At 40.8% G+C, this 72,089-nt stretch overlaps 1 protein-coding gene and 1 long non-coding RNA gene across 3 annotated transcripts in view; both read left to right on the top strand.

Annotated features, from left to right (window-relative positions):
* The first annotated feature begins 19,311 nt into the window (after positions 1–19,311).
* On the top strand, positions 19,312–48,058 carry LOC121922471. Of its 2 annotated transcripts, XR_006102169.1 has the most exons (4): positions 19,312–19,526; positions 24,726–24,801; positions 34,357–34,441; positions 47,595–48,058. It is a non-coding gene; the product is annotated as an uncharacterized LOC121922471 (long non-coding RNA). The 2 variants fall into 2 exon arrangements; XR_006102168.1 differs by lacking the exon at positions 34,357–34,441 and having other exon boundaries at positions 19,324–19,526.
* An 18,733-nt stretch (positions 48,059–66,791) lies between these two features.
* DAPL1 (death associated protein like 1) overlaps positions 66,792–72,089 on the top strand; it is a 16,204-nt gene continuing 10,906 nt past the window's right edge. The window contains exon 1 of the mRNA XM_042451956.1: positions 66,792–66,949. Coding sequence (XP_042307890.1) covers positions 66,907–66,949 — 43 coding nt within the window. The 5' untranslated portion in view covers positions 66,792–66,906. The remainder of the gene's footprint in view (positions 66,950–72,089) is intronic.

Genomic DNA, 72,089 nt, shown 5'->3' with positions numbered 1-72,089 from the left:
GGAGATACTGGAATCAAGTGAGAAGGGTAAAGGGTGCAACATTTTGCTACTGCCTCCATATGCCACAGACGTCATCAAATAATGTCCACCTGTGTGCCTTTTCAGAGGTACATGATCTCAGGGGAAATGCATCTAGTTTTGGAAAGCCCGAGAGTTTGTCAAAGAATATATCTAAACAAATGTCATCACAGTGGCCAAAGAGCTATCAAAACACATCTGGGATAAAGTTATATGGAAGCAGAAATCCAGTTTGGTTTACAAAGACACATCTCAAACTATGAATCCCCTGGAATACCATTAAAACCTTTTTTTAGAAAATGGAAAGAATGTGACTCATCTGCAACACTGCTGAGAGAAGGCTGTCCACCAAAACACAGTGCCTGAGGGAATTAGCCAGAAAAGCAACCATGAGAGGAATGGTGACTATGAAAAAGCAGGAGAAATCTGCAGCTGAGATGGGTGAAACCATCCATGAGATAATTATCATCCAGATGCACCACAAAGCTGGCCTTGATGGAAGAGTAATGAGAAGGAGCCAGTGTGGCTTAGTGGTTTGAGCCTTGGACTATGACTCTGGCAAGTCACACACTCTCAGCCTCAGGGGAAGACAAAGGCAAGCCCTTTCTGAACAAATAGTGCCAAGAAAACCCCATGATAGGGTTGCCATATGTTGGAAACAACTTGAAGGCACACAACAGCAGCAGTGAGAAGAACCCATTGCCAAAACAAACCATTATCAAAGCTTGTCTGGGGTGCAAAAAAGAGATGTGGGAGAGACAGCAAACTAATAGAGAAAGGTGCCCTGGTCTATCTGGTTCTCTTTTGTCTCTTTTTGAATCAAAAAAATTAAAATGCTGGGCCATGGAAGAAGATGCTTTTTGTTGTACAAAACCTACAACACTCATTGCCTCAAGAATACCACTCCACAGTGAAGCATGGTGACAACAGCCTATAGTGGGGATGCTTTTCCCTGGCAGAGACTGGAAAACATGTCAGAAGTGAGAGCAAAATGGATGAAGCCCTGTTTTGGTCTGGAAGGGCTGGGTGAAGATTCACTTTCCCTCAGTACTACAACTCTAAACACTCCAAAGGAACAAAAACAAAAACCTGAATATCTTAGAATGGCCCAGGCAAAGCCCAGACCTCAGTTCAATTAAAAAATTTTAGCAAGTGTTGAAAGTTACTGACAGAGCTGCAGCAATTTTGCCATGAAGAATGGCTAGAAAATGCAGAACCCAGAAGTGCAAAATAGGCTGAGACCTGCCCAAGGAGGCTCAGTTGCAAACGCAGCCATGGGTGTTTCTACCAAGTGTGGACTTGGGGGTGGACAGGTAGGACAGCTTATGCAGCCAACAAGAGCCAGTTTAGTTCTGTTTACTTAATTTGTGTTCCACAATAAAAATTATTTTTCACCTTCACAGTTATTTTTAATTGAATTTTGTTTTTTAAAAAATGAAGTTTTATTTAAAAAAAATTTCAAAGTAAAGATTACACCAAAAGGTTTCTCAGTTATACATGTAACTGAAAAACCTTCACAGTATTGATTATCTTGTATACATCTCATGGTAACAATGCCAATTAAATACATTCCAGTTCTAGGCTTTAACGCAACAAAATGTGAATAAAGGCAAAGGTGGATGAATACTTCTGCAAGGCATTGTAGATCTGTTCTCCTTGAGTTTACCTAACATCATTTAAAGCCATTGTCACATCTTGTTCTGTAAGTTATTTGTGCATTTTACTTTATTTTTATATTTACAATTGTGTGCCTTGCATACCACTGACATATTTTCAGACATAAAGGTATTCTTTCTGACACTGTCAACGTTCCCATGTGATTGCAGATTTTTCCGTGTGGGGTTCTGAAGACAAGAAGATATATGCAAATATAATGACAGACACCTCCACAGTCACTTTGGAGAATGTGTTAACTGTCCTGTTACATAAGATAAAGAAAGCAGTGATCTTCGGAAATAAAAAGGTTGTTCTGGAGGGAAAAATAAAGGAAGAATGAGCTTGTGATAGCTACTGGGATGACCATGTTTTTAAAAGGACCCCAAAGAACCCCCTTTGTCAATTGTGGGCAACAGTGTTACTTCCTTAAGAATGTTTGTAAGGAAGCTGATAAGGAATTCTGTTCTCCAAACTATTATAATGCTAAGTGTCCTCCAATGTATTATGAAAGTGAAATAAGTGAATGTAAGGATAAATCAAGTTGATTTCTCTCCTTCCAATAACTACAAAAGGCAGATGAGAGAAGATTTATCTATGGGATGTACAGCCTCCTGGCAGTGGCTTAATTACAGATTCTGTGTCCATTAATCAGGGATTGACTGAAGACTTTGGAAGTGTATACACTGTTAAGAATGTCCCTTCTACAAAATATCTAAACTACTACTTAAATCAAACAAATCCTTGCGGGCAGATAAGAATGAAAGAAGTTCAAGATAAAGATTTCCCTGCCAAAGCCACTAAAAGTATTTTGATTTATCTCGGTGTTAAAGGGTCATCTTCAAGGGCTTTGTTATTTCAGTGTTTCAAAGGAGTAGAGAACCACAGGAGTATTTGTACTCCAGTGTTTAAGCGGAAGCCATGCATGAGAAGTATAGTTCCATCATGATCTGTGTATATTAGTGGGGATTAACGTGAATAAATGTTTAAACACAGAAAATTGCTTGGGGGTTTGATAGGATCGTGTTTCTTCTCTTCCTGTCCAAAGGAGGGTGTAAGGCTTTTTTCTTCTTCAACATGCCTTTGCTAACAGAAAATGGAGAGGAACGGGGGTAATTTTTTATCTAATTAGTGGGATGCTGGTTTCCCTTTTAAAGTTGTCTAGTTTCTTCACACATAGCAGAGCAGAAAAATAGAGAAAGGGAGAGCTTAGCTTGCATCCTGTTTAGTATGCAGCAACAGAATCAGGCCTTCCTTTAGCCATTATTTCTTACTGAGGTGTAAACAGGTAGAAGAGGCGTGCTAAGTTTGCTTTTGATCCCTCTCCATTTATTTTAAAAGTAAATATGGTTGCTCATGCAAAGAGCAATTACAGTCTTGGGCCCGAATCAAATTGCTAGTCCCAACTACAGTGGATTTGTTATATCAATGGCACTTAAATAACCTGTGGATCTCCAGGAACCAATAATGGGATTTAGACCATAACATTCCAGTTTGAAACAACCAATGTCCCAATAACCAGAAACACAGAAACGTAGTGGGAAATGTGATTGGTGAAAGTTCCCTCTGCTTAATATTAGCATGTCATAAAATTATAAAGTCTGTGCGTATTAGGGTTGGGGTGTCAGGAAGTGACGCCCCTTTCTAACTCTAGTACGTGCAGAAGGCGTACTTTATGCCCGTGCGGAACGGGCCTATGATTCATAACCTGGGTGGCCACTGGAGGTTTGGGGGATTCTGGGAATTGTAGTCTAAAAACTTGTGCTCTTAAAGGCACACTCGTAGAGCCAACATTTTTTAAAATTGCAGCCCTACTGGAGACTTGGCCTCAGCACTGCTATTCTCCCTTTATCCTTCACATGATTGTTCTGCTGTTCTTGTGACTATTTCAACTGACTGCAAGGGAGCAAATCCGCATTTGTAAACAGTTCAGCTACCAAAATTACCTAATTACATGCAATCAAATGATGAAAACTCAGTGGAATAAAGCAAGCTTCCTCTTTACATTGGTAAGGGCTTTGGATAAGCTTTGAGGGACAAAGGAGGGGAATTTACTTTTGTCGTAGTGTCTCTGCTCCATTTACTGGCACTTGTCCATTGAATGGCCATTTTTCCTTTGTAAAAGGTGGACATTCGGACTGTTTTATTCGTCTCACTTGGGGATTTGGGAAAGTTATGTACATAGAGCTGGAATTCAGTGCAACTGCAGAGGAGGCAGGATGAGTACCACTGAAAACATTGGGATCTACTGCTAAGTAAATCTCATATATCTATTAGATTTTGTTATAAATGTCTCTGATCAGGAGGGTTCATGTCTCAGTGTTAAAGTACATGCAGAGGTTCCCACATTCCATCCCCCAGCATATGGAAAGCCACTGCCCATCAATATAGTAGCTAACATAGTCCAGGCACAGACAAAGGTACCTATAGAGCCTTCTTCAGAACATTGTACTCAACGTGCACAAAGATCTAACATGTACGGGTGCTTGGAGCATTGAATGGTGAAGAGTTTGTATACATAGTCATGCCTTGGCCTCAGTTTTAGCCATATTCATGTTAAGGCAAATACCTGAACAAGGCTGTTCCTTCATCCAAATCCTAAACCTCACACTGACATACTCTCCTCATTCTCACCACACCATTCCAACATGCCTCCTGTTCTCTCTCTACCAATCAATCATCATCCATAGATTAATTCATTCCACCAACTTACTACAGTTGGCACTCAATCTTTGCAGACTGCATGCCATTTGTTTTCATGAACCTTCAAGTCATTTCTGACTTATGGTAACCCAACCTATCACAGGGTTTTCTTGGCAAACTGTGTTGGGGGTACCATGGCCTTTCTCTGAAGCCAAAAGAGTGTGACTTGCCATCGTCACCCAGTTGGTTTTCCATGGCCAAGTGGAGATTCACATGCTGTCCTCCGAAAGTTCTGGTGCAACATTCAAGCCACTATACTACACTGGCTCACCTTGATAAATCTATCTGTCTGTCTGTCTATCTAGGGGATTAAAAGAATTCATAGAAATTATGGTCATCAAGTGGTTACTAGTCTAATGTCTGTGTATCTCACCCTGTATTAGAGGTGGTGGGATACTTCTTTTTTGTTAGCACAACTGCTGGGGTCCAACAACCACTGTCAGCAACTCAGACGAGTCATGGGGTTAAATCAGACCCTTGTAGCAGAGCTGGCAATTTCCAGAAGCTGAAGTGTGGCTCCAAAGTCCAATTGGGATGACAGCAACTGGATGTCTTCCAGGAACTGCAGCAATGCAGGAACCTCCGGGGACACACAGCAAACCGATGCTGTAGCTTCTTCTGATAAACCACCAGAGAAACAAAGTCCCCAAAGTGCTCTTTATTAACAGTGCTATAATACAAAACCAGATCTCTAAAACTCCAAAACATACCAATCCAACTCCTACTTCAAACCCACAAGCTATCCCTTGCAACCCCTGGGTTTATATAGTCTCCAGACCATGTGGTCTCCCAAACCCAGTGAGTTCAGGTGTGTAACCATGTCATGTGTCTCCTGTGCAATCCAGACACATGTTTCATCGTCCATGGCTACGTGCACTTGGGCACTGAAGTGTCCTTGAGCCAATGAGCTTCAGCTGTGCTGATCAGTCTTGTCACTCTGCTGAATGCTCATGGCCAAACACACACACATCAAGCATTTCCCTGAGTGCTGTGTTTTAACCCTTCAGATCCCTGACATTTTTATCCTTGCCTTGGCACACACAACAGAGACTGCAGGTGCAAAAATGCCCAGCATGTGTGTTTGGCCATTAGGTGAGCAGAATGCTGGACTAGATAGGCCTTAAGATCCAACATACCTCTTCCTGTTTCTGGCATTCTTTTGTATCTATTAAGGAGTATCAAACTGGCTCAGAACATCAATGCAACACAGTGCCAGTACAGGGAAGAATAAAAGGAGTGTGGGATTTTTCCTTAACTTTTGACACAGTCCTGTGTTTCCACTATAGCATCTAAAGAAGCCCTTTATGTGATCAGGATGCCGATAAATTCAGCAGCTATGATCTGACTCACTTGGCCTTTCAGTTTCCTGGCTGCAGAATCCAAAGACGAATCTTTCAAATAAGCTTATATAGTTACTATGGCCAGGATCTAAAGAAAAGATCAGCGGAGAGAGAATAAGGCATGCACAGCTGGAGGTTTTCTTGTTTCTTTAACTGCGGCAGTCCTCACTGCTGAAGAAATAAGCTATATCCTAAATTAAATAGCAGTTTGCACAAGCAAAACTAGAAGGGGAAAGTCAGCAAAAACAGGATGCAAGAAAGAGGAGCACAATACATTGAAATACTCTTAAAACAGGGCGTTGAAAACTTTGCAGAGAATTTAAGTGGCAATCATATGAAAAGAGGAAGAGGACATGAATAAAAGTAAGGTATGAGACTAACTTTAGAAGGCAAATTACTGTATATACTCATGTATAAGTCTAGAAATTGTAGTCAAAAATTGACCTCAGAAACCTGAGTCAACTTATCCTCAGGTCAATGTATGTACTGTACTTTAACTTATAATCTGTCCTGGAAGCATTGAAATACACACACACACCCATTCTCTCATCCATCCAGCCTTTAGTATGAGCACTGCTGGGATTTTGTAAGTTGTTTGACATTGTTTTCCTTGCTTCATCCTTTAGATCTTTTGTCACTTGCTCCTAAGTTTTACCCTTGATTTATACACGGGTCATATCAAAATCCATAATTTTGGCTCCAAAACCTACCCTCGATGTTATCTTATAGTTGAGTATATATGGTAAGCATAACCACTGACAATTTGATTTGATGTGATAAAAAAAAAGTACACGCACATCAGCTATTCCTCCTAAAATTAGGAGGCAGAATATAATAAAAATAAGGGAAATTAGCAGGTCAAGTACCTATGACAAAAAATATTGGAGGGAAAGGATATGAAGGATAGCCACTAAATGAGATTTACAGTGAGCAAAAAACCCAAAAAACTGCCTTATACCAAGTCCACCTATTGGTCCATCTAGTTCAGTATGGTCTACAGTAGTGGTGGGTAAAATAAGGGGCCCCCAAAGCCATTTTGGGAGGCCCAACATACCATATAGCACAAAAATACCCAAAGAAAATTGGTTTTTTTCCTATTAACATGTCCCCTATACATCATCTAGAACATTTGGAGGACACCCCAGGCTCTTTTAGGCCAGGTGAATCCATTTTTATCAACAAAGAAATAAACCAGAGGACAACATCCATTTTACCTTGTTGTTGAGGGGGGGAAAAGAACTTCCCTAGGCCTAAAACAGGCGGAGTGGGGGAACATGATGAAATTGTTCCCTTAGGCAATGTGAAGGGTACGTTTAGTATAAATATATAAACAATAAATAAGAGAAAATGGAGAATCAGGGCATAGCAAGGGACATGGCATTCCAAAGTCCCACATACTGCCAATGAGGCTGCCCAAATCCCTTGGAGTTGCCCACCCCTGGTCTACAACAACCAGCATCATCATTCATTTTTCGAGGAAAGGCTCTAATCTTACCTGGAGATGCTCCCTATTGAATTTAGGAACTCTGGTGTTCAAAGCACAGCCTTTAGCCCTTCTCCAACGCATCTAGGTGTGGAGCTTTCCAGGGATTTGCTCCAGAGCTGGCCTAAACATATTGCAAATAATTGAAAATAATAATTAACCATAGTAGTTCATAATGATATTACTATTATCATTAGCTTAACATCATAATTTAAAACCAGTTCCTTCTCAGCATTTTACCCAGGAGGAACCTTTGAAATAATTTTCAGGTCTCAGGGAACTCCCAGCATTAAAAGTATTACAACTACAGCTAAAAAAACAAAAACAAAAAAGATCAATTGTGATCTCTCATGGAATACCTGACAACTTCTAGCTGAGAAGCTCTGGTTTAAACTACAATAATTACATTTTTATTTTTATATGAAAAGAATTTTAAAGGTGTATGTTTTAAGCTTTGTAAGCTGCCTTGAGTCCCAGACTAGGAAAAAGATGAGATGTGAAAAAACATGATGATGATGATGATGATGATGATGATGATGATGACGACGACGACGACGACGACGACGACGACGACGACAAGAACATCAACACAAGAATGAGCCTAGCATCTTATTAGGACTGTCAACCAGTTAAGCCATATGTTGTAGTTGTTAACTGCCCCCAAGTGACTTTGACTTATGGCAACCCTATGGATGAGACATCTCCAAGATCCCAGGTCCTCAGCTTCTCCACTTGGGTCCTGCAGGCCCAGATTCATGTAATCCCTGATTGAGTCTAACCATCTGGCATGTGGCCTTCGTCTCTTTCTACTGCCTTCCACTTTTCCTAACATCCTTGCCTTTTCTAATTATTCATTTTTCCTTATGTTATGGCCAAATTATGGCATCTCAGTCATCTCAGTTTCCAGCGAGAGTTCAGGCTTGATCTGTTCCAGGACCTATTTGTTTGCCTTCTTGGCCACCATGGTATTCTCAATACTTTTCTCCAGCACCACATCTCAAATGAGTTTATTTTCTTCCAGTCAGCTTTTTTCACTGCCCAGCTCTCATATCCGTACATGGTGATGGGGAATTCAATGGACTGGACTAGCCTCACGTCAGTGTTCATAATCCTTTCCACTTCCTTCCTAGCTGCCCTTCCCAATCCTAGTCTTCTTCTGGTTTCTTGCCTCCAGTTTCCGTTCTGGTCTATATTTGATCCAAGGTATAGATGAAACTCTTTAACTATTTCATTTTTCTAGTCTAGGGTGAATTCTTGTAGATTCCGTAGTCATTACTTCTTTTTTTAATGTTCAGCATTAATCCAACCTTGGCACTTTCCTCCTTGACCTTTTTCAGTACAGTAATTGTTCCAGGTCTTGGTTTATGCTAGTCATATCATGTTGTTTGGGTATCTTAGGTTGTTAATGTGCCTTTCTCTGATCTTCACTCCTTCTTCCCCTGAGGCTAAGCCTACTCTGCATACTATATTTTCTGCATATAGGTTTAATAAGTAGAGTGATAGTATGTAGCCTTGTCTGACCCCTTTGCTGATTGGGAACCATTCTGTTTCTCCATATTCTTTTCTAACAGTATAGGTTACACATCAGGATGATCAGACATTGTGGCACTCCCATACCACTAAACACAAGGCATAGTTTTTCATGATCAATGCAGCCATGTTATTTCTCGAAAATCGTATAAGGCTGCATCTGCACAGCAGAAATAATGCACTTTAACACCGCTTTAACTCCCATGGCTAAATGCTATGAAATTGTGGGATTTGGAGTTTTGTGAAATATTTAGCCTTTTCTGCCAAAGATCTGTGGTGTTACAACAATCTACATATCCCAGAATTCCATTGGATGGAGCCATGGGAGTTAAAGCGGTGTTACGCTGCATTATTTTTGCAGTACAGATGCAGCCTAAGATTGAACTGCTGCCTCAACTAAATAATAAAGTCAATAATCTGAATTAGAAATACTGTTTTTAGATCATGGCCACCCATTATCAGGTACCATTTCTAAAGAGGCACTGCCTATTCCTCTTTCACAACTGGGTGAAATGTTTCTTTTAAGAGGTCTCCTACCAACCATGCATGGTTATAGTAAGAACATGGGCCTAAATCCAAATTCTCAGTCTATTAAATCAATGGAAAATGGCAAGTCAATACTGATGTAAGTTTCATTGATTTAATAGCTCTGCTCTAGTTGGTACTAACATTTGGATTGACAGCTTGGATTCAAAATTTCACTTTCAAAAACCTGCCCAGTTAATGGGGCAGTACCTTTCTAACCTGTCAGGTTCTTTTTGTTATTGCTGTTGACTAATGTTACAACTTATCAGCAGAAGAAAAAAAAGTATGCTATTCTCTTTTAATATGGTTTTTAAAACTATTATTTGGGTTATTTTTGGCATATTTTCTTTTCTGTTTAGGAGGGACTCCACACAGTCTAGGGAAACTGACAAATTAGCTGAATAGGCATGCAGGCTGAATAGGCAGGATTATGCTATCAGTCCTTTTTATTTAACCAAAATAAGCTCTTTCAGAATAAACCTTTTTAAGACCCAAAGGAATTTACAAGGGGGGGGGGGCACTACCATCCATATATATAAAATCTGTGAGACATGAAATCTGTAAGAGAAGAATCATATGCTCCTTTCACTGCAATTAGATAAAAACAGGGTTGCCGAGAGGCAGCTGCCATTCGGCTAGAGAAAGATGAGATTCATCAGAACATAGAGACTCTTCAGCATTGATTTTAACCCTCCAGTAAATATTAGCACAGAGGCATCTGCACTAGTCGATATCAGAGTTCTCTAAAGTTTGCTAAAAGCACTTCTAAGAATAGTATGGAAGGCTACCTTTAAGTCACTAAATGCCATAAACAATTTGCCATCCAGACAGGCACAATATCTGGACAGTTAAGTGGGTCACGGTAAAATAGTTTTGAGTGGCTGAATAAATGGCCAGTCCTAAACTGTAAGTATATTTTATCGAATATGTCTAGAGCCACCCAGTCCTCTGCCTTCCATAAGAAGACATCTAGCAAAAATGAAACATATGTTATTTAAAAGATGCTAGTGTATTTAGGTGATGTTATTGGAAGGCCATTTTGAGCCAGTGCCTCTTAATTCTGTAAAAATCCTGACCTTAAGGCACACACGTCTCCAGGTTTTTAGATCTAAACTATCTACCATTTGTTTTATTTGCCACATTCTTCACATTCTGACAACAACAAAAAATAAAGTTTTATTTCTGATTGTAGACTTTTCTTTTGCAAATTGATTTTAAAACAGGAATGGACCACTGTAGACTTCCAGATATTTTTGGACTACAGCTCCCATAATCCTATGCTGACTAGGGCTGCTTGGCCTTGTAGGCCAAAAATATTTGCAGGTCACCGGGTCCCACCTCTGGTTTTAAGAATGCATCAGAAATTAAGATAAATGGTCTTATCTCTTATTTAACTCTTGTTCTTAAAGGACATTGTGTCCCAAAAGTAAAGTATAGCTCTGGAAAACCTGCGTTTCTTCATAGTTGGATGAAACCTTTCCAGGGTTGGTGTTTTTTCTTTTCTTTGACCAAAGAAGAATTGCTGAGTATTGCAGCATCTCTCCAGCTGTATCATGTCTGATTCCTCTCTAAGGCACAAATCTTTTAAGGGATTATTGGTTTCCTTATAGCAGTAGCTGCGAAAATGTATTTACAGAGAAGATTTATTTTTCTGTATAATACCTCTGGAGTTCAGAATACAATCACATATTTCAGCACTTGATAAGGTCCTCCCATTCTGGTTGTTTGCTCAGTATTAATTTAGGTTGTGTGTTTATATTCTTATGTTATGACTGACTACTTTTCACCAAGCTGTTTGCTTATTAGAAAGGACTTTCCAAGATTACAAGAAGAAGTCTGGGAATATAAACACTCGCAGTGCACACCTTTTTGGAGGGAGGTTTCTTTAATTTCTGAACAAGATGATGAGGTATTTATATATTGAATTTACTAGAATTTCAATTTTTTACTTGCCAGAAAACTATAAATTGAAGTTTTCTCCCCCAAGGTGTAAAATGTTTATTTCTGCAATGCTGAAGAACTTTTTATCACTGAAGAAAATATTATGAAGCCTGATACACCTCCTATGCTGCATGCCTCCTAATAACAACCATGCCGAAAGATAAACGCAGAATGAAGATAACAATTGCTGGGGGAAACATAATCTGTTTAGCATAACAAACATTTTGTACTCAACGCCTACATTTACTACAAAGCATTTGTCAATCTAACAAGGTTTTTAAATTGGCTTGCATGTTTTAGATTTTTTTTTATAGATCTCATCTTTCCCCCCATAAGAGGACATAAGAATTTCCAGCTACTATTAATTTGTTTCCAAGGTAAGTTACACTCAGTTTTGCCATTCCACAGGGAACTGGAATATTATGTGAGCGGATATACTTATCTCTACACGATTAGATAAATACGTATGTTCTTTGTGGCAATGAGCCAGCAGAAAGAGAGAACTGCATAGCTCACAATTGGAGCAGTGGGGAAAAGAACAGAATTGTGTTCTTTTAACACTGCCTGTGTGGAGCGCATGTCTGTTTTTCATTGGGAAATGTTAAAAAGTGTGTCCTTGTGCAGTGAGGAAGGCAAAGTGCTTGCATTTTAAGTCATTGCTCCATTGAAAGGTGCCCATCTTCACAGTTTCAGTGCCAACAGCTGTTCTGTGTCTCTGGACCTTGGAATGATGCACTCAACTCCTTTTTCATGCACATACCTCTGAAACAACTAGGAAAAGACTTAGTAGGAATGTAATGAGGTAGGAATTCTGGAAAGATGTGGAGGACCTTAGTTAACCCAGAAAAGTCCCTAGGGGCAAGGATCCAGTATGCCATGGGAAAGTTATTCTTGGCTAGAGGATTCTAGGAGTTGGATAACTTTTTCCAAACTCTGTATTAAATGTCCTGTATTACATATGCTCTCCCAATAGCCTGGTGCAGCATTGCTCCATTCTCCAAAACATTATCAGAATACAGCTTTATCCAGGATGCCCTTCTGGGATTGGACATTCTACCCCAAACAGAGACTGCATTACATTAATGACAAGGTCTTCTCAGACTCTGCCATCCTAGATGTTTCCTTTCTTGCCACTTGAACATATGAAGATGCCTTAGCCATCTTAGATGTTTCCTTTCTTGCCACTAGCCATATTAAGGTGCCTTAGATATCCAGAAACAATTTATCATGAAAGCTTTGTGTGATAGTCATTCAAGACACTGTGCAAGAGATTGCCTAATGCCATGGGTTGGCATAGATACCATACATCATGCAAGACAATGTAGTAGTGGTCCCTCCATTGACCATAGAAAGGAAACTGGAAAAGAACAAGGAACTTCCATGGTAGTATTTGGTTATAATGTTGTAATAATAACAGCAGTAGCAACCAAATTTATAGAGTTAGCAGTCTGCAAACATCACAACATTCTGGATGATGTTAGTATTTTGTCTTTCCATACAATTGAATGCAACATATTGCTGGAAAGGCCAGGAAGAGGTATGCATGGAATAATCTACCTTATATCCTTTCAGTAACATTTACACTAAAATAACATGTGCATCAGTATTACCCCAGAACCACCAGGGCAGGGTTTTAAAGCCATAGGGATTTATCCATATCATGCATCACATTATATCTTGCTAGTGCAAAATGTATACACTAGTGTGTAAACAATAGGATGGTTAATTTTTTTTTTCAAAGCTACTGTTATGCATAATAATGTTAGGGAATGTTATCTAAAGGTGAGTAGATACAGTGTGATTCAGCCGACTGGTTCTGTCTCACTGTCCTAGATTCTATTTAGCAGTTTAGCTTGTGAATTCTCCAAGCAGACAAAAAAGGAAAAGAAGTCAGTGAAAAACTGAGAATAATTATTAATTGAGAGGGATATCTAAAAACTCATCAAGGTGCCCATCAGCAAAGCATCTGCTTCTGACCTGCTTCTATAATATACTTGCCATGGTACGTGATCTTGATTCTAGCTTTAAAGTTATCCACACCACACACCAAGGAGAGCTGATACATTCCTGGAAAAGCTTGTGTGTATTTTTAATGTACCCCTGTGTGTGGTGTAGTGGTTTGAGTGTTGGACTACAACTCTGGAGACCATGGTTCAATTCCCTGGTCAGCCATAAAACCAACTGGGTGACCTTGGGCAAGTCACGTACTCTCAGCCTCAGAGGAAGGCAATGGCAAACCTCTGAACAAATATTGCCAAGAAAACCACATGATATTTTGCCTCAGGGTTGCCATAAGTTGGAAACAATTTAAAGGTATGCAACAACAACAGTGCTCTTTGTATCATGTTGATGCTCGATATCAGATTTGACAAAGCACTTGGTATAGGTTTGCCATATCTCAGAGCCCCGAAGACTCTCTTCTCCAGTCCTCAAGACGAGAGAGAGTAATCCCAGGTGAGAGCACTGCCTTGAAAAGTATGTATATATTTTTCCTAATTAAATAAACTTTTTTAAAAAAAAAATTATGGTGTGCTTTGTGTAACTGGTTGATGCTTAATTTGTCGTGCTTATTGAAATCACGGTGGGTTGTGGCTAGGTCACAATTTTTAGTCCTAAAATCTTAGGGATTTGGATAGTCCTTACTTGGAAACTCTACTTGACAAAACTGAATAACAGCCTTTATATATTTGCACTGCTTAGTGTCCTAAAAATAGGGGATAGTACTTGAACAATATTTAATTCTAGCTAATGAACTAGGTCTCTGGAGATTGGGGTTTGATTCCCCACTTGGCAATAGAAACCCACTGGGTGACCTTGGGCATATCACACCCTCTCAGCCTCAGAAAACCCCAGGATCACCATAAATCAGAAACAATTCTGAGGCACACAAGAACAACAATGAACAAATGAGTTAAATGTTGATCGAAAATATAGGCCTGGGTATTTGTGTGTGAATATCTTTTCAAGAGTACCTTCCTACTGTGAGCCTTCAAGTCATTCCCAGCTTAGGGTAACCTTAAGGTGAATCTATCACAGGGTTTTCTTAGTAAGATTTGTTCAGAAAGGGTTTGCCTTTTCCTTCCCAGTGGGTTTCTGAGGGTCACCAGGGATTTAAACTCTACCCTCCACAGAATTGTAGTTCAATACTCAAACCACTGCACCACACTGACTGTCTTCAATATCTTGTCCATTGATATTCAGGTCCTGCCTTTGAGATCATTACCTGCCTAATCCCACAATGGCGAACCTATGGCACGTGTGCCAGAGATGGCATGCAACTCCATTTCCCCTGGCACACGATGGGGAGAGGAGGAGGAAGAGGTGTGTGCCTGTTCCTCCTCCTCTTCTCTCCTCCCCTCCCCAGCCTCCAGTTACCATCCCCGGGGCAGAAGTCCCACCCCTGGAGGGTGGAGGTCCTGCCCCCAGCACTGGGTAACCCCCGGTGTAGGAAGACCTTTTAGTTTGGGCACTCGGCTCCTAAAAATTTCTCCATCACTCCCCTAGTCGTTCCATAGTGTATATCAAATGCATTGATTCTGTAGTATTTTAGGGACTTTTCCCACAAATATGTCAACTCTAGACTAAAGTGGGGTAATAGAACTGTATTATCCACAACAGCAGAACTCATACCCTCTTAGATTCCACCTTAAAGGAGTGGGATTCCACTGTAGCAAAAAATCAAAGTGAAACTGAAATGCACAGATTGAACAAGAAAGCACTGAAGACACTCTGTAGCCCCTATAGTTATTTGAATTGCCTTAGGCAAATGGCCTGTTTGGGTGGACCATACCATGGTCACTAGTAGAGTGTTTTGAGTAAACACAAAAGTCATCCTTGCATTTGTAAACTTTACTCTCTAGTTTCTGGTGTGATGTGGCATCAAATACAGCTTTTAAGTCAACAAACTTTGTGCAAACAGGAACTCATCTATGAAGCTCTGTTTTCCTTTGTCATGCACAGAGTCAGATAAAGTCCATACATAGGTGATGGGGACTCCTGGTGGAGAAGCATCTCTGAATCCAATCTTCTATGTTCCTTTACAAGCTTGCTTTTCCCCCCCAATACTTGCTGATCTTTATATTCCTAGACACAGAAGATGTGCCTTTCCACTGAAACAAGGAAGGTTAATCAACACCTTCCGTGCCTTGTGTTCTTTTATAATTGCCCAGTTAATCACTGACCTGTCAGAGATAAATCAGTCTCTCAGCAAAGTTTCTAGAACAACAGCAACAAAATAGATTCAGAAAAGGCCAGGTAAGTTTTTTTGAATGTTCAACTCTGGAGTCTAGGGTTCAAATCCCATGGAAACCCACTGGGTGACCTTGGACAAGTCACATTCTCTCAGCCTCTGAGGAAGGCTATAACAAACCCCCTTGAATAAATTTTGCCAAGAAAATCCCATGATAAGATTGCCATAAATTGGAAAGAACTTGAAGGCATGCAACACCAACCAAGTTCTTTTATGGTTAAACTTTTATTCTCAATCTTGCGCTTGATACTTTCTTGTATACAAGGCAGAGGCACTCCAATACCAATATGTGTATTTACTTTTCCAGAAACAGAGGCAGCTAGACAACAGGGTGACCAAATATACTCCTTTTCCAGGACATGTTCTCCATTTCAACCTTCTGTCCAGGAGGAATTTCAAAATGTCCTCCATTTTGAGCATGACTAAAAAGCATGAATTTATATTTCTGTTAGTGTTTGGAGCTTTTATTTGGTCATGCCCTACATTTCGTGGTGCCTTGTGCTCCTTGGCAGTTAGGACATCTGGTCACCCTGCTAGATCAGGTGTGGGAATGCATGCCCCTCAGGCAAAAGAAAATAAATCTGAAAGAATTATACACGGTATAATATCATATTCTAACTGTGAACTCGTTCACTAAATGTCCACCAATACTTGGGGAACCTGCAGCATTCAAGATAGTCTGGAAAGAGCCTCAAGGATTGCAAAATAAACCATTAAAAGAGAAAACAATTACTGGCTACATAATGTTGACAGGGACAGGAAACTAGGGATAATGGAATAGGGTACCTTGAGACAAGTCATGGGTGGCTGAACCCTGAATCCTCTCAATTCAGCATTTCATTTCAGGTCCCATTTGTATATATCGATAGCTCTCACAATTATCTAAATGGTGGTCCTTACGTAGCCAAGATGACACCATCCTCATAAAAAAGATAGTGAGCCACATTTGTGGAAGTGACAGCATGTTTGAAGGTAATTTCAAGCTTTTCGGAAGGACAAATCATCCCTCCAACAAATTAAAACAAAAACAAAAACCCAGTAATTGAGCACATTCAGTGCTCCCAAAATCCGACTGATAATTCAGAAATATAGAAAATCAGGTGGGATTAAGGATAGAATGGAATATTTGGAAAAGGAGCACTCTATGCTGCAATATTTTGTTGTAGGCCCCACTTGGTTTCATGATACCAGACTGTAAACAAAACACTTGAAATTCCCTGGGGATTCATGTAAATACCACACTTATTCAAATCACTGCCACACTGAGTGGCTGATACCAATTTGTGTAGAAGTACCAAATTGAAATGGCCCTGTGTTATCCAGATAGCTTCATTAACAATATTTGTACATCACTGAGTATATATACGCACATACCTATATTAAAAGTGCCATCATGTTCATCAGAAAGGAGACAACAAAATTGTTGCAGCGGTTCAGCAAGGTTTCAGATCTGCCTTAGACCTGGAAAGGAGGGAGCAAAACTAAAGGTTTAGTCACTCTTTTGTATGCAGGCCTTGGTTTTTCTGCTGACCTGGAAAGTAAATGCCAAATTGTGACAGATCTTGTAAAGCAGACACCTGTCCATTACCAAGAAAAGTGCTGAGAGCAACTGACCTTCTATTCAAAGACCAACAAGCCAATCTCAGCCAGTGACAGCCAGCTTTTAAGCACTCTTCGTCTTGCGTAGTTCAAGGTGAATCTACATTTCAATTTTTTATGCCATTTGAGATGTTTTTCATACTGACAAACTAAGTTGTGTTGTTCTCTCTCCCCCCTCCCCCCATACATCCTTTTTGGCTTTGGATGAACACACTAAAGGCACCAGATCCAGTCTGATCTTGGAAGTGAAGCAGGGTCAGCCCTGGTTAGTACTCAGATGAGAGACTGCCAACAAATACCAAGTGCTAAAGGCTGTATTTCAGAGGGAGGAACACTGAACTGACAAAACCACCTCTGAGTGTTCCTTACCTAAGAAACTCATGGGGTCCTCATATGTTCAAGACACAAAAATGCACAAAAAGCAAACACTTTAATACAGGGGTAGGCAAGCTTTGTGACCATTGGCGAGGAGGGGGGGATCAGAAACTGCACCTTCCTCTGGCCAACCATTTGAATAATGGAAGAAATACCACATTTTGTCCAAAAACAAGTGGTAATCCACTTATAAACAAAATAACATGTCAACCTATGGTGACCCCATGAATTTCATAAGGTTTTTTTTTTTTTAGGAAAGGAGTACATATTTATTTATTTAGAGTATACCCTGCTCTCCCGCCACAGAGTGTCTTACAGATTGTTAATTTGACAGTTCTCTGCCCTCAGTATTACAATCTAAAAAGACATGCCACAGGAGGAGAAGGGATTGAGAATGCAGAAGCTGTTTGTCATTGCCTTCCATGGAAATATAGCACACAATGGTCTCCCATCCAAGTACAGACCAGGGCTGACCCTCAGCTGTCAAGATAAGACAGGATCTGGTGCCTTTAGAGTATTTAGGACCTCTCCCTGCCATTTCACTACCACATTTCAGCAGCAGATATGTGGAGGGGAGCAATATCCTTTAGTCAGGCGAATCTCTAAAATAAGTGAAAGATTAATTCATTTATTGTTGTTTAAAAATAAGCCACTGGCTTGTGCTATCGTGCACATTCCCCTCCCATTCGCTAACAGGATGCCAGGCTTTGGGTGTATGAATGGCAACACAGATAAGGATAGAAAACACAATATTGATTTGCTGGGGTGAGCTCTGTGCTTCCTTGCAGCATCCAAAGTTTAGATACCAAAAGGACAGTAAAGTAAACAAAACTCTGCAAGACATTCCTATGCATGGTTCCTGAGCAATAAATCCCCTTGAGTTCAGTGGACCTTACTCCCTAGTTAAAATTTCACCCTCAAAAACATTGAACCCTATGCACAACAGTGTGTGATGAGTGCATACATCTAGTTTGCCATATCTGTTCCAGGTACCTTCATTGCACTACATGAATAATGTGCAGTATATGTGTAACTTTTCTCATATGGAATTTTTTTCTCCATTACAGAAAATCTTTGTCACTTGCATTTGTACAAGATGGCCGTTATGTCCATATAGGTTGCATCCACACCGCAGAATTAACACAGTTTGACCACATTTGAATTGCCATGGCTGCAATCTATGGAATCGTGGGATTTGTACATTGCTGTGGCACCAGAGCTCTCTGACAGAGAAGACTGGATGTCTCTCGAAACTACAAATCCCAGAACCCCATAGCAGTGAACCATAAGCAATTAAAGTAGTGTCAAACTGTGTTGATCTTGCAGTCTGGATGCAGCCCCAGTTAAAGTAAAGCCAGAGGAGTGGGATATTTCTGTATAAAAGAAGCTGGAACAATTACCCACTTGGCCCTCACATGCTAACACCCCTTCTATTTATTTAGGGCCATTATACAAAGGGCAATAGAGTTACAGGTTGATCTAAATTTAATTCATATGTGCTCTCATTTACTAAGACACCAATTTCATGTAATGGTTTTGGCATACTTTGCCAGAGGGAATAGCAGCAAAGGGGATAAAAGAAACAGAGATAGATTATTGCTAATTAAATGTAAAAGCTCTCAGCTGCCTTTTCTGTGTATCTGTTTTTGTCCTCCACATGAAGCAAAAGGAAACATACTGCACAAACCAGAACAGTGCTCTCTTCCTAATTTCTGCCTTTCATTATTCCTCAAGCATGAACTGTATCCGTGTGCCACCTACAGGTAAATATGTTAACCTGCAGGGGAAAGTTACCTTTCTGTTTCTTATCAGTATTTTCAAAGAGGCCAATGGTATGCAATGAAAAATAGCAGGAAGGTCCAAAGTGTTCAATGAGTGAATACATGACAGGACACCAGAGGAGAATCGAAACTTAAGGAGCACAGCCACATTGAGGTCAATTGATATAGGAGGAACAAAGTACAAAGTAAAGATTAACAAAGTCAGGGGATGTACCTTCTGAATCCTGAGAGTGTGGATTGTTTCAGCTTGTGCCACTCAAGGAAAGGACAGGATTTGGGGGATGATGAGAACACATTCTGGTGCATCTGGTGACCCTTGGCCATTTTGTGTGCGTATCTGTGTGTGTGTATGTCTTTTTTTCATTTATGTAAGACAAGGCTGGGGAACATCCTCTTGACATCATTTTGGTATGAGTGAAGAACAGTTCTTGGGAGTAGCATTTGACAATGTAAAGTAAAGGTGGAACTAAAATGTTGTTGACCTTAAATTGTTGATCTCCAAGTCAATTTCAACTTATGGCAACCCTATGAATGAGAAACTTCCAAGCACCTCTGCTATAAACGGCACTGCTGAGGTCTTGCAAACTCAGAGCTGTGGCTTCTTTGGCTGAACCTATCTGTAAAAATTACTAAAATTATTAGTATCTTTTTAACATATAAATCATCCAACAGTAACTAAGCTCTGTTGTTGTTGTTGTTGTTGTTGTTGTTGTATGCCTTCAACTTTTAAGTTGTATGACTTATGGTGACCCTAAGGAGGCCCTAAGACTTTTCTTGGCAAGATTCGGTCCAAGGAGATTTGCTATTGCCTTCCCTTGAGGCTGAGCATGCAACGTGCCCAAGGTCACACAATGGGTTTCGTGACCAAGCAGGGAATCGAACTCTGGTCTCCAAAGTCATAGTCCAACACTCAAACCACTAAGCCATGCTGACTAGCTAAGCCTAAGGGAGGCCTTTAAATGTTAAAAATTGGTGCGGCAGGGCAAACAAAACCTGGGAAACCACCAAATGAAGTTGTCAAGGAGGAAGAAGGTTTGGCCTCTGGGAAACCACAGATTCACCCCCAGGTTTCCCATCCCTCCTCTCAGGGTTCTAGTCTAACCTGCTTATAAATGGCATTAGTTTCTTCTCTGTTAAAGAAGCCATTATGCATAGGGATGAGAAAGCGGAGGCCATGGCCCACCCAGCTCATAAGTTTCCCATCTAACCAATGAATTTCTTTAGCATCCTATTCCACCACTATCACCACAATGGAGGCATTCAAACTCATTTTTTCATCCCAAGCAGATGTGGATCACCATGCTGATACATATCAGGTTTATTGCTCCCATTTTGTTTTGGGTTCGTGAATCTCTTCATGTCATTGTAACCCCTTTGTTATACACACATGCCATCATTTGGGGATTAAATGGAGCTGCCTCCATTCCCTTGAATGATACAGAGCAATCCTAATCTATTCAGATGTAGATCTTTCAGGAAAACTCAGGTGGGAAAATGGTATCAAATATCCTGGGTTAAGTGGGGGGTTTGCCAGCAGCCCCCAAAAGTGCATTAAGTGCATTTGAGATGTGTGTGAACAACAAGGATTCAATCCAAAGTCACTGACACTTTGTCACTTGGGATGTCTTTCCCCTCCCTCTTGAGCTGAAGAAAAACAGCCTTTCACCACCTTGTGCTGTGAAACCTCTGTTATTTTCTCTAGTCAGTGACCTGAGATAAAGAGAGATTTAAATTTTAAAGGCCTTTAAATTTTAAAGAGCTGGCTGTTTAAACGTCAGTAGAAACTGAGCTGTGCTTTGAATGCCTAAAAGTTGTTGAACTGTGGTTTGTATGCTTTATGGGGGGAAATCCCCCTGAGCCAGTATGGGGTAGTAGTTTGAGCACTAGATTGACTCCTGAAGAACAGGGTTCAAATCTCCAGGGTCACCTTAGGGTCGCTCTGAGTCGAGAACAATATGAAGGCACACAACAACAGCAATAATCATGTCTGGCCTAACCTGCTTTGCTTTGCTTTCTCATGGTCATAGACATTCTGCTTACTGCTGGAATGCAGTGCCTGAAACCCTTTCCAAATTATTCAGCTCCAAGGCTAAAGGAGTTTTTCTTCTCGTGCATTACTAGATACCACTATTCTAGATAATTCCAGGCAATGTTGAACATTCAGTTTTTTGGCAGCAGCAATAGCTTCATTTGTATACCATTTCATACCACTCTAAGCAGTCTCTAAGCAGTTTACAACTGTAAGCTAATTGCCTCCATCAAGCTGAGTAGTCATTCTAGCGACCTCAGAAGGATACAAGCCTGAGTCGACCCTGAGCTCTGGCTGGTATTGAACTCACAACCTTGTGGTTTGTGAGTGAGTGGCTGCAGTACAGGAATTTAACCACTGTGCCGCCAGGGCTTGGGCTGGTACTTGGACTGATAGAGCCAGCATAATATAGTGGTTTGCGCACTGGACTAGAATCCTGGAGACCTCATGGATGAGTTTATATGTAGTCTCAGCCTCAGCCACAGAATACCCCATGATAGGCTCACTTTAGGGTTTCCATAAGTCAGAAATGACTTGAAGGCATACAACAACTACACTTGGGCTGATACTGGTGACTCAGCTCTGAGATTCGAATGACTCCTTTAATGTATCAAGTATACAGGCTTCCTATTTGCTTCTAGGTTCAATTCAAGATGCTTATGATCAACTTTAATGACAAGGACAATGATCAAGCATCTTGAAGGAATGTGGGTCTTTTCATGTAAAAGTGTCTGTCCTTTAAGCTGAGGTGGGTCGTCCCATTGCATATGCCACTGAGATAGAATAATAGAGTTGGAAGAGACCACAAGGACCATCCAGTCCAACCTTCTGCCATGCAGGAATTCACAATCAAAGCACCCCCAACAGAAGGCCATCTGGCTTCTGTTTAAGAAGGAAACTCCACCACACTCCGAGGAAGTGTGTTCCACTGTCAAATAGCTCTTGCTGTCAAGAAGTTCTTCCTAATGTTTAGGTGGAATCTGTTTTCCCATAGTTTGCATCCTTTGCTCCATGTCCTAGTCTCTGGAGCAGCAGAAAGCAAGCTTGTTCCATCCTCAGTATGACTTCCCTTCAAATATTTACACAGATCTTTCTCTGTGGTAATGTTTTACATGCCAGACTCTCTGAAGAGCTTTGAAAAGTTACTTTCAAGGATGACTCTTCCCAGCACCATCCAGCCAACCTGCTGTCTAGAGGAATATGGGAGTTATGGCCCCCAAATTCCACATTTTTGAAGCATTTTGCTTACTTAAGCAAATGTCTTCCTAAGACAGCACAGTCCATTCCTGGAAACAATCCACCCAAGAGGCCAACCTTTGGAAGAGCCAGGTGTTCAGCTCATGATTAAACACTTGCATGCTCATTGTGAAATAGCATTAAGTGAAAAGTTGAATGCCTTACACAACCACAGTAGCTATCTTTCTGCAACAGCACTTTTGCTCGGCTGAGAACATTTTCCAAGACTGTTGCCTTTTTAGTTATATGCCACCTTTGAGCTGAATACAGCAGTATGATAATAACATAATCCACCCCCCACAAACATAAATAGCACAAGAGGGACTCAAAGCCAGGTTGAGCCTCACATATGAACAAATGTTGTTAAGAAAATGGGGCTGTCGTTTATTGGCTTACCCTCTGAAATTTCACAGACTGAAAACAAACTTTCCTCTTAGATGGCACTAAGGAAATAACAGTGCCTCCCCATCCTTTGCCTCCCATGCAAGAAGAAAGCTCAAGCTGACTAAAACTGCACTTCTGTATTTATGTGGACAGAAGGGGGAAGTGGGGATGTTTTGTCCTCCAACTCCTATAATCTCCCAACTTGCTGCCTGGGTTCAGGGAGCTGTAGTACCAAAAGTAATCTGTGGTAGTAATCCAAAAATGCTCTGCTTTTTTTCTAACTGGCAGTAAGCCTCCCTGAGTTCACTGGGCCTTTCATAGTCCAGCATAGTCATGTCTGACTTTGAAGGAGGAAGCATCTACAGTGGACCCTTGGTGTCTGCTGAGGTTTGGCTCCAGGACCTCATCCTGTGGATACCAAAATCCATGGATGCTCATGTCCTGTATACAGTGGCATGGTAAAATGGTGTCCCTTATATAAAATGACAAATAGCAAGGTTTGCTTTCTGGATTTTTAAAAATATTTTCAAGCCATGGAGGGTTGAATCCATGGATGCAGAATCTGTGGATATGGAGAGTCAACTATATAGATATAAGAAACTAACAGAAAAAAAAGTTGAATGGGGAAAATCATGAAAAGTAATTATTTAGAGCAAAGAAAAAACCATACTACTGAGAGTAGGACTCTGGGACCTTTTAAAATGAATAGGAAACATGGAAGGGAAATGGTCAGATATGGCTGTCTCACCTGATCCATGGCTATTGCAAGGTATATAATGCATACTGGAGCAAATAAAGAGCAAAGTTCTGAATTTAAGTAGATGTTCAAGTTCAAATATATGCCTGGGAGAGTGGCCTAAACTGGCAATGCCACACCAGAAGAAGGGATCTTAGTTAAAACAACAACAATAGTGTATGTTGTTGTTATTGTATACCTTTAAGTCATTTCTGACTTATAGCGACCATAAAGCATCTCTATCACAGTGTTTTCTTGGCATATTTTGTTCAGAAGAAAGTCTGCCTTTACTCTAAGGCTGAGAGAATGTGACTTGCCCAAGGTCACCCAGTAGGATTGATGCCTATATGCTATCACCAGGAGCAGAGAGTTGGCTGTTGAAGAGCATTTTCAGGAGAATATGGCAGGAAGGGGTTGGTATTTTATCTACATCATCCTGATTGCGCATGTCCTTCCCACAGGCATCTGGATGGCCACAGGGTGAACAGCATATTGGCCTAGACAGGCCAATGGTCTGATCCATAATGACACTTTTTTATATTATCATGCCCTTAATTTCAGCCTTCCCACTTTTCCCAGGATATTCTTGAGTATCTGCTTACAATGCCAGGAATCAAATCAAAATTATGTGTATTGTTTTAGTTGCCTTCTTCCAGGCACAGCAAGGGAATGCAAAATGTTGGCCTCAGTTTCCGGGGGAACATCAAGAATAGTTAAAACAGCAAAGGTGGGTGGCAAGGTTTGAATATCAACATTAATATGCAGGTAAACATATGTACAATGGAGAAATGTATTTCTATAGTACAATTTACCCTCCGTATTCATGGATTCTTTTCCCATGGATTCAAGCATCCACAGCTTGAAAATTATATATATACACACACACACAGCAAACCTTGATTTTGCCATTTTATATAAGGGGCACTGTTTTACTATCCATTGTATATAATGTGATATTCCAAGGAGAAAACCTTTTGTTAGATGTGTAGCTGTGGTGAAAACTTTGGTTTTAATGCATGTAGTCTGCCAAGAAACCATTGTCTCTGTTCATACCAGTGCAAATGGATTGGAATTTATGAATCTATCCCAGTATGAGTGGTTTCTTTTTCCAATCTTCCTTTAAACTTTTTTCTTCTACAACAGCTACTTGCAGGTGAGACTGAATGCCCCAGAAAGGCTGAATGAGATGGTGTCCTTTCCACACCAGCAGAGGAATCAGGTGGGGCTTTCTTTTCTCTTTTCATAGCCAACTTTAAAGTGTAGTCATTCAGTGCAATAGTACAGGAAAATTAGCTGTGAAATGCCAAATGCTACAAATGGACAATCCACACGGAGGCTGTTAAAAAGCATTTTAACTGTTAGCGGTGATTACCTGCAACTTCATTTAATCAAGAGAGAAGAGAAAACATGGCCAAATGTAGTCTAAGGTGTTTGCATTATGTCGCTGAAGGAAAAAGCAGCAGGCCGGAGGGGGGTACATATTTTTCTGCTTCATGTATTTGGCCATGCTGCCCTTTCACTGAAAATTGCTACAATAAAATCCCTTTAAAAGAAAGGTTAAATGTAAATATCTTAATGCTTGAAAACCTGTTATCCTTGTAATGTGGTTTCTCCACACGCATACACATTTTGGCTGAAAATGTAAGCAGTTATCTGGGGTAAGGCCTATGTGACTATGTGTAACTTACTTCTGCGTGCACATATCTAGGGTTTTTACAGTGCAATCCTGACTCAGAAGTTTTGGCTACAGGGGCTGGGAAGGTGACAACATGGCACCGCCAAAATCTCTCAAAACCTTTCACTCCTTTTTAAGGTGTGCCACCGCTGCCACCAATTTATGTGAAAGTGAGACTCACCCACTAGCTAATGTTTCCCAAACCTAAAAGACTCTTCTCAGTGTTGGTAGCATTTTAATGTGTTTCTGAAATCCCTCCAGATAGCTGCTTGTTTGAAACAAAGTAAGAAATTTATTTGCCAGTCAGGCTGAACACAGTATCTTTTTTAGTGGACGGTGTTCACAATGGATACGGTGTATAAATACTTAATTACTTCCACAGTTTAACATTTTCTTTAGTTTGTCTTTGTAATTGTTTCTTTATAGCTTTATATACTGTATACACTCATGTATAAATCAAGAAATTTTAGTCAAAAAATTAACGCAAAAAAAACTAAACTGACTTATCTACTGGTCAGTGTACCATATATACTCAACTATAAGTTCAGAAATTTATGCCCCAAAATGGGCTCCAAAATCATGGGTCGACTTATATATGGGGCAATATGGTAACAATAATAATAATAATAATAATAATAATAATAATAATAATAATACTGCCGCTGCTTATAAAGTTCCTAAAAGAAGTGCCCGCCCTTCCTATGTAACCAGGGATCTTTAAACAGCTCCCCATTTGAGTCCCCACATGTTCTCCTCTCTCTCTCTCTCTGTCTTATCCCTCAGCCTCCCTTTGTAGCCAGAGCTAACGCAAGGGACAGAGAGAGTGTGTGCCAAGGCTTGTACTCTGTTTTGTAAGCCATGAGCCTGGGAAATGGTGGTGGTGAAAGGAAGGGGGGAGAGAGAGAGAGAGGTTTGTACCCCATTTTGCAAGCCATGAGCCTGAGAAATGCTAGGGTGAAGGGAGTGTGTGTGCGTGTGGAGGTTTGTTTCTCCATTTTCCATGCCGAGACTGTGACCCTTGGGAGAGGTCCAGAGAGGGAGAAGGAGAGAGGGAAGAAGTGCTTTGTTCCCCCCTTTAGATCTTTTGTTATATGCCCCAGTGTTTGACCCTCGACTTATCCACAGGTCATATCAAAATCCATGATTTTGGCCTCAAAACTTGCCCTTGACTTACATGAGGTCGACTTATAGTTGAGTATATACAGTACAGTCAGCCCTTCTTATACACAGATTTCTTATACATGGATTCAAGCATCCATGGTTTGAAAATGTTCAAAAAAGTATAAATTTCAAATATCAAACCTTGATTTTCCATTTTTTATAAGGGATATCATTTTGCTATGTCATTATATTTAATGGGACTTGAGCATCCATGGATTTTGTTATTCACTGGGAATCTTGGAACCAAACCCCAGCGTATCCCAAAGGTCCACTGTATATATTCCCTTACAGAACCTTTATTAAACTTTTGTATTTTATAACCCTTCTGGCTACCTGTGATTCCACTAGTTACCAAACACTATATATCCCTCAGGACACTACAACAATATAATTAAGGACACTCTTTGTCTCTTTCTTGGGTACCTTTTCGAACTGCCCCTCATAGCAGTCTAACCTATGCTCAATGGCTCTTTACCCCTCAGGGCACATTAAGCATCAATTCCTTTCAAACCTGCTCCTCTCTCTTAAATACTCACTCCTGAGAGCACCTTTTCCTGGCTTCGCTCCTAAAACTGCCTATGCAAATACTCTTCTGGTAGAACTATCTTCTGCCCACTGATCCTAGAGATACATCAACAGAGTGCTCAGCTGGCAGAACGGCTCTGCTGGTAAGATTTTCAGACAAAAGAACCAAAATGGAGATGGAGAAGGGGAGGATTGAGCAGGAATCTTACTTAATCCCAAATCTAACCCTCCTCCTGCTTTGGACACAACCACAATGCCAGTACAAAGTGGTTTGAAATTATTTTGTTGTCTTGTACTCCTTTATGGACTTCTGCTGACAAGATTTCCTCAGAGATGGTTTGCCATCACCTTCCTATAAGGCTAAAGAGAGTGGGACCTGCCCATGGTCACCAGCAAATTTCCATGGCCAGGGAGGGATTCAAACCCCTGAGTTCTAGTCCAGCAGTCAAGTCACTACACTGGCTCTCATTGCCTACAAGTTTTATCCCACCATAAGTCCTTTATCTGGCCTCATTCTTTAGTGTCTGTGTTACTTATAGAGATCTGGGGTAAAGCTGGGCAAATTTTCTGCTCTTGGGATCTTCCAAGGACTGTAGAGAGTATCAAAAATGCCCGCAAAGTGCCCCCCCCATAAGCTGTAAATGGCAATGAATCTGCTTCTGAATTTGAAATGCAGCCATTCTCTGGAGGTGAAACCACACAGAGAGTTCCTGTTACCCATTTAAAAGGTGAGTTTCTGGTTTCTGCTTTGTCTTTAGGGAGAGAGGTAGAAAAAGAGTTGTCTAGGAAGTGTGGAGTGGTCATATGCCACCATTTTTTTGGGGGGGGATGGGTATCTGATGTCCTAGGGCCACATTTTGTCCACCTCCTAAAGTATACCCTTGAAATAAATGGAAAAACTTAGTCATAACTGAGTACTTCCATTGATTTTCATGACTATTGTACTCAGAGCTAAGACTTTATTGTTAAATAATTGCCTTTCTCATCTTCAGTGCTTACAGTTTCTTAAATTGGATAAAAACTTGGTACTACATTATCTAGGTGGTGTGTCATGTCATGAGCTATGACTCTGGAGACTAAGTTTCAAATCCCCACCCAGCCATGAACACCCCCTGAGTAACCATGGCCAAGTCCTACTCTCTCAGCCTCAGAGAAAGACAAGGGCAAACACCCTCTGAACAAATCTTGCCAAGAAATCCCCATGATAGGGTCACCATAAGTCAGTAACAACTTGAAGGCAAACAACAGCAACAACAAATATATGATTAATTCAACAATATGTCTTCTTCAGAAATGTCATTTGATTTGCTGAGTACTTTGTGGCTTGGCTTCTGTGTCTAGAATTATTTCTTCAAGACTATAATGTTTCGTAAAGTGGAGGGCAATTGGAAAAAAGGAAGATGTCACTATATGTGGATTGACTCCATCAAGGAAGCCACAGCCCTGATTTTGCATGACTTTTAAAGGACTGTTAACAATGGGATGTCTTGGAGAACTCTCATTCATAGAGTCATCATTTACATACATAATTTGATGTTAATTAACAACAATTAAGAACAAATATATGTAGCTATTATTTCTTTCAAGGCACACTCAGAATCATAGCATCTTAGAGCTGGAAGGAATCACAAGGGCCATAACTTCCAACCCTCTACCATGCAAGAATACACAACTAAAGCACTCCTGAAAGATGTCCATCCAACCTCTATTTAAGACATCCAAAGTCTGAGAGTACACCATCCTCCAAGACAATCTATTCCAGTGTCAAACAGTTCTTACATTTTAAAAAAGTTATTCTTAACATTTAGGTAGTATCTCTTTTCTTGTAATTTGAATCTATTGGTTTATATCCTTGTTCCTGAAGCAGCAGAAAACAATCCTTCAGATATTTAAAGATAACTATCATGTCACTTATCAATCTTCTCCTCTCCAAGCTAAACATAGCCAACTCCCCAAATCATTCCTCATAAGGCTTGGTTTCCAGACCTTTGCTTATTTTGGTTGTCCTTCTCTGGACTCATTCCAACTTTTCAATATCCTTCTTGAGTTGTGGTGCCCAGAATTGGACACAGTATGACCAAAGTCCTGGCTGGGCTTCCTCTTTCTCACCTCCATCCTTTAATCTCTGTCCAGCATTCAGCTGCACGCATTATCACTTCCATCCACCGCTCTGACCTGTGTTGGCATCCCTTCACTGGCTCCCTCTCCCTTTCTGCATTCAGTATAAACTCCTGCTGTCGACATTCAAAGCCCTCCATGGACTGGCCCCTCCTTACTTATCAGACCTTCTTTCTCCTCACCTTCCCACTCGGACCCTCCGTTCTGGTAGTCAAGGGTTCCTGTCCCAGCCCAAGATTTCCTCTGCCCCATCCCGGATTCGCCCCTTTTCACTTGCTGCCCCTCACTCCTGGAACCTTCTTCCCCCACAAGCAAGAGCCATCACTTCTTTAACTAGCTTCAAAACGGAGTTGAAAACCATCCTGTTCAGAGAAGCCTTCCCAGGCATTGCATAAGTGTCGCTTGCTATTTGGTTTTCTTTTGTTGTCTTTTTATCAAACCATTTCCTGTATTGCTATGTATTGTATATGTATTATCCTACTTGAGAGTATGTATTTTCCCTGGATGAAGATTAACCTTCCATTTTGAAGCCAAGCCCTCCCTCCAGTCCATCTGCCTTGGTCCAGGCCTCGGAGGTTGAGAGGAACTGCTGGACCTCTTACCCTTTCCCTCCACCGCTCCCTTCTCCTTCTGTGTCATGTCTTTTTAGATTGTAAGCCCAAGGGCAGGGAACCGTCTAATTAAAAAGATTGTATGTACAGCACTGTGTAAATTTACAGCGCTTCATAAATAAAGGTTAATAATAATAATAATAATAATAATAATAATAATAATAATAATAATAATAATATGACATGGCTCCTTCCCTTGATCTGTATACTACACTCCTGTTGATGTAGCCCAGAACTGCATTGGTTTTTCATGCTGCTGGGTCACACTGTTGATGAATGTTTAGCTTGTACTCTTAAGATCCCACACATATTGCTTTCAAGCCAGGTGTCATTCATCCTTTATTTGTACATTTCCTTTTCCCTGCCTAGATGTAGTATCTTACATTTATCTCTATTGGAATTAATTTTGTTAGCTTGGGTCCAATTCTCCAGTCTGTCAATATCATTTTGAATTCTGTTCCTGCCCTCTGGGGTATTAGCTTTCTAATTTGGTGTCATCTAACATTTTGATAAGCGTGCCTTCTATTCTGTCATCTAGGTCATTAATAAAGATGTTAAACAATATTGGGCCTAGGACAGAACCCCGAGGCACCCCACCTAGTGACTTCTCTCCAAGATGAAGAGCAACTATTGATAGCCGCTTTCAGTTTCCATCTGCCAACCAATTACAGAGCCATATAACTTGAATGAATGCTATGAAAATATAGATGGTAAGGTACAGGGTGGCCTAAATATCTTAAAGGCACCAGATCTTGTCTGCTCATGGAAGCTAAGCAGGATCAGTCTTGGTTAGTAGGAAGGAATTAGCAAAACCATCTCTGACTATGCCTTGCCTAAGAAAAAGGGACAAGAAGCATCTCCAGGTTTCACTCTGGCAACTCTACCATGTACACATGTACACAAGCTATCCATACATTCAGTGTACTCTGAGAATAACTCAGCATTATTTTATGTGTGTGTGTGTTCCACCATTAAATATAAGGATAAGGTTTCTATAAGCACAATAGCATGTACAAGCAGAAATGTAAAATACCGTTTCATGCCAATCCCCATCCAACTTCCCTTAATGACATCCCCTTATACCTTCTGTCCTAGATGTACAGATGCAAAACAGAACTGGTAAGTGCTTTTGAAGTGCTGAGGTCTTTTCCCAACATGCCCCCCTCCAACACTGATCTTTGAAATCAGGGAGAAAGTGGTAATGAGTTTGGAAATATTTCATTAAACATTATTCAGTTCCTGGCAGATGCCCAGGAAGTATGCACACAGTGCGTATACTATTATGCTGAGTATTTCATTAAATCATGCTCCTTGTGTTTCATTCTTACACATTGGAGCAGTTGCTAGGCTGAAGGCCTATTTTGGAATCTTCTTTGCTTGCATTCCAATGGCCTCTTAAAACTTGTCTGTTTTAGCCAAACTTGCCCGCTGATTGTTCGTGCATTTGATTATTTAACTGATTTTGTAGACTCCTGTTTCCAAGCTTGTTGGTATGTAACCTATTAAGTAACACAATTTCAACAAGATGCTTTATGTCTGAGATGTTTATAGCTTTTTGCCTTATTTTAACTGGAATTTTTGTTTAATAAAACAGGAATACAAGGTGCTGCCTCATATCAGGTCAAATTGTTTGTTTGTCAGTGATTCCCAAACTTTAATCTTCCAGATTTTTTGAATTTCAGCTCCCAGAATTCCAGACTATTGGCCAAGCTGGCTGAGGCTTCTGGGAATTTAAGTCCAAAACACCTGGAGGACCAAAGTTTGGGAATCACTTTCAGAACTTGGAAATGTTGCCTTTTTGGATTAGGACACTATATACTTTTAATTATTTTTGAATGAAAACTTCCAAAATTCCCCAGCCCTTGAATTTACATTCTGCACTTTTCAAGCACCCAGTGCTGAAATTTACTTATATTTGGGGTAACCAAATGGCTGCCTTTTTAGCATTGCTTACTGTTCACACTGTCCAGACAGGAAAGTTTTAATTTGCAGATTTATCACAAAATAAAAAACAAAATAAAAATGCTGTGTACAGCCAGAATTTAGGTTGGATAGATCAGAACAAGGTATGAATTTGAAATAAAATTATTCAAAAACCTATGTGCAAACCATCGTTTGAAAGAAGATAATTCACTCAACTGATCACCCCGCTGACTTTCACAGTTATAAAAAGCCACATTTCTTGCTTTTATGCAAACTCTGGAGGCTGACATGATTGATTGTGCACTGTAAATGCCAGGAGCCATGGTCACGGGGAAAGTAAAGCCGCAGAATGCTCTTTAAACTTTGGTGTAATAAAGAGAAAAGGCAAAAAGCCAAAAGGGCTCAAAAACCACTGTGAGTTTCATCAGAGCTACAATAGATGTGCTCAAAAGTGTTCCAATTGCTTCCAAATAGGACGTGACAATCCATTTTTAACAGGTGGGAGGTTATTTATTTATTTATTTATTTACACAATGATGGAAGTATCAATGGCGCCATATTAAGATCACACTGTTCAGGGAGCATTCTCTTCAACCCCATTCCAGCTGGTCACTCAGTTATTTGTGTTTTAGTTGAAAACATCAAACATTTGGTTGCCATGTGATGTGCTTTGGCTGAAAACATCTTGCTTCTTGTTGATCTGTTACAATGCTAAGAAGGAACAATGCACAGAAAATGCACGTCTGCTCCAGACAGAGACCCATATCTCCAAATAAATTTTCAGAGGTGCACCCAGTCTAGGACACTGTACCCAGAGCTTGGATATATTACTTTTTGGACTACAGCTCTGACTATCTATGATATTCCAAAATCTGTAGTCCAAAAAGTGACTTTTCCAAAACTGTTAACAGAAGCCATAGCTTTTGCTCAACAAATCATATTTTTCAAACGCATTTAAATTGGCCTCATTTTTCTATGTGCATCTTTAAAATATTAGATCCCACCTCTGTTCTTAAACATAGAACAAGGACATAATCCACTGTGGGAGTATGAATGCAAGGGCTTATCATTACCTCACCCACAACCAAAAAGCTATAATGTAATAGTACTTTCTGTCTCTCTGATAATTAAGCCCCATTGTTACTAAAAGGGAAGCATGACTGCACTCACTCTGGGTAGTCTGCACTATATCTTAAGTTACCATGGTAGTCCTGAGCCATTATTGCAAATATGAGGTATGGGGTATCACTGTGGAGGAAAGAACTCTATAGCAATGTGGTGGGTTTTTTGTTTTTTAAATTAAGCCTAACAGAAAACAATGAGAACCTGCCAATCACCAGCAGCAATGTTTTCCCAGGATATTCAATAGCAGATCTCTCAAAGAAACTATCAGCAAGATAACCTCAGGAGCACTCAAAGCAGGAAGACAAATATTTGCTCTTAGTTGGAAAGATTTGGCAAATGTTTTAAATTGTCCCTCTTCTCTCAAAGTAAAGAAATATTTGGAAACTATAAAAATTAATGGCAATGGAAGCATGTTCTTCTGAAGGATGGCAAACATTTGGAGAGTAGTCTCACAAGTACTGCTTGGTTCATCTGACAAACAAAGAAAATGGCTTTTGTCCACTTGCATTTTGATTAACTGAAACAAGGATAGGCAGAAGGTAAACCTGGATCTACTGTCTGGTCTCAATGTAATTTGCAGCAAATCAGCCAAACTTTCTGATTGCAGTTGCTTTATAACCATCCCACCCTAGATCATCTGGCTGAGAAGAATGATTGGAGTAATCAAGTTGTTTTGTCTGTGTATGGAAAAACCATTCAGGGTACTATTCAGTTCTGATATTCAACATTTTTTAAAGGATGCTTGGGCTAAAGTTTGCTCAATTATGAATGAAGTACTAGAAGCTGTTGTTAGGTAATTTGATTCCATGGTATATCTTCCAAGGCCTTTCATACTTTATTGTCTAAGGCACTGGAAGATATACCATTGAATCAAATTGTCTAACACATTGTAATAACACTATCCTCACCTATGAATAGGATTTTAAGCTGCTGAAATGCCCCTTCTGACCCAAGATCTTACTGTGTCCCAGCCAAGTCTCTGTTACTCATTTCTGTTCCAGCAAAGTTGGCAGCAATTCTCAATTTGTTGTCTCCTTTTACTTTCTTGCAAAGGTATTTGATATGCGTACAGAAAATGCATGTGGCCCATCTACTCAGAAACTAATTTCATGCAAACGAGTGCTTGGCTGGAAATTCAGTGACCATTTATATTATGGATGGTAGGGTTGCCAGTTGAGATTTCAGGGTCTGCAGCAGTGCACAGCATAATGGCACCCTGGGGGCGGAGTCAGGGCATGTGTCATCAGGACGCTGCACCTCGACTCTGATCACAGGCCAGCCTTTCAGGCCTGTCTGTATAGGGTCTGAGTCTCTAATGGCATTGTTAATCCAATTTAGGATTCAGTAAAAATGAGAATGTGGAGAAATGGTGTCACCTCCTGGAGGAGGGGAGAAATAAGGATCAGCGTCTAGCCAATGCTAGATGAGGCATTCCAAGGAAAGGAACACTATAACTGTTGCAAGAGAAAGAATTAAATGTACCATTTAAAAATCCTGCTGTGAGTCAATGTCCTTCCTTTGCCACATTAGCTATAGTAAGACACTGAAGTTCTTATTTCCCAAGTGGTAAACTTAGCTTATAATGTAATAGAACTTACAGAATCAGATAAAAAAAATTTCTCTTTTATTTTCATAGAAACTGAAAGCAGCAATTAGAAGAATGGCAGATGCATACCTGAGTGAAACATTTAATAAATTGTTTTTGGCAAAAGGACCATTCAGTAAATATCAGCAACTGTTACTATTCTTATGTTAGCCCTGTGTGTGTGTGTGTGTGTGTGTGTGTGTGTGTGTGTGTGGTGCCTTCAGGTTGCTTGGTGATTTATGGCAACCCCTCAAGTTTCATAGGTTTTTCTTAGGTAAGGAATCCTCAGAGGTTGTTTTGCCCATTCCTTCCTCTGCAATAGAGCCTAGAGCACCTAGTAGTTGAGAGTCCCAGTGAGGCGTAGTAGTTTGAGTGTTGGACTAGGACTCTGAAGACCAGAGTTCAATTGCTCATTTGGCCATGAAATGGCCTTGGACAAGCTCTCACCCTCAGGGAAAAGGTAATGACAAACCTTCTCTGAACAAATGTTGCCAAGAAAAACCCATAGGTTTGCTATTGGGTCATATAAGTCAGAAATGACTTGAAGGCACACAACAATAAACCTGGTATTCATTGGCAGTCTCCCATCCAAGTACTAACCAGGTACTAAGCAGTTGACCCTGCTTAGCTTCCACAATCGGATGGGAACTGGTGCCTTTGGGGTAGCAGTTTGGCATAAAAGTGGCTCAAACATCACTGAAACATCCTGAAAAGGTGGAGGAAACGTGTGTGGCTGAATGCCAGGTGTGCTTCCTCCATCATGATTCAATCGTCGCTCCCTCTAGCATCCCTGAATTGTCACAAAGGGAGCAGATTTCCTATGAACGCAAACTTTGTGTTCATAGGAAATCCGCTGCCCAGGAACGATTCAGGGATGCAAAGGAGGGACCGACGATTGAATGACGATGGAGGAAGCGCGCCAGACATTCAGACACATTCACTTCCACCATCTTTTCAGGACATTTCAGTGATGTTTGAGCCACTTTTATGGCAGATATGAAAATCTTCTTTGACACCTGAGGCTGAAAATCCCACAAATAAAAGTATCTCTGAACTTCCCAGGCAATCAAAACACAACAGTAATAATAAAATAACTTACATTTTCATGACATCCCAAATCAGCTGCCTGAAGCAACCAACTCTCTGCCTAAATGCAAGATTGGCCTGGTAGATGGAAGGACAACATTGGTGAAGGAGAACAAGCCAGTGTAACACAGGTAGTCTCATAGAACTGTAGAAACAGGGAGCTGGGAGATCCATTTCATCCAACCTTCTGCCAGTGCTGAAATCCACAGCTTGAGAGCTGGCCATCTGACCTAAGTTTAAAATCCTCCAAATAAATAGAATCCACCATCTTCCAAGGTAGTCTGTTGTGTTATCAAACAGCGGTTACTATCAAGAAGTTTTTCACAAGCCTCATTCCCACTACATAATAAATCGGTTTTCAAGCCAATCTGAACTGGTTTAAATAGCCCTTGTTCACACTTGTGCTAAATTTTTGATGTGGTTTGTCAAGGGGGCACAATGCTAAACCCATTTAAACTGGTTCTTCAGGATCTTCAGAATTCACTGCTTCTTTTGAAATGAATTGATTCAGGGCAAGTGTAAATGCGCTGTCTATTTGACTCGGTTCCTTTGGTGCAGCGACCCCTGTGAGGTGACTCCATGTTGAATCAATCCATTGCTGAATGTGAACGCAAAGTGGATTAAACTGAAATGGGTAGGTTTGATCACAGCTCAAATAGTGTGAACGTTGACGTTAAACAGCTTCATCTCAAAACACGGTTTATTTTGTAGTGGGAATGAGGCCCTAATATTTATGATCAGTAGCAGTAGGGAACAGGGCTGAACCTCCTCCCAACCTCTGAAAAATGACAGGAGCAAGAGGTTTGCATCCATTCCCTTTCCACTGATGTATCCATGATCTCTGAACACTTTGAGCAGCTTTACCCAAGTCATTTCCATTTTATTTTTATGAGTTCCACATGGGAAGCTTCATTCATTTCCTGCACCCTTGAACTGGGAGAGTCTCACTAGGACAAAATTAATTTCCTTTGCGGACAAGCTGCAAGCACATGGAAGAAAAGGGGATTGGTCTCAATTAGATGGAAATAGGAAGGCATCATGCTGGCTCTTAAAAGGCTTACAATCAGGTTGTTGGGAATGAGTGTAATTATTCATTGACCATCTCTCGAAATGATTCAGACTTTTAAACTAGCCCTGGCACTTGTGTGACCAGAGAAGCAGACAAGATTGGGATTATCTTGTCATGAAAGCCTAAATTACTCTTGACATCAAGAGGGAAAAATCAATCCTACCATATGAGTGGTTGACATGGGAACAAAATGTGTATTCCTTTTTATTCAGCCTTAATCTTCCCCCCAAGGTGCTCTTATTGATCCAGAGCCTATCTGAAACTGTCAGTCACATTAGGCTACTGGGCTGCCTTAGTGGGTGAAGATTTAACTAATCCTAGGTTATGTACAGTTATAATTGCCTGTAATGAAATAACCACTGGGCTGCTTGTCAACTGTCAAAAAATCATATAAATCTGAATCTGGTTCATCTGCCATCAAATGTAGTTCATTGAAAATTCCCTGGGATTAAGTCTCATTTAACTCAATGGGTAGACATGCCAAGAGTTGGAGTATTTGTTTATCCATTCATTGGTTCTTACCTCTGATTATTTTTATTGTCGTGTGCCTTCAAGTCATTTCCAATTTATGGCAACCCTCTCAGGGGTTTTCTTGGCAAGATTTGTTCAGAACGGTGTTGCCTTTGCCTTCTTTTAAGGCTGAGAGAATGTGACATGACCAAAGGTCACCCAGTAGATTTCCATGGCTGAGTGGTGATTCAGTCCCTTCTCTCTGCAGTCATAGTCCAGTGCTCAAATTACTACACTACACTGGCACACTGATGTGTATTAGAAATTCTGATTTGCTGCAGATTTCTTTTGGCCCTTAGTCAAGAGCTGACTAGCCTCAGCCTTTCCCTAAAAACAAAGTTTGAAAGGAGAAAATCAATTCTATCCGATCTTGAGAAGTGAATGAGTGATTGGGGTACAGGGGGGAGCTTTTGCTCAAAGAGTGAAGGAAAGTCAAAAACAGTAGTATACATATATAGATTGGAATTATGAGACTATTTTTCCAGTTATGTAGGACCCATTGTTTATGAGTAATGTTCTCTGGCTGTCACCATCATGACTTTACATGAAAGCTGGCACAATGTATTGCTATATTGCTATGAGCTTCCTGTCTGATTATGGCAAAATAGGTTTTTCCTGAAGGTGCTTAGGATGGGGAGTGTTCTAAATCACAGTTGTGCCATATGTTTGGATTTTTTTTTTCTGAGAGAAGCAACCATTGTTTTCTTGTGGATTTCTTCATCCCAGCAGTCCTATTGGCAATCGTAGGTGAAGTGTGATATTTTCACAGCACTTGGAAGAGCTTACTTTAAGTGTCTTCATCTTCTTTCCTATTGCTGGATTTATGCATAAACTACTTAAACTACAGTTAAAGCCACAGATTATGAGCCTCTTCACAGAAAACTATTAAAATAATACACTTACCTAAGGCCACCCAGTGAGTTTGAGGCTAAGCTAAGCTTTCAACCAGGGATTTGAACCACCACACTGCAGCAGCTCTGTGTCTAGTACATGGCTTTGATTCAGTAATTACTATTTATAAATGTGAGGGAATTATATTTTCCATCATCAAAATGAAAAAAGTGAGGGTTTTCTTTTCTTTTTTCAACATCTGAATAAGATGTATTACAGGTTGAGTATCCCTTATCTGGCTGAAATCTGAAGTACTCAAAAATCCAAAATTGTCTACCTGGGTGGCTGAGATAGGGACACCTTTGCATCTGGATGGTTCAATGTACACAAACTTTGTCTCAAATCTTCACTGTGTATATGTAAATATATTTAGCCTATGTGTATGATATTGTAACTTGAAGGTATAGTTTTAATTTTGCTAGTTGTTTATGTCACAACTATTAGCATTACATTCAGTGGTATATGGGAATTATGATTTACGAGTAACATTAGTGCAAAAAAGCATTACTAAGGATTCTGTATAGTGTGAAATGGAAGGAAGTCAATGGAAGGGCGACACCACGAGTTACCACACCGGGTGACACCAACCCTAGGGACACCACTGAAATAATGTAAATACTGAATGTGTTGCATCTTCTTGGTACCAGACCTCTGGCTTCTTGTGCAGCTGGGGGATGCATAAATACTGGATAGCCACTGCCCATGCTAACCAAGGAAATTGTCATCCCAAAATTATTTTTCCAGGCTTTGATTTGAAGCCATCTAAAATGTTCTCTTAACTGGCAATGTGGGTGGCATCTCTCATCTCCCTCCTTCCTCTAAAACCATTTGCTTCTAGCTCAATACAGAATATTCATCTTGACAATATAACATACTGTTCTTTTCACCTGTAAAATGTTGGTGGGAGGAACTTCTCACTTCAGTTTTAACTGGCACAAAAACTTCTGTGCTAAATGCCATAGAGCATTACAGTAATACAGAGGAAGAGCCCACATGATGTAGTTGTTTGAGCACTAAATTAGGACAGTTGGAGACCATGGTTTGACTCCCCACACCACCATGGAAACCCACTGAGTGGCCTTGGGTAAGTCACATTCTCTCAGCCTCAAGGGAGGGCAAAGGCAAACCCTGTGATAGGGTGCCTTAGGGTCTCCATAAATCAGAAACAACATGAAGGTGCACAGCAACAAAGAGTAACTATCACAGTCTGGTTATCATGTGTACTCACCCTAGGGTTGCCAGGTTTTCAAAACAGCAATAAGGAACAGTCAAATTTATGACATAAGGAGCTGACAATTGGGAAGTGATGATCATAAAATGGATGAGTCTTTCTGATGCCACAGGACTATTGTTTTAAACTGCCAGCCTATATACTGAGTTCTTTCTTCTCTGCCTCAGTGTTATCGCTTAGAATGAAGTTGCCCATAAGGCTGCAAAGTAGGTTAGCAGGTATTAATGCATACATTTGCCCTCCTTTATGAATCTTGTTTAGTAATTAAGAAATTAGTGGCTGGCCAGCACACAGAAAAGCTAATTTGGAAACCTTGCAACCTTATTGCCAGCAGCATAAGAAGCACACCTATGGAAGATCTCTGATATCATGTACTTGTGTTAAGAAATATTGGTTAATTTATTGGTTGTGTAATTGAGGATGAAGTAAAGAGGGAGGAGAAAATGGAATGTTGAAGTGAATGCTGGTTGGTTGAATGTTTGATGAGATTTGCATAAGGCTGATGAATGCCAATTGGTTGGTGTTAAATTTAATTAGACAGTTGGGATTAAGATGGAGTATGGATGGCCTGTGTGAGAGGATGAAGAAGATACCTGATTAAGGAGTTTATCACACTGGGGCTAATTTCGGCATTAAAGAGAGATTGAAGTGCATTTAAAGCATCCTGCAAATAAAGCGAAAATGACATGTAATTGTGCAAATGATTATCACACACAATTGTGCAAATAAAGAAATATCTAAAATGCATTGTTGCTGAAATCCCAAAAGTAAAAAGACGCACATTAATGCTTATTTGTGACCACTTTAATGGTGGGTTTTGTGCGACATCGTGTGAAATCGTTTCACATAACTACGTGATTTTTCTGGGATACTTACAGGATAAACTCCCGATCTCCTCCGTGTGATAAATTCCTAAGAATCAGCTAGGTTTAAAAATAAATGAGTGGTTTTTAAGAGTCTTGAGGTAGCTAGAGAGGAGTGTGGAAGAGGGTGTGTGCTATTTTAAATGTAATAAATAAGTCTTCTATCTTATGTTTAACTTCTGTAAATAAAGCAATGTTTGCTTTTATATACTTTTGGCCTCTGAGAACCTCTCTCTCTCTCTCTCTCTCTCTCTCTATATATATATATATATATATATATGAAAGATTGGAATCAGACCTGGTGTCTGTGATGGCAACAGTGAATATAGAAGGGTGCTGTTTGTTGCGGGCTAGAAGTTGCTTAAATCCACATAGGAACCTTGAAGTCATTTAGACGGTCCCCACAGTTGGTGTCACACAAGGAGGAGAGGAGGAAGTACATATATTGTAACAGAGGTGGCAATTAGGGAAACTACTCTTGGTAATTGTTGTAACTAAGTGTCCTGTTGTGCCCTTGGGAAGTTAGCCAGACCCCCAGTCCAAAGTCTCAGCATCTTAAGCAGGGAGAGGGAGAGAGTTCAAGCTCACCAAGGCATCTGTGTTTGTTTGTTTGCTATATTTAAATCCCACTCTTCAGCCACAAAGGCTCTCAGAACAGCTTACAGATAGTTAAGTAGACATTTCCTTGCCCTCAGGCTTATAATCTAAAAAGTCCAAAATAGGAGGAAAAAAACAAACTGGTAGGTATACTATAAATCACTAAGTCCCACTATAAATAAATACAACAATGCTATAATATTTCTAAGTGAATATGTATGTCTAATTACTAGATTTGAATGGACATAAATTGATAATGCAATTATTATATGATACCAAAAATATAATTGAAAAGTCCTAAACAAAAAACACCTTGCAAGGATATACAATGCTGCAAAGACTAATTGTTTTTTTCTCCTAATTTGGACTAGTTACGGTGTAAGCCTCCTGTTTTGTTTGTTTGCAATCTAAAAAAGACGCAACACAAAAGGAGAAGGAATGGCAGTGCAAAAGGGAATAAGTCAAGCGGTTCTTCTCCCCCTCTGAGGCCTAGACCATGGCAGATGGACTAGAGGGAGGACTCTTCTTCTTACTTTAGGCTAGGCCTGATGGAGCTGGGCCTGCCTTTCACTCCCTCTGAGGTCGGATGATGTGAGATGGAATGGAGGTAGGGCCTTCTTGAGGCTAGGCTTGATGGAACTGGGCTGTAGAAAAGTAGTGGTTGTCTATTCCAGTTCAGGTCCTTCACAAGGCAGTATTGAGAATTGAGTATTCAGTCCAGGAAAGCAGTCCAGGCAGAATTCAAGACAACAGGCAATCAGTTAAGGAACAAAGCACCAACATAGCTTTCTCCCAAGGAAGATGGAGGATTGTCAGCCATACTGGGCCAAGGGAGGTGCTGGGATATTTATAGTCCATCTGGTTCTTGCAGGTGTTTGCTATTCACAGCATGTATCTTATTAAAAATTCTTAAACACTGGCATTTTTCTCTTTCCTGGCATCTCTCCATAGGGATAGGAACTGGTAAGTTTGGCTATCTGAAGGTTGTGCCTGCAGGAACTCTCCTCTGAGGGTTGTGGCTGCAGAGAAATTTTCTCTTGCAGCTGCTGGGAACCCAGTCCCTATGCCAGCTGCAGGCTCTTCTCCTGGTGCTGCTGGAGATTCTGCAATGCTGGCATGTCCCCTGGGGTCTCAGATTCTCCATCAGAGCTTTCAGACTCAGAGGGCAAGCCAGAATCTTGGAGGTAGGCCATAACACCAAGCACCATGGAAGTTTTCACATTTGGCCCACCAAATGGGAGTAGAAACCCCATATTTAGCCACAGTGGTAGGATTTCCTGAGAGGAACCTCCAGTGTTGGTGACAAGGGAAGGATTTCTAGTGACAAGCTCTCACATTTGGTGGGATAAAGTTTGAAAAATCCCACAAGGCCCACCTCAAGTCTTAAAAGAGAAAGGCTCCTGTGAGATCGCCAATCCTACAGGAACACCCAAAGCCTCAGAAATACCATGTTGGCAGGCCAGCAGCCATTGTGAAGGAAGGAATTTTACACACAGCTGGACAAGCACACTGCTAAGTGGGAAAAGTGGACACCAATTGCACTTGTAACAGATCCCCCCCTTTGATTATATGTAATCCTGTGTGAATTATTTATATAATTATATAATTATAAATTATATAATTTGAGAGCTTTATGATGGTCCTATACCCCCAAGTACAGGACTTTTGGTGTTCCTTTTAATATTCATAGAGGGTAAGAATGCCAGTCCATAAGTAAGGGACATCCCTTAGTAGGACTGTCAGAGTGAAAACTGCAGTGGACTACTGCATCCTTAATGGTTGCATAGCAAAGGAAATTTCAGCAGGTGTTGCTTATGACGTGGTTGCATGACAAGAAACACTTGCTGAAATTCTCTTTTCTGTGCAACCATTCGAGGTTTTTTCACTCTGGCAACTCCACTTACAATAAGGGACACCTGGCAACCCTAACACACATATGCAGGTATTCATATGCACACACGCTAGGTATTAGCTAATTTTTCCATGTTTGGTTTTAGCTGAAATAGTCCAGACTGGATATTTTAATGCTATATGTAATATCAAAACTTTATATAAAAAGGCAGGAAGTAATTCTGCAGGAGCCAGGTGGACATCACAATTCATATTTTGACTATTCAGTTGCGTATAAGAGTTTGTCTGCAAAATGTTCACTGCGTGTAACAGGGCAGTCTCTATTGTCATTTTCAGTAGCCTGGGAGCCACTTGCACTCATCACAAATTACTACACACTTACTTTTGTTCTCTACCTGCAAGTCTCCTGAATTTAGCATCATAGATGTGTTAGAGAGGATCCTGTGCCCTCTAGTGGCTAACTGTAAGCCTGGAAAATCAACTACTGGTTCTTTTTAAAAGAAGAAAAGGACAGTATTACAGAGCCAAGACCCAAGGTGGCTTCCTAAGAGGATCAGTTTTTAAAACCTATTTTTTTAAAAATGAAAACTTCCACACTGTATGCTATAAAATAATTTAAAATCTATACAAAAGTTAATAAATAAAACATATATCTCAATCATAACCTTCCTTGCTTGTCCATTGAAAGCAGGGGTAGGCAACCGTTTTGAGCCGGGGGCCGGGTTACTGTCCCTCAGACAACTGGGGGGCCGAAGCCCAAAAATAAATAATTAAAAATTTTTTAAAAATTTAAATAAATAAATAAACCGGGACAAATGTAGGACAACATTTTCAAATGGTGGACACTTTTTTTAAAAAAAAGTGGAGGACATACAAAAAAAATTGCTGATATTTTAAAAAATGTTAATATAAATGCATGTTTCTGAGGCGTCTATAGACAATTGTCCTCCTTGCCCCTGTGCGCGAGAGGCCAAAGGCCCCGGAGGCAATTGGCGGCAGGACCGGGCTGGGGCCGGTCCCAAGGCCTCGCCGGGCCGCATTCGGCCTGCGGGCCGCAGGTTGCCTACCCCTCATTAAAAGGCTGCTTAAACAAAAATGTTTTTGCATACCAGCAAAAGGAAAGCAAGGAGGAAGCCAACCTAGCCTCCCATGGAATGGAGTTCCAGAGGCAGAAACAAGCAACTGCTGGTTTTCAGATGAAAGCATGGGACAAAATGGTGGAAGTGGCATGCTGTGTGTTCATCTTCCCAATCTGGGGAAGAGTGGGGATAGTTCCATAATGTTGTAGCATGATTACATAATTGCGCAATTTAATAATTCCCATTTATTAAAAAAAAAACATGTGGATGGTGGAACAAGCAGGGTGGCATCAATACCATTTTCATATTTCAAGTGCAAGAAAGCAAACCCAGGAACTAACAATACTGAAGTGCAAATGCAGGGATGCTATGAAAGAATGCATTGCCATTCTGCTACCTCTCTGTGTACAAGAGACGCTGTTTTTAAATGGAATAAGATAAAACAACTAGTCTCATAAGCACCTAAGAGCCTGATCACACGTGGGGGGTTTGCAGCTCAGATCCGCAGTCACTCCTGTTCTAGCAACGCGAAACATGATGTTTTTTCACACCAGATCTGGAGTCACTCCTGTCTAGCAATGCGAATTCACGTTAAAATGTGATGTTTTACCACACTTAGTTGCCTTTCCGTTGCCCTTCCAAATCAAAGGGGAAGTGGAGACAGTTCGATTCCAGACAAGTCACATGATGCAGATTCAAGCAAAGAGTGGTGAGTGTACATTGTATTACCACACCAGAACATACTTTGAGGGTTCAAAGATTCAAATCGGCACCTTTGCGCATGCTCAATGGGGCTCTGGATGCTGTCCTCCTTCCCTTGCCCCCTTCTTAGTTGTCATCCTTCTTTGAGGTAAAGTAGCAGTCAGGGGATGATGGGATAGGTCGCAGGGGGTCACTGGGGCCAGGATCATGATGCAGGAGCAGTCAGGGGATGATGGGGTAGGTCACAGGGGGTCACCAGGGCCAGGAGCAGCAAGGGGATGATGAGATAGGTCGCAGGGGTCACCGGGGCCAGGATCAGGCTGAAGGAGCAGTCAGGGGATGATGGGATAGGTCACAGGGGGTCACCAGGGCCAGGAGCAGGCTGCAGGAGCAGCAAGGGAATGATGAGATAGGTCGTAGGGGTCACCGGGGCCAGGATCGGGCTGAAGGAGCAGTCAGGGGATGATGGGATGGGTGCAGGGGGGCAGAGAGGATGAGATGGCATGAAGGAGGAGGAGGGAGATGGAGGAGCAGGATGCAGGGGGCCAAGGGGGGCAACATTGGAGTGATCTTCCACACCAGACCAATTCAAAGTGAAATCAAAGGGAGCTTAGAAGCAGATTTTGGTGAATTCACTTGTTTCCGAATTCACAAAAATGAGGAGTCAGTTTGGAATCACTGCGGAAGCACCACAGAAGGAGCGCCCATAGAAGGGAATCTCATCTGATAACACATTCATGTTACAGTGGACCCTTGTTATACGCTGGGGTTTGGTTCCAAGATCCCCCGTGTATAACAAAATCCGTGTATGCTCAAGTCCCATTAAATATAATGACATAGCAAAATGGTGTCCCTTATAAAAATGGAAAATCAAGGTAAATTTATATTTTTTGGAATATTTTCAAACCGTGTATGCTTAAATCCGTGTATAAAAAATCCGTGTATAAGAAGGGCCGACTGTATAACGTGAATTCGCATTGTTGGACCCACAGTCACCCCAGATCTGAGCTGCAAAAAGCTCCAAAAAGCTCTGTGTGATAAACACCTGAGTGTGCATGGTGACTAGTGAGTGATAGATCTACAATATCATCCAGAGATTTTTGGGAAAGGTGCTCTGTATATATTTGTTGTGATTGTGCTCCTTCAAATCATTTCCGACTTATAGCAACCCTAAGGCAACCCTATCATGAAGTTTTCTTGGCAAGTTTCATCAGAGGGGGTTTACCATTTCCATCCTGTGAGCCTGAGAGAGTGTGTCTTTCCCAAGGTCACCCAGTGGGTTTCCATGGCCAAGCTGAGATTTGAACCCTGGTCTTCAGAGTCCTAGGACCTTATCACACCAGTGAAATCCCATTCAGAAACAGGATTTAAACTAGATAAAAAAATTTAAAAACCTGCAAATGTGGGAAGTTTATCACACGATGTTCCTGCAAATGTGAAATAACATGAAAATAAACTGAAAGTAAAATGGTGAAAACTGCAGCTTTTTACTTTTGGAACTTTCAATGTAAAAAGCTGCCATTTTTCTCCATTTTACCTTTGGTTTATTTTTGCGTTATTTCACACTTGCAGGAATGTCATGTGATTATGGTTTTTTAAATTAAATCTAGTTTAAATCTCGTTTCTGAATGGGATTTCGTAGTGTGATAAGGTCCTAAGTCCAATGCTCAAACCACTATGCCAAGCTGGCTCTCTGCTTTGTGTGTGTATATGTGTGCATGTACACACATACACAGAGCACTTTATTTTGCTAAATCCCCTGCCCCCTCCACCACAAAAAATCTACAACAAAGAGTGCATTTACACTGTAGAGCAGTGATTCCCAAACTTTGGGAATTTCCCTGAAAACTCAGCTAACTTGGCCAACACTCAAGAATTCTGGGAGCTGAAGTCCAAAATGTCTGGAGGACCAAAGTTTGGTAATCACTGCTGTAAAAGTAGTGCAATTAGACATCACTTTAACTGGCATAGCTCCATCCTACAGAAGCCTGGGATCTATAGTTACGTGCAGTACCAGCATTCATTGGCAGACCTTATAAAACTACAAATCCCAGAATTCACATAGGATGGAGCTACACTGCTTAAAGTGGTGTCAAACTGCATTATTTCTACAGTGTAGTTGCACCCTAAGTAGTCTAATAATGTGCTCATTTATAGCCATCTTCCAGTGCAGTTTACTTGCTAACAAGGGTATGTCACTTTCAACATGGCTGATGCCACTGCAATTTGTTTATTACAGTTGGGAAGAGTTTCAGATTGGTAGCACTATGGTCAAAATATCCATTTGGAGTTGTTCCACAGTTCAGCAGGATGGTAGTTCAGTGCATAGGTTTGCCTTGTCTCTCCCTCCCCTCTGCAACAATTTGATTTACTTGGGCCCGTCATGCGGCGGAAGTGACGCCGTGAGTGCGCGACTAGTGACTCGCGGCGCCACTTCCGGGGCACAAAAAGCACAATTTTGGCGCTTCTTTTTTGCGGCGCTGGGGAGCCTCACGGTTTGGCTGCTGGGGCTCCTTGGTGGCGCTAATGGCAGCAGCGGTGGCAGACCGCCACTTTCAGGCGGTCTGTAACACACCACAGAATACTTAACACACATATTTTGTAGAATTCAGTTCCGCATCATTCCAATGTGTATATCCTATTTGTCTTTTTAAATTGTTACATGTTTTAATTAACGTGTTTTAGTTGATGTTGTGCATTGTTGTGCAGCTAAAAAAACTGACAGCATTTAAAACAACATTAAAGACACATTTCTTCTGGAAGGCCTACCCACTCAATTTTAAATCAAGACTTTTAAATGGTATATTTTAAAGAAAGTATTATATCAGTGCATTGTAATGGTTTTATAGTATTGTATTTTAACTGCTGGTTTTATGTGATTTTTTAAATTGCATTTTGCATTTTGACGTGTTGCCTTGGGGAGAGGCAAGGAAAGAAATAAAATTTATTGTTATTTGTTTGCTTGCTTGTTGTTGTTCCTCACCTCAATCCACTGGAAGAGGCAGGTAACAAACTATTATTATTGTTATTGTTATTATTATCATCATCATTATTATTATTGCAGGGGTGATGTACCTTTGATCTTTCAGATGGCCAACAATGCCCAGAGCTCTTACCCAGCTTGGGCCATGATACAGGGATGTGGGAGTTGTAGTCCAAAATGTATAGAAACCAGAAAGCCCTGTACCACTGTCCTATAGGCATGAACAAACAACTGGGAATTTATACATATATTATATATGTCCCACTGAATTCAACTGGTGTTTGACTTCTCTCTAGGTAATATAGTCATAGGACTGTGCTAGCATGTGAATTTAGAACTTCATAATACCATTTATGATAATTGCCTGTTGTTTTCGTGTTATTGTCAATTTGTGTTTAATTTCATATGCCATTTTATATCTCCATAGAGAGAAAATCAGAGTTAAAATAATGAATCAACTCCAGTGTATGCAGTACAAGTTCCCCTGAAGTCAACTGCAAAATTAGATTCATTTTAATAAGCTTGCATTTCACTGTTAGCTTGATAATAGCTGAATGATGAAGACTAAGAAGAAGTGTGTGCTTCTGTTAATCAGTCTGTACTGTAAACTTTTATTAAGCTGTTACTGAATTAAATTCATTATGGTATCTGCCTTTCTTATAAGCTCTGCCATGCTGTTAAAATGTAAGATAAGTGCTTGGCTGGAAGCTTAATAGAGCTAAAGGAAATAGTCGATAATAAGCATGAAGTGTGAAATTATGAGATAGAATGTCACTGACATAAGTCTTCCTTCCAAATGTACTTGGTGTCTGAAAGCACTGTGTAGTTTAAGATTAGGAATCCCATTTATTTCCATCAAACCATGCACAATTAAAGCATAATTGAGCCAGGTGTGGCTGACTCTTCACTTTGTACTTGTGTAAATACAAACGAAATTTAAGGGGTGGGGTGGAGATATGGAAGGCTAGCCTGTCACAACAGGCACTGCTCACACTGCATTCCATGAAGGAACAACCAAGAAAGATTTTGCAGCCCCAACTTCACAAACAGACAGTTTGTGCATGTGATCTAATAAAGGAGTGGGACACACACAGCCTTTTAATTCCCCCAGGACTCTCCCTCTGGGAAAAAAAATATAAATGGGGGGGGGGGGGACGAGGAGGAGAATCCTTGCTCCTGGACATAGTTCTCATATTATAGCTCAGTGCCACTGTTGTGCTTGAAGAGACTGTGCTGCAGTTGATTCATCCGAAGAAACAGTTTTTAAATTTTACCTTGCTGTTAAAATCCCTGGGGATGTCCCAGGCCCTTTCACTTTTGCAGGCTTCGGTGTCTCACCTTAGCTGACAGTGAAATTTTTTAACAAATAAACAGAGGTAGAATTGCCACATCTAACTGATGTGTGCTGACTCTTCCAAAAGGACCCTGTGACCTCCCTTTTCAGAATTTTGCAACTGAAAGATCTGCAGTGTAAATTAGGAAATCTGGTTCAGTGGAAGAAAGGAACAGCCATTACTATCACAAACACACTTTTTCTGCCATAAAACACTGGGAAGGTTATGTCAGCCCTCTGTATCCATGGATTCTTTAATTGATTGATTCAACCACTCACAGCTTAGAAATAACAAAAGGAAATATAAATTCCAAAAAGCAAATCTTGATTTTGCCATTTTATATAAGGGGCACATTTTTTTTCTATGCCATTGTATTTAATGGGACTTGAGCATCCCCGGATTTTGGTATCCATGGTGGATCCTGAGAGAAAACCGCAGCAGCTCTCAAGGGCCCACTGCACTGTAGAACAATTTTTACAGAGACATGATGGTGATTTCAGCCCCAGGTGGTGAGATAACACTGGTGAGGAAGAGAGGGGGCAGGCACACTTCAAGCCTGTTCAAGGTCATTCCTGTGAAAAGAATCTGGCTGAAGAACAAAAAGGGGTGTCATGGGAAGCAAGAGGAGGAAATTAGTTTATTACTCTTAACTAATGAGAGCTGAGCCCACCATCAGTTTGTTAATTCTTGCTGTTTAATGAATGAGTGTCTCTGGTATGGAACTATAGTGCTGAAAAATGGTTTGCAAAGTTTTAACTACTGAAGCCAGAATTTTTGAACTTGGTTAGCTGCTGGATTTGACAATTACCTTCCTGGATCACAAGTCAGTATGCACAGTGTACTTTAGCCCATTGCTTCTATCCAATACAGAGAACCAGTAAGGTTTCTTTTCCAGTTTGCCAGGGATAAGCACCATCTTTGTCCCCACTGACCACAACTGTCTCTTTCTTTGCTGTAAACAGATTGGCAACCAATGGCTCACAGACTAGCACCAGTCAATGGACTACCACTTTCAGTAGCACCACACTAGCATTTGTCAGAAGTGAGTGATGGCAATGGACATTGTACAAGGATACACTCAGTAACTCCTTCTGCAATATCCCCAAAAGTGCATATGTTAATATAACTCCCAGTTTCAACAGTGTAGTTCACCTACAGGATTCTGGCTTTAGAAAGTAACCACAAGCAATCGTAAAGTGCTGTCAAACCTCTTCTGAGTTGAGTAGTTTAGAAGGCTGGCCATCTGATAACGAATCACACATCTATGTTCAGATAACCAGATGATTTCTGTGTATGAATGAACTGGCTTAAATATAATTTCCTCAGCTCAAACACAATAATTATTGGTGGAATCAGTTTATTTATGCCGCTGCCAGTCTTCAAGGATTAAATAATTAATTGCACCCTATGTAAAATAGGCCAAAATGGATTTCAATCAGGGTGGGGAAACTGCACCTCCAGGTCCCTGCCAAGAACCCCAACTGTGAACCCTCACAAAGCCCCTTAAATTTGGCAGACATCACCTCCTAAATGGTAACAATCAATTCCTGGATGCTTTTAGCTGTACATAATAATTCCTCCTACAGGTAGAAAGATTAGTTCAAAATGGCAAAAAACAAACAAACAAAAACAGAATGCAAAGGCCACTTCAAGTTTCATTCATATCTGAGCAGTGCCCTGTTTTTAGGCAGGTGTAGTCTGTGGGGGGCAAGGGGCAAGATATTGTCTCCTGTGCCCTCCACAACTGCCCACCCCTAATTTAGATAAATAATCTTGCAGCTCTGATTAAATACCAAAAATACAAATGAAACAATATTACCATTCTGTATTTATTTGGGTAAGCCAATTCTAGCATTATGTGGTTTAAAAAACGGATTGGTTCTTTTGGTGCTTTCTTAATTTAAGCCACTTCTTTACATAAAGGGTAAATATTAAAACAAAATAATGCAACAACTTGAAATACCATTACCTGTAACAAATAGTATGTGCTTTTTACTCCTGAACCATTGCTTATGAGGGGTCATTATGTGTCATTTTTAGCTGTTTTTAAATTTTTGTTTATTAAAGTAAATTAAGAAGCAAGTAAAAGGAATGCACTAATAATGAATTACTACCCTCCTACCTTTTAAATACCAGTAACAAAGAATGGATAAACCTATTCTTACTACTACGACTACTACTACTACTACTATAGCGAGAAGAAGCAACAAATTGCTAAAAATAACCCAGGAATGTGGATTTGTCTGTCTGTCTGTCTAAAATAAGATTGCTTTTGTACTTCCAGAATATATACTGTACATCAGGATGTTTGATTCCTTTTTAAACAGGCATTTCAAGCAAAGAAACAGCTACTGTCAAAACAGGAGAAAAATTGCTGTTGATTGATTCAGCACCATGTAAGTAGCTATGCCTGAAATGGTTATTAATATATTGGTTTGACTGATTGCCAAAATAAGCTGAACAAACTACAAAAGCTGTTTTCTTCTCTTCCCTCTCTCTCTACCCCCTTCTCTCCATAGACTTCATAAGTGCACCGTGGGAAAGAGGACTGCATTATGAACTATTCCATAGCACAGCTATAACAAAGTCTCTCAGGGATGACCTTGCTCTGGAGGGCCCAAGCATGTGGCTGAATCTGTGCATGCAGCAGGAGAGGCTTTGATGCTTTTTGCTCCTACTACCCCAGCACCATGATTACAACTCTGGAGGCCTGGGTTCAATTCCCTGCTCAGCCATGAAACCCACTGGGTGACCTTGGGTAAGTCACATGCTCTCAGCCTCCAGGGAAGGCAATGGCAAACCTCCTCTGAACAAATCTGAAACTCCCATGATAGATTAGGGTTGCCGTAAGTCAGAAGCAACCTGAAGGCACACAACAACAACAACAACAACAACAACAACAACAACAAGATGTTACAAAACTAATTTGTGGTACCACTTTTGCTGGATTGCAGAACTCAATGGACTGTGTTTCCAGGTCTACATTTATAATGATCTGATCAGGCACGATATCCAGGATACAGGAGACAGCCCAACTGGATTGATAAAATTTAAGAGGTACAGCACTGACAGAATTACGGAGCCCTGGTGGTGCAGTGGTTAAGTGCCAATACTGCAGCCACAAGGTTGTGAGTTCAATCCAAGAGAGCTCCAAGGTTGACTCAGCCTTCCACCCTTTTGTAGGTGGGTAAAATGAGTACCCAATTTGTTGGGGCACTGATTTAAAGATTGTAAAACGCTTAAAGTGCTGAGTTCACTGATAAGCATTATAGAAATGTACTTGCTATTGCTATTATTCTGAAACCTCATGCCCAGAACTTCAGATGTCAAGATCTAGGAAATTGGTGTGTCCTACAACCCCACCTGATGCTTCCATAATTTTCTCAATGGCATCCTCTCCTCTTATGCCTCAAGCAGGAAAATGGAGCTACAATCAGGAATGTTCTTAAGGAGAAAACCCATCCCTTTCCCCCGATAATCAAAAAAAGATTTGGGGTAGGGAAGAGACAAGAGCTCTAAAGTTAACCATCTTGAGCTAGCTTTTGTGATATCACACCTCCTAAAAGTATTTTATGACAAAAGTATGACAAAACTGAATAGGACTTAAGAATGTATTCTTTTAAATAAAGAATGGAACTATTGCAGCTGTTAGTCTAAGACCAGTTAAGAGATCATTGCATTGAATTTAAAGCGACTTATCTCCAACGGGATAAAGGCGTGTTTAATTTTAAAAGAGGCTGTTATCACACACAGCTGAGACTGGGCGAGTGCATCCTATAAGCATCCCGGATCCCAGCTGCACTTATTAAACGCGACTTTATCCCATCGGGAATAAATCACTTTAAATTCAATATGATAGTCTCCAGAGTCTCAAAATCATAGTATCAGAGAGCTGGAAGAGACCCCAAGGGCCATCCAATCCAACCCCTGCCATGCAGGAAAACACAGTCAAAGCACTCCTAACAGATGGCCATCCAGTCTGTTTTAAAACCTCCAAAGAAGGAGATTCCACCACACTCTGGTGCAGCATATATACCATTGTCAAACAGCTCTTACTGTCAGGAAGGTCTTCCTAATGTTTAGGTGGAATCTCTTTTTTATAGTTTGCATTCATGGCTCTGTGTCCTATTCTCTTTTCAATATGACACTCCTGAAAATATTTAATCCTGGCTATCATGTCACCCTTTAACCTTCTCGTCTCTAGACTAAACATGCCCAGCTCCTTAAGCTGCTCCTCATAGGGCATGGTTTCCAGACATTTCATAATTTTGATTGCCCTCTTTTGGACACAGTCCAGCTTATTTTTTCCCCCTTTGCAGCAATAGTGTCAGTCATAAACCTGTTGAGCTACCCCCTGCTTGCTTGCCTGCCTGCTAAGGCACCAGACAACACAAGAACTGGTTTTATGGTTCAAAATAGAGGACATTTTAGAATTTCCTCCAAACAGAAGGTTGAAATACAACACATGTCTGGGAAAAGGAGGCTCTCTGGTCACCCTTTTCAGAAAGTGCTGGCAGCAACCTTCCATACTACCTAGAGTGGCTTAAGAGCATCATATTACTGAATTAAGGGAGGGTGATTTCAGTGTGTGAGAAACAGGAAACCAGATCTTGTGATACTCTTGAGCAGACTGGTACCATTGTTTCACAGTGAGGGGAAAAGTACAGAACTTACACACACTAGCCATCTCATAAACTTAAGACAAATGCTAACAACATAATCAGCAAAATGACAAATTACTTTCAAGAAGCAGAACCAGAGTGTTAATGTTTACTCTTTGTCTCCCTTTGCTCTTTAGACTCCCCCCCCCCCCCAAAAAAAACGCTTAAGGTCTCCAGTTTAATTTTATCAATATGATTCTTTATATTCAGACTATGTTTACCTGGGCAATTTGGAGTTTTTGTACTTGTATTCATTCTTCCCTTCCCTTTTTGTATTACATAGTATGCTTTGGCAAGAATGTGTGCTTTCTTTTTGTAGAGTGCCATGTGTGTTGATAGTACTCTATAAACAATGACAGTATAATTAATGAATTTTAAAATTAACATACCAGGCTCTGAAGTGCACCAATGAACTCAGCAGAGCTTCCTTTTGGAAAGACTTGTGTACAATTGCATTAATGTATTATTGTTCGGTACACATACCGTGTTCTGTAATTTTTCTGTTTTGAATGTAGGTTGTTGTTGTTGTTTTATTTGGATGTAAACCACCTCAGAGGAAGAGAGATGTAAATATTTTTAAATAAATAAATATAAGTATTCAGCAGTGATTTATGTATTCAGGCCTTACACACATCCTAGCTCTTGTGGCACATTTAAGAACATTTTTATCATCCTTCTGTATATTTGCTTATATGCCAGGAGCACAGAAATATTTCTCTAGCTTTGAGATGATCTAAAGTCTAAGCAATTAATAAAGAAACAACTGTACCTGTTTATATTAGCAAAATAACTCAACCTAGATAGCCTGAAGCCAAAATGAGAACAAACTCTTTGGTCCAAGACTGAAGCAATAAATAATGTCTGGGTGGAACATTCATGTCATAGCTAAATGAAAACTAAAGCTTAATTTGTGTAAACCGATGGGACATGCCTTACCTGCATATCTGTTAGTTACTAGAAGTAAACAAAGCCTCTGAGATACATAAAAATAGATTTTTTTTTTGTTTGCATCTTATTCGTATTGACTTATATAACCTTCTGTATTTTAAGCAAGGGAAACCTCTTTGCCTTACTAGTCGCCTTAGCAGCTCTTGCATTTTGTAACACAAGTTATATGGATACAATTTTACCATTAAAATGAACTCACTTCTCCAAAAGTGCAGTGACATCACAGAGGGAGTGCAGGGGGTGCAGACCACACTGGGTGACACCGCAGAGGAGGGATGACCCCCGGTCAGGCCCTCCTCCCACTAAGGAGGGATGTGTGTGCCCCAGTCCTGCTGCACCTGCCCTTTCCCTGCTGCCCAGCTCTCTGCCTGAAGAGGAGGCCAAGCAGCAGAGGATGAGGTGGGATAAACACTCACCCCTCATATCTGCTGCACTACCTGGCCTTCTCCCTGAGGAGGAAGCCAAGCAGCGAAGAGAAGGGACGAGGGCTAGCCTGTCATGGCTTTTCTGCTGCCCAGCTTTTTCCTGAGGAGGAAGCTGAACAGCACAGGAGGAATAGGGATGAGTGCACCCCTCCTGTTGCCGCCCACTGCCTCACTTGCCAACTCATCCCTCAGCCACCCTTTGTGGGCAGCTGGGCAAGCAAGAGAGCAAGTGAGGCAGCAGGAGGGGAGGAATGGCGGGGAATCCACCACCACTGTTGCCAGCATCCCTTACAAGATCTGGCCGGGTTATGGGTGGCCAGATAGCAAAAACTAAAACCAAAACCAAGCCACACAGGGCTTGTGTTGCATTGCTTAGAGTAAAACTACACTTCTTGATGTATGGTTTTTCATGTTCTAACAAAATAAAAATTGGAGTGGAACATGCTGTAAATAGATTTGCCAGACTGAAAATGAAGAGGGTTTCTGTACCTTTAATAGTTATGTAGAAGAGGGAATTTCTGCAGTTTTGCTTGTCACATAACCAGGTAACAAACAACACCTTCTGAACTTTCCACTTCTACACAATCTGGAGGTATAAGAGCCCTTTCCAGTTTTCACTCTGGCAAAACCACCTCTGAGTGAGATTCTTTGGCCAAGAAAACCCTATGAAGAATTTATCCGGTCACCATAAGTAGGAGTGTCACTATGGGATACAGGGGGTTCAGACCACACCAGTTGGCATCCTAAAGTGTGTGTGTGGGTGGGTGGGGGGGTGACACCACTGCCAGGGTGGCCAGATGTCCTAACCACAAAGGAGGACAAGGCACTGCAAAATACAAGACATTCAAGAAAAATGTAGGATATTACCAAATAAAAGCTAAAAACACTCGTATAAATTCATGCTTCTTAGTCATGCTAAGAATGGAGGTCATTTTGGAGCTCCTCCTAGACAGAAGGCTGAAATGCAGGACATGCCAGGAAAAAGGAGGACATTTGGTCACCCTGACCACTGCTCACCAAACATCTGCCTTTTGGCAGAAAGAGGCTGCGGCATTTGCCTGTATCCATTTAAAATGCTGGAGCTCAGCAGAGTGGGGTAAAGCTCAGTGGGAGGAGAAAGGAGAAGCCTCGGGTTTGTTTAAAAAAATTATTTTTAAAAATTTTAAATTTAAAAGATTTTATTCTTATTAAATGAAAAATATTACAGCTTACCAAATTTTCACTTTAACCACATCCAACTATGTGGGTGTAAATACATGTTGTAATTTAAAGGTATAATTTTAATTTTGCTTACAGGAGATGCAGGAATTATGACTTATGAGTAACATTAGTACAAAAAAGATTACTAAGGATACTGTATGGGAGGAGGTTAATGTGGAGGTGAGCACCATGAGTTACTGTACCAGGTGATGCCAACCCTAGTGACACCATTGACCGTAAGTCAACAGGTGATTTGAAGGCACTTGTAAGACAGTGACTTGGCAGCTACCAACTACCACTGTAAAGGTGTCTATTTAAAATAAGATGTTTTCAGGGCAGCTTGTGATATAATAACAAACAAGTTGAAAAGAAGCCTTATCACAGCTATACAGAAGGAGCTGCTCTGGAGCTCCCTCTCCTTTCTGCTCAACATTTTACCAGCACGGGCATGTTTGGTGGAGTCAAGAGGCGGTTGCCCGCAGACTGTGGAACTTCTTGCCAGTGGAGGCACGCACTACTAGCTACCTCCAGCTGTCCATCCACCAGGAGGAAAAGACATTTTATTTAGACAGAGATTTGGCATTTATGTTTGGTTGCTGTAAAGGGAGACATTGGCGTGGGACAGGCAATCCCAAAGCGCCGTGCCACTGCTGATTCTAGAGTTAGGGACCACACACCAACCGCATGGTCCCTAACCCTAGCACGGTTTGGCGGCGTACTAAAGGTGGCATCCCGTGAGGCGCTGCCATTTTGACATAAGCAACATGCAGCATATACACGTAGCTGTGCATCGCTTACATCATGAGTGCACCATTGGAGCACTTGTGACGTCCGCCTGGTGGCTCAAAAAGGAGCCAGTTTTTCCTGGTTCTTTTTACTCCGGAGGGATACTGCGTGGTTTGGCGGCTGCAGCGTCCCTCCAGAGGGAAATAGGCCGCCCTTTTGGGGTAGTCTGTCCCACACTTTTAATTGGCTGGGTGCTATAGTTTCTTTATTATTGACCTGCTGTTTGACAGACTGGTTGTGCTTTGTTTTCATGTTTTAACTAAGTATATTGATTTTTATTTAATCCCTGTTAGCCACCTACTGTGCTACTTCAGTAGAGTAGTAGTGAGGCAGATCATGTGTGTGTGTGTGTGTGTGTGTGTGTGTGTGTGTGGAGATACACACACACACACACTACAGAGAACCTTATTGCATTAAAAAAGTAAGATGAGACACGAAAAGATAGAAGTGGCTTTCTGCTTGCCTTCCCACAAGACATCATAGCATCATTCTCTCTCTAGAGGGAGATGGTCATAAAAATGTGCCTTTTCCAAACAGATTTTTCAAGCGCAACAAAAGGCACACTTTTACGATCATCTCCCTTCAGAATAGAACATAAATGCTTTTAGGTCATGCAGAGCAGTAAACAGAAAACTGTAAACAGAAAACTGCTTCTACCTCGCTAACTCTCATCTTACTTTTGTAATGTGATAAGGCTCATAGATGCGCTCAAGTAATTTAGTAAATCTGCTCCTGGACTTTACTAGGATAATGTTGATGCTCATGCACATACTTAAAAAACAAAACAAAACAAAAAACTCTGTGCTCATAGAAACTAGATGCCTACTTTTCTCCCCTCCCATGCTGGTTTTGAGATTTCTTTTTCATGGGAAAGTATGTCAGCATGTAACCACAATGACCTGACCATAATTTGAAGTGGCACAGTCAAGAAACAGGCTTACCACCTGATCTTTCATTTTTTCATTTTAATTTTTTTGTAAATGAGGGAAGAGCCAATACCATTGAGAATCCTCATTTCTGTACTGGTTAGATTGACACTGGATTGAGGAGCAACAGCCATTTCCTTAAGGCACTGTAATTGTATGTCCATTTGTTTGCTATACTACCTATTTGCAGTATTCACCTGCCCGATGGCACCTGATGCAATATTAAAAAACTCAAATCTGAAAACAACTTCACAAAAGGAATGGGGGGGGTCAGAAATTAAAAAACGAACACAGCATCAGGTTACACCAAAATGCATCTATACAAACAGGTAATGAAAGCACTAATACCAACAAACAACAAACAAAACCATAAAACAATAATATGGTGAAAGCTACAGACCATAGATGCCAGAGGATTAAAGCAAAAAACAGAAGGAGCATCCTGTGATGCCTTCTGCCCTATACATTCTGTTCATGCATAATGGTGTGATATGATTTATCAGACTCAGCCATAACACAGGATTATCATTGTGGCCCTATGTCTAAATCACCATCCTCATCACCATCACCATTATCAGTTTGTACTTGGGGAAGCCATTCTCTGTATTTCAAAAGAGTTGGTTCCAGATCTAGAAAGCTATAAAAAAGAACTTGGAAATAGAAACTAATTTTCACTGAGGTATGAAAGATGCAGTCACAGCTGACTGGAACAGCAGAAAAACAGGAAGTTCTGTACTTTAGAATGTTTCTCTTGCTTCCGGCTGCTCTACTGTCAAAGCATAAGTATTATTCTTCTTAAAATAAAACCAAGATTTGTAGAGTAGATTTCTGAGCATTAAGTATGCCATTCTAACAAACACACTTACAAAAATGTAAGCTCACCAGACTGAGTAAACATTTGTTTGCACTGCAAACAAATAAAGTATAATGAATTGATAACTATTTTTTTAATTAACAGATTCTGGTAAGATATAAATTCCCCAGTCCTGTATAAACTTAGAAAATTGGACCTATTGATTTATATTGAAAGAGGTCCAGTAGAATGCTTTTCACCAGGAAGGAGTGTGGGGAAAATACTGTAGTACTGTGAGCAAAGATTATACCTCTGTAGTTGCAAAAATAATGAGCACTTTCTATTTACAATGCAAGGGAAAGTGAGTGAGAGACTTTACACATGAGCACACATCCTATGACGTGTTTTGTCTTCTGCTGGATTGCTATAGTACCTGAGGCTTGTTGCTGCACAATTCTGTAGAATTCTCAGGAAATGGCTACACCTCATTATTCTCGCAAAACAAGCAGTAACATGGCCAAAATAATTATGAAAGCTTTGCTTCTTCTTGTCCATAAGACTCTTCTTACAACAAGAATTACCAGAAAATCCTAAAACACTCTCTCCGTTAGCCCTTTTGCTAGGAAAATTGGTAGACAGCCAAGGCATCAGTAACCATAAAATAGATGTCTTTTAATTAGGAAAACCATTACTGGGGAGGGGGAGGGAAAATTTAAACAAGAACATTTTTCATCCCATAACTATAAAGGGAGTATAGTCAGTATATCATTTATTCAACTGTATCCTAAATCCCATTTGCACATACCTTAATGTACCATTTACACATTACCTCCAGGGCTTTTAGGTGAGCCAAAGCACAGGCAGGGTAGATGCAGGTGATCTTGGTTCCTGGGGTGGAGTGAGGCAGGTTATATCTTGCTTTGCCATTATGCATTAAATATACTTACTGTAATACTATTATAGTGAATAGGAATTATATATCTCTTTCATCTGGATGTGCAGTCTGTGAGGAGCAAAAGAACAATAAGTAGGTTTATGCACTTAAATCTGCAATCCTATATGTATATATTTACCTGGGAGTAAATCTCACTGAACAAAATGGGACTTAATATCGGAATAAGCCAGTACATGATTGTACTGGACAAAAATTTAAGCTTTTTATTCTGGAAAAGTTTCATTGTGATCACACCACTGATTAAAACAACCTAATCAGACATCTCTCTCAGTGTTTCACAGGTGACGCTTTATTCCCCTCTAAAATCTATCATACCAGTACAGTTATTTTGTTGACATGCTGGTATCAATGTGAAGATGTTTTGTTGTTGTTGTTGTTGCTGTTGTTGTGTGCCTCTGAGTCATATTTTTACTTATGGCAACCCTAAGGCGACCCTATAACCTTGTTGTTGTTTTTTGACAAGTTTCTTAAGAGGGGGTTTGCTATTGCCATCCTCTGTGGCTGAGAGAGTGTGACTGACCCAGGTCACACAGTGAGTTTTTAAGTTCAAGCAGGGATTTGAACTCTTGCCTCCAGAGTTGCAGTCCAATGCTCAAATCACTACATTTCCTGACAAAGAGTTTCTGTTTTCTGAGGCCAGGTACTATACTTTATATGATAAATGATAAAATAGCAGGGGAGGGCCAGCATGGTGTAATGGTTTGAGTGTTGGTGGGTTCATATCACCACTCAGCCACAGAAAACCAGTGAATATCTGTTATTCACAATCTCAAAGGAAAACAATAGCACACCTCTTCTGAGCAAATCTTACCAATAAAACCCCATGATAGGTCATCTTAGAGTACTCATAAATCAGAAATAACTTGAAGGTAGGCAACAACAAAGTAGCAAGAGTAAGACGTTAGTGTACTATCTAAAAGGTATCATCAAAATTTGCATTACAGTATAATTTTGTCATTAAGTGCCTTTTACTGAGAGTAGGCTGGACGTTGTAGCAGACTGGAAAGACTCCAGGGACTCCAGAACCAGAGAAGGGAAATTACTTTTTTCAGATAAACTCTCAAGAATGTTACAAAACTTGGGTGGAATTAAAGGAGCATTTGTAGGGATTGTGAGAATTTTCATTCACTAACATCTAGAGGGCTGCAATTGCCATTCCTGGTATAGAATATCTGCTATTCAAAATAGATTTAGCAAATTAGAAAGCCAAAACTAACCAAATGAATTTCAACAGGGAGAAATGCAAGGTACTACACTTGGGCAGTAAAAATGAAATGCAGAGATACCGGGTGGGTGACACCTGGCTTGATAGCAGCGCGTATGAAAGTGATCTAGGAGTCTTAGTGAACTACAAGCTGAATATGAGTCAACAGTGTAATGCGACAGCCAGAAAAAACAATGCAATTCTAGGCTGCATCACACTGTATAGTGTCTATAGATCAAAGTAAGTAACAGTACCACTCTATTGTGCTTTGGTCAGACCTCACCTGGAATACTGTGTCCGGTTCTGGGCACCAAAATTCAAGAAGGATGTGGAAAAGATGGAAACTGTCCAGAGAAAGTTGACCAAAATGGTAAAAAGTCTGGAAACCATGCCCTTAGGGAGCTGGGTATGTTATGAGAAGAGAAGGTTAAGAGGTGACATGATAGTCATTTTTATTTTATTTTTATTTTATAATTTTTTATTAAATTTCACAGATAGTCATTTTTAAACATTTGAAAGGATATCATTTTGAAGAAGAAGCAAGCTAGTTTTCTGCTGCTCCAGAGACTATGACACAGAGCAGTTCAAGCCATGGGAAAAGATATTCTAGCTCAAAATTAGGAAGAACCTCTGGACTGAGCTGTTTGACATTGGAATACACTCCCTCAGAGAGTGGTGGAGTCTCATTCTTTGGAGGTTTTCAAATAGAAGCTGCATGCCCATTTGTTGCGAGTGCTCAGACTGTGTCTGCATAGCAGAGAGTTGAAATGGATGGGTTTTATGGTCTCTTCCAACTCTATTATTCTATTCAAACACTCTCAGCTATGGTTCCATCTTGGGAGAGACCAACACAGGCAATGGATAGAAATCTGAATACACCATCATCATTCTTTTAAGCCACCCCCAAATCTCCCAACTACCAACTTCCAATCCTTGGAAGAACTAGGATATATAAATAAAAATTATTATTATTATTATTATTATTATTATTACCACAGAACAGGTACTGCCCTTAGTATATATTAAGCAGTGACAACTCCAGGGGTCCAGGTGTTACCTGGGATTCTCCTTTTTCCTGTAAAGAGTCAGGTGCTTTTATGGTAGGTGGTTAAAGCAAACATGAGGGTTCATGACATTAGCCTTCCAAGAGACAACATTTCCTCTTTCTTGAATCTTTTAGTTATGAGTAGCAAGAGATCCCTAAAGGTTTATTTTGGCTAATCTCCCATCACAGTGCAGTATCAGCCAGGAATGGTCCTTACGGTGCATATGTTTTTCATGGATACATGTGGATCTCCGTATTGTTGCCTTGCTTGGAGAGGTTCTGAAAGAGGGAGACACGAGACAGTGAGTTGAAGAGAATCCGTAACCAACTTTCTTCTCCAAGTAATTAAATGAAATAAACAATAATGTCAGAACTGTACATAGCCCCAGATGATGTTTTTATGAGAAAAATACCAGCGAAAGAAAAATGCAAGAGAGGAAATTGTTTGAATAAAAATGAGGAACCAAAAAAAGAACAAATGAAATCTGGTATGAAACCAAAGATACTTTATGACAGTGAAAGTATGTGCTGGCCAAATGGCCGTAATAAAGTTATAATTATTATTACAGTGAAAGTATGAGCAGCTGCAATACAGTGTGAACACCGTTCTTCACCCTAGCATTATCTAAATAGGTCAGACTATAACACTTATCAGCTCCTGACACATCCGGAAGGCAGCAGATAGGAGAAAAGCCAACATAGAAGAGCCTCCTGGTAGGTTTTGACCAAGGAAGTTTGTCCCTTTCAGAAAGCAATATAATATGAAGAGCTGATTCCTTCCATTTTCTGAGATCTAAACAATCTTTTCAAGACTATACCTATGGCAGGACATCATAGTAAGCACAATAGACAGTTCAGCAGTAAGACTAGTGAGCAAGACAGCTCAGCTTTCTTTAACCCAGAATATGTTTACCATGGCAGAGCCTTGGGCCAAGTTCCAAACTCCTGTTCTGAGGCAAGATAAACTCCAAGTACACTGTTCTTTCACTTCACTGTGCATGACAGCCCTATTTAAAAAAAACAAAAACCTTCTTCCAGGAATGCACACAGATGTCAAAATGTTGAGTTTGGATTAGTGAAAGTTGGCCACAACTTGCAATGTCTGTTCTGCTTCTAAACTGTTCTAATCCAGCATGTCAAATACATAAATGTGGGCCAAATTGAGGAACGAGTGTGGTAACCAGGTAGTTTCCAGAGTCAAACAGAATCTGTTCATGTTGTATGGGATCGATGGCCTCTTCACACCATATAACTAAACATTTATGTGATCAGCAAATTTAGATGTAGGGGACAAGGATCTCAGAAAGTATGCTTTGGCAGAATGGTTCCACAACTGAGTTTTGCACTTCTTTCTCGTGAAAGATTGCAAATGCAATCTTCTGGAACAGATATGTGGAATCTGTTGCTCTTCATATTAATTAGATTGAAAAACTCCCATTGTCCCTCACACTTAGATATACAGGAAAGCACTAATAGGAACTGCACTGTAACCCCATCTAGAAGGATGCAAGTTACATATCCCTGCTGCAGGATTGCAAAGCATTATCAAGCATGGAAAAATCTGTGATCATATTATACCAGCCAACTGTCCCAAATTGGCAGGAACAGTTTTGATCAATCCGCTGTTGTCCCACTTTTTTGGTTGTTTTTAAAATCTCCCAGTTTTTCTTTCCTCCATCCAATTTTCCATTGGCTAACTGTCATTCCTGCAAACTGAGTTCAAAGCGGAAAAGTACTATGTACACAATTTACTTAGTGGATAGGAGATGAGGGGGAATCTTACCTTTCCCAGTAGTCATAGGCCTGTTACAGACGGCCAAAATAAAGCTGCTTCGGGTCTCTTTGGAGGTATGCTATTTAAATGATGCATGCATCCTAAGAATCCGGAAGCTGCACCAAAGCTGCACTCCAGTGCTTAGGAATGGAGTGTGGCTTTGGCATGACCTCCGGACTCTTAGGACCCATGCATCATTTAAATAGCATACCTCCAAAGAGACCCGAAGCAGCTTTATTTTGGCAATATGTAAGAGGCCATAGTCAAATGCAACTGCTGCAGCCTTTTCTGCTTTGTCTGTTTTTCCTCATTAATACCTTTTGCCATCTTGACCATACTTCGATGTTGCTTGGCCATTTGTTCCAGTTTCCATCTGTGCAACGTCAGAGGATATGTTATATAATCTATGGCTTTGCAGCAATCCATTAGGACTGTCACCATTTTAATTGATTTGAAAAAATCTGACAAAGCACATAATAAAACACTTTATCTTGTTGTTGTTGTTGTTGTTGTATGCTTTCAAGTCATTTCCAATTTATGGTGACCCTCAGGCCTAATGTGAACCTATCACAGGGTGATCTTGGAAAGTTTCTTCAGAGAAGGTTTGTCATTGCCATCCTCTGAGGCTGAAAGTATGTGCCTCAGCAGGGATTTGAACCCTGGTCCCCAGAGTCATAGTCCAGTGCTCAAACCACTATGCCATACTGGGTCTCTAAAATACTTTATACTCAAATGTCCAAAAAAGGGACATCTGAAAAAAAGACAATTTTCCTGGCCATTCCTATTTTTCTTCAGAATTCAGGATAATTTTGTAATTTTGCATTCCTACGTTTATTTATCTTTTACGTAAATTCCCCTGTGGACATTCTTCAACAAAAAGTCTTATCTTTGTCTACATGTTAAATAATGGGAACATGGTCACATCTTTGATACCTGCCAGAATTGCATTCACATCAGGGGTAAATTTGCTTTGTTTTATTTTTAAAAATTCTAACCATTTCTTCCAAACTGGCATTTGTCTGTGAAAACACACATACTTCTAGAAACACAACCAAGGCAAGGGTGGGCAAAGTGGACTGCAACTCTCAGCATTCTTCACCATAGGCTATGCTGACTAGGACTGATGGGACTAGCACCCCCCAAAAAGGAGGAGAACACTATGGCTTTGAGAGGAGATGCCTCTGAGTACCTTTGGGCTCAGAAGGGAAGCTGTTATTTAAAGAAACAACATAATGGCAGAATGATAACTGATCCTTTCTTGTTTCTTCCAGTGGTTCCCAAACTTTGGTCCTCCAGATGTTTGGGACTTCAAGTTCCAGAGTTCTTAACTATTGGCCAAGCTACCTGAGGCTTCTGGAGTTAAAGTCTAAAACAGCTGGAGGAGGACCAAAGTTTGGGAATCACTGTAATCATGCAGTCCTCCAGATGATGTTGAACTAGTCTAACACTCCCAGCATTCAGCACAGTCTGTGGTGGGGAGTGCTGGGAGCTACAGTCCAACATCTGAACAGCCACGTTTCCACTCCTGCTCCAAACACATACAGAGTACTTTTCGCCAAGGAATGTGACCTTTATTTTTTAAAACTGTTTGAGACTTCCCTTTCCCCTTACATTTTATATTGAATTAACATAACTGCTGTTAGTAGTGTAGTAGTAGTAGAAGTAGTAGAGCCAGCATGGCATAGTGGTTTGACTACGACTCTGGAGACCAAGGTTGGAATCCTGGCTCAGCCATGGAAACCCACTGGGTGACCTTGGGCAAGTCACACTCTCTCAGTCTCAGAGGATGGCAATGGCAAACCCCCTCTGAAGAAACCTTGCCAAGAAAGCCCCAGGATAGGGTCACAAATTATGTGAAGGCACACAACAACAACAACAACAACAACAACCCTCTTATGTGGAACACAGTTTAGAATAAGACAATATATAAATGATGGGATAACTGCCAACAAATAACTGAGAAGAGTAAATAAAAGCTAGCGAAATAATGAAAACCCCATGTATTGACCATGTCTGGACATTATGTTACACTGTGGTTTAGTTTTGGCCTTTTGTTTATTTATTTGAGGTATTTCTTTATCGCCTCTTGACCTGCCAGGGCCCCTGAGGCAGCATGCAGTAGGTAAAAATCCTTTTAAAATATTAATTACTAAAAGCCATTAAAAACACTTAAGGCTTCTCTTTGAAAAAGAAGAAGCTCTAAATGCAATTTTAAAAGCAGCTTTGAAAAAAATAAAATGAAAACAGTCCCAAAAACAGCAAGAACAGCCACTTCTCTTATTAAGATCCAAAGGCCAGTCGAAATCACAGTCTCTTAAAATAGCCTACAGCTCCCATCAGCTGTAACCAGAAGAGACAATGGCAAGGGTTTATGGGAATTGTAGTTCAAAAAAGGAATTAGAGTTGTCTACTTTTAGTTTAATAACATGAACCATCCAGTTGCTGGTGCCACACTACGGGAGATGGTAGCTGATAATGGTGGCCATTACCTAAAAAGAGTATTTTTAATTCAGAATTGTTGTTGACTTTATGATTTAGCTGAACCATCTGTTCAAATGTAAGCTGCGTCCGCACTGCAAAACTAATGCAGTTTTACGCTGCTTAAACTGCCATGGCTTAAGGCTATGGAATCCTAGGATTTGTAGTTTTTTGTGGCACTAGAGCACTCACAGAATAAAGCTAAATGTCTCACAAAACTACAAATTCTTGGCTTGGCTTGAAGGCACTGGGATTTGTAGTTTGTTGTGGCACCAGAGCTCTCTGACACAGAAGTTTAAATAGCTCACAAAACTTCAGATTATTAGACTGACTCAAAGGCATTGGGATTTGTAGTTTGTTGGTGGCACAGTTCTATGCTCTCTGACATAGAAGGCTAAATTTCTTGCAAAGCTACAAATTCTTGGTTTCCATAACACTGACTTGAAAACATTGGGATTTGTAGTTTTTAGTGGCACAGAGCTCACTGACAGGGAAGGGTGAACATCTCACAAAACTACAACTCCCAGGATTCCATAACATTGACTTGATGGCACTGGGAGTTGTAGTTTTGTGAGATGGTCACCCTTCCTTGTCAGTGAGCTCTGTGCCACTAAAAAACTGCAAATCCCAATGCTTTCAAGTCAATGTTGTGGGATCCTGGGAGTTGTAGTTTTGTGAGATGGTCATGGTCACCCTTCCTTGTCAGCGAGTTCTGGTGCCACTAAGAAAACCTACAAATCCCAGTGCCTTCAAGTCAGTGCTATGGCATCCTGAGATCTGTAGTTTTGCGAGGCAGTCAGCCTTCTCTGTGCGAGAGCTTTGGTGCCACAACAAACTACAAACCCCAGGATTCCATAGCATGGAGCAGACAGCCAGAGCAGTAGTTAAAGTGGTGTCAAAGTGGGTCATTTCTTGCAATGGGGATGCAGCAGCCTAAGTATTTAGATTAGAACATGGAAGTGGGATTCCTGACCCTCCCTCCTTTCTTCTTCCAAGTCCAATCAGGCTTGGAAATTGGAACAGTCTAGATGTTGTTCTGCTCCAAACTCCTCCTCCCTCCCTCCCTGCCTCCCTGGGAAGAGGAGGAGCCCCAAACATCTGGAGGGGCCACGTGACTCTGCCCAAAGTTTGGCTGAAGCTCCTCTCTTGCCCTCCTCCTCTATAAAAGAAGAGAGCAGCCTCTGAGTCTGGCAGCTGGAGAGAGGGAGCCATGGCGAAGGTGGGAGCACTCAGAAAGGGACACTCGCCTGCAGGTAGGAAGCGTGGTGGGGAGGAGGACCAGGGCATCAGGGGCATGTACTGTATCAGGATCTCCCACAGATGGAGCATTGTGGGTGTGTATGTGCCTGAAAACCTGGATGTTTTGGCATCCCTGCTCAGCTATAGCAACCCACTGGGGTGACCTTGGGGGAGTCACACTCTCTCAGCCTCAGGGGAAGAAGGCAGTGGCAAACCTTCTCCCTGAACCCACCTTGGCAAGGAAACCCCACAAGAGGGTGGGCGGGGAACGACGGGAAGGCACATAACAACAACAACAACGAAGTAGGCTTAAGTCTAGGCAAGTTCCTGCTGCCAACTTTTTCTTTCATGAATCCCAAAGGTGCTACAAGATCTCTCTATATTATTATTACTATTATTATATCCAAATGCATCTGAGGAAGGAGACTTAAGCCTAGGAAAGCTCCTGCTGCCAACTTCTTTCTTTCAGTGAGTCTCAAAGGTGCCACTACAAGATCTCTGTACACAACGACACTACTATTCCTTGACCTTGATGTTGGGCAAGTCACACTCTCTCAGCCCATTTCAAACCATACAGAACCCTTAGTAATGTTTTGGGATTGGGTTTTTTTGCACTAATGTTACTCATAAATTGTAATTTCCATATACTGCTGAATTCAATGCTAATGGCTGTGACATAAACAACTAGCAAAATTAAAATTTTGCCTTCAAATTGCAATAGCGTACACACAACCTAAATGTATTTACATATAGATAGTGAAGACTGGGTTAAAATGTGATGTTTTTAAAGAAAAAATTAGAATAAAAAATTTAATTTTTAATTTTTTTAAAGTAAAATTTTGAAATTTGAAATGTAATTTTAAAATCTTCCGGGGCCTTTCTTTCTCCTCCCACTATGCTCTCCCTCACTCCCAACATCTCTTAAAGCATTTTAAAGGGAAGCAGCCAATTTGTGCCAAAGGTTTGAGGAGCAGTGGTTTTGCACACACCCACACACACTTTAGGGTGTCACCTGGTGTGGTCCACACACCCGTAGTGACACCACTGTTGTGAGGGAAACGCTTCCCAAAGTTTAGTGGCACTCATTGTTCACCCAGTGTCCAGTGTATTGCATGGGGGGAAAGCTTGTACTAGGAGTGATAACAAGTGCATCTACACTGTAGAAACAGTACATTTTGACACCACTTCAAGTGCTGTAGCTCCATCCTGGGGAACCCTGGGATTTTTAGTTTTGCAAGGTCTTCAGCCTTCCCTGCAAGAAGAGTGCTGGTGCCTTGCCAAACTGCACATCCCAGGATTCTGTAGGATGGAGCCATGACAGCTAAAGTGGGGTCAAACCACATTAACACACCAGGGTGACTGGAGGTCCTCCTTTTCCCCAACATGCCCTCCATGTCAGCCTTCTCTCCAGAAGGAATTCCAAAATGGCCTCCTTCTTGCACATCACTAAGAAGCCTGAATTTATATGTTTTGAGCTTTTATTGGCTAATGGCCTCTATTTGTCTGGAAGGTCCTCCATTTTTGCAGTGCCTTGTCCTCCTTGGCAGTAAGGATCTCTGGTTACTCTGATGACACATATGTGAACAAACTTTGTATTGGCTCAGGTGCACATACATCCCTCTTCAGCTCATAGCCTCTCTGTTTATTTTAGCATAGTGCTTATGACAAGAGCAACCTGTGCATCTCATGACTGACTCCTATTTGGACGTTGCCCACAAACAATGTATGCAAAATGGTGTTATAAATTTGAGCAAAAAAACTGAATTGAGATACAAAATGGAGGTTACTCATTCTGGGTAAGCCCAGTGTTTACTGTTGCTAGGAGTCAACATCCCACTATCACAACTTTCCCAAGTACAAAGATATAGCCATGTTAGCCTGTAAAATCAGTATGTAAAGAGATCTTGTTGCACCTTTGAGGCTAATTGAAAGAAAGAAGTTGGCAGCATGAGCTTTTCTAGACTTAAGCACACTTCCTCAGATGCATTTCACTTTAAGTCCACACAGGCTCATGTCACCTATTTCTTTTTTTCAGTTTGGTCCAAAACGCACTGCAGAAATAATCCAGTTTGAAACCACTTTAACTGTCCTGGCTCAGTGCTAGGGAGTCCTGGGGATTGTTGTGGCATCAGAGCTCTCTGACAGAGAAGGCTAAATGTTCTAGAAAACTACATTTCCCAGAATTCCCTAGCATTGAGTCAGGGCAGTTAAAGTGGTCTCAAACTGAATTATTATTTCTGCAGTGTGTTTGGGACCTCTGTGGTTATTATGTGCCTTCATGGTGACCCTATGATGAGAATTTCTTGGCAAGTTGCTTCAGATGGGTTTTTCCAGTGTCATTATCTGAGGCTGAGAGAGTGTGATTTGCCCAGAGTTACCCAGTGGGTTTATATGGCTGAGCCAAAATTCGAACCCTGAGTCTTGCCTATGGACTAAAACACACTGCAGAAATAATCCAGTTTGAGACCGCTTTATCTGCCCGGGCTGAGTGCTAGAGAATCCTGGGAACTGTAGTTCATTGTGGCACCAAAGCCCTCTGACAGAGAAGGTTCAATGTTTCACAAAACTGCAGTTCCCAGGATTCCCTAGCATTGAGATAGGGCAGTTAAAGCAGCCTCAAACTGGATCATTTCTGCCCTGTATTTGGGACCATAATCTCAAAGGTGCTACAAGATCTCTTTATATATGGTTCTTTTCAAAATACAGTGCCTTCCAGATAAGTACAATTCTCATTGACCTTCACTGTTATAGTTGAAAGCACATGGTTGAGATGGCAAACCTTGGTGTTCTTATTTAATCTCTGGACTTTATCACAGGAGGCTCTCTTACAGTTGCAATAGCATTGTCTATAAAAATGCTGTTCAATCAGGATTGCTCTTTTTCCTTGCACATCTTCAGAACTGTTCCAGGATTACAAAACCTTCTCTCACACAACAGCATTTGGGACTGCCCACCCACTCCTCCTCCAAGTCGTGATCCCCACCTCTTTTCATTGCTTGGCACACTCACCAAAATATAAATGGAAACAGTTTTGCCATTAAAGGGGCCTTTCCCCTCTTGTTATTGGGGCTTCCTGATTGGGATAATTCAGACTTCCTAGACTTGCTTACAGAGAAAAGTGAGCAGCTATTGATCCATCTCTCTGATCTATTTATTGCTGGCTTTCATGTGGCAGCAATGAGTATGTCTGGAGGAGGAGGCAGAGGGCTAAGGAAATAAATGTGTTTTTTTAAAACTGTAAGACACTTTTTTTTGGTCTTACATTTCCAGGCACTTGTGAAAGTCAGTGAGAGAAAGATTGAAGGTGTTAGCATACCATGGTCATCATAGTATTGTAGCAACAGAGGTTCAGAACACACTGCAAAAAATGATCCTGTTTGACACTGCTTTAAGTACCCTGGCTCAGTGCTCAGGAATCCTAGAAACTGTAGTTTGTTATTGCACGAGAGCTCTCTGACAGAGAAGGTAAAATATCTCACAACACTACAATTCCCAAGCATTGGGCCAGGGAAAGTTAAAATGGTGTCAGACTGGATTATTTCTGCAGTGTGTTTTGGCACAGAAACTCAAACAGGGCTGGAAAAGGAGGTGGGGTGGTGGGAGTACAATGAGCAAGGTTTTGGCTTCCCTGACAAAGCCCCAGTGGCGGGAGCGGTTATTTGGCAATGGGTTTTTTTCTATAGAGAAAAAAAAGTTTTAAAGGTTTCTCACAGTTACTTTTCCAATTGAAGGGAAATGTCCACGCCGTCTTCTTTTCCCCGGATCGCTATGTTTTCCCTCCCAACTCACACCCCACTGCCCAGCTAAAATCGGCATAAAATGCAATTGAACTTTCATACAGGAAAGCATAACAGAACAGAAGTGGGAAAGGAGGTCATCAACAAGTTTGTGTGTGTGTGTGTGTGTGTTTTTATATTGTATTTTTTAAAATAGTCTCTCATAGGAGAACAACAGAAGAGGGACAGTGTCCCAACTGAAGGTGTTATTCTGACAGAGTTGTGATTTACTTGTCTCATGCAATAAGGCTCCCAGTTTCCCCTGAGGCACTGGGAAGTGGAGTGGTAATTGGTTAGGAACTTAGTTGTTGTTGTTATTGTTCTGTACAGTACCTTCAAGTTGTTTCCAATTTATGGTGACCCTAAGGCAAATCTATCATGGAGTTTTCTTGACAAATTTCTTCAGAGGGAGCTTGCCCTTTCTTTCCTTTGAGGTTGAGAGAGTGTGACTTGTCCAAGGTCACCCAGTGAGTTTTTGTGGCCAAGCCAGAATTCGAGCCCAGGCCTTCAGCATCTTGGTCCAACACTGAAACCACTACACCACACTAGCTGGCTAGGAACTAGGTAAACTTAGCTGAGGCTGGACACTTCGGCGGGTTACAAACCGCCATAAAGTACGCGCTCCGCGCGTACTAGGGTTAGGAAGGGCCGTATTAGGGTTAGGAAGGTTCTTATCTTCCTGACAGCCCTTTGTCGCAGTACGCGCGGAGCACGTACTTTTTTGCGGTGCCCATCCACATGGGCGCCGCCATGTTGACGTACTGGACGCTGTGCGTCCAGACGTGTCGCGGCGGAAGTGACGTTGCGAGGACGCACTCCACCCCTCGCGGCGCCACTTCCGCATTCCAAAAAGGAGCGGCATTTCGCCGCTCCTTTTTTGCTGCGCAGGGAAGCCTCGCGGTCTGGCAGCTGGGGCTTCCCTACGCAGCGAATGGCGGCGGCGGGAAAACGGCCCCTTGAGGGCCGTTTGTAACCCGCCTTCAGGTCACTTTAACCTTAACCTAATTTGCAGGCCAGGCATGAATGCTATCTTTGCCTTGGAAGGAAGCTAGGATAAAAAGAAAGAAAACAAGTATTAAAAAAAACTTTTGTTGAATGTACCATTAATTAAAGTGTATTGAAATCTCAAACTAGTTTTTCAATATGAAAAAAACCTCATAAAACCCTAACAACTCTTACAAAACTGCAGCTTAATTACCTCCCCTCCCATAACTCATTTTTTATACTATCCCTTTATGCTAGGAACTCCTTTCAAGAGGATGTTGTGATATTTAATCATCCTATGCTGGGATTCTCCCTAAGAATGTGCAATGTGACTTAATTTATTAGAAACATAATAAAATAAATTGCTTTTAAAACTAGAACAGAACTGTTGAAA

The sequence above is a fragment of the Sceloporus undulatus genome, chromosome 1, assembly GCF_019175285.1.
Source record: "Sceloporus undulatus isolate JIND9_A2432 ecotype Alabama chromosome 1, SceUnd_v1.1, whole genome shotgun sequence".
NCBI lineage: Eukaryota > Metazoa > Chordata > Lepidosauria > Squamata > Phrynosomatidae > Sceloporus > Sceloporus undulatus.
The sequence above is the reverse complement of the archived record's forward strand: the minus strand, read 5'-3'. Positions and strand labels throughout refer to the sequence as shown.